Source organism: Zonotrichia leucophrys, chromosome 8 (genome assembly GCF_028769735.1).
Source record: "Zonotrichia leucophrys gambelii isolate GWCS_2022_RI chromosome 8, RI_Zleu_2.0, whole genome shotgun sequence".
Taxonomy (NCBI): Eukaryota; Metazoa; Chordata; class Aves; order Passeriformes; family Passerellidae; genus Zonotrichia; species Zonotrichia leucophrys.
This window is the reverse complement of record NC_088178.1, coordinates 22341796-22402743: the sequence shown is the minus strand read 5'-3', so window position 1 is coordinate 22402743 and position 60948 is coordinate 22341796. Positions and strand designations below refer to the sequence as shown.

The window sequence follows — 60948 nt, the reverse complement described above, 5'->3', positions numbered from 1 at the left end:
CTTGCCTCAATTACTGTCACAGCTGCCTGGAATAACAATCCATTTTTGCATCAAAAATGTCAGCAGTTTCTCCTCTCTCTCCCAAGCAGATTGCCAAGAGCAGTTTCCCTGGAGAAAGTCTCTGCTGGAAATGGTTGGTGTTTGGCCATTCATAATCTAGCAATCAGAAGGACACTTGGAAACCAAATGGGCAGCTTTGGTCATGGCAGTGAATAGGGTGATGGCTCCAAAACACAGGGCACTGTACAGTTAATGGGGTGGGCAGCAGCTGGGGGTCCTAATCCCAATTCCCAAACCAGGAGATGCTGTAGTGACACCTCTAAGTGTGTCACCTCTAGTGACACTTCTTTTGGAGCCCACCACCAGGAGAATGGGATGGGTCTTTGTGTCCAAGGGCACCCAAAACTCATTTCTTGGACCACCGGCTGGAGAGTAGGTGAGCAGAGCTTCAGGGTGGTTTGCCTCTTCCCGGATGGGTGGCTGAAATGTTTGACAAATAGGATTTTTCAGTAAACAAAAATGTGTTTTTAAATCACTGGCCTCCGAAGGCCTGGTTGTGCTGGAGCTGGGGAGGAGGACAGCAGGAGTCTGACCTTTCAGACATGAATCCACCAGGGTTTCCAGGATGGTGGCACTGCCATCTGCACAACCTGCACCCTGCCTCCTTCTGAGGGTGAGAAGGAGAGGGCTGGCAAAAGAGGAACTTGGTCCTCAGCTGCCTTGCAAAATAAACACAAGCTGCACCTTGCTGGTTAACCTCAGCATCCCTGTCCCTTTTGGTACCCACACAGCCAAAACAAAGGTGTGGATCCAGCTCGAGGAGAGTTTTGTTTCTCCAACTGAGGATGCAGCAGCAGCAGAGATGGGGAGCAGGAGGGCTGCAGGAGTTCAGTAGATGGGGAGATGCTCAGGTTTGTCTGTCCTGATCTATCCATCAGCAGAGAGCTGCTCAGGCAGACAGGCAGACAGACATGTTTTGGATGTGTTGGTGATGCCAGTGCTGGGGGTGAAAGCTGCACAGCCTTGTCTGTCACATTGTCATGGCACCCATGCAGGCCTTGGTGCCTCAGTGTCCCCTGGTGCCTCAGTGTTCCCTGCTGCCCGCTGAGTGCCCGAGCCCTCGCAGTGACAAACTTCCCCTGGGCTCTGGGTAATGCCCAGACCCACAGGGGACTCTGACAGAGTGTCTGCTCTGCCGAGGGTGGGGACAGGGACAGGACACATCCCCTGCCTTGCTGGGCCTGGCCCTGCTGCCTGCCAGGCCCGGGGGTTTTGCCAGGGACCAGGGAGGATTTTTCTGTGTCTCCCACTGCCACCTACTGATCCATTGCACACCCTGGGCCTGCAGCTCACCCACAGTCCCACACCTGGGCTGGTGCTGGGGAAAGGCTCCCTGTATCCCCACAACAAACCCAATTCCAGTGCTCACCTGCACGCCTTAGGCCACCCTGGAACTGAGCAGTCAGTTCTCAGCCTCTGCAGGACAGGGTTTGAGGTAGGCTCACATCTCCTCTTGCTTTATTTTGCAAGCTGACTTTGTTCTTACCACCAGCAGTTTTGTGGTATTTCCGTTTTGCTTTGTTTGAGCACAGATCATTTCAGTTGTTTCCTTACTGGAAACGCCTGGAGACACAGGTGAGGTGATGGATGGTGTGGGATCTGTGGAAACAGGCTCAACAGGGTGCATAGAAACACTGCTTATGGCTTGAGAAAGCACTGACAGCACTGCACAGCCTTGCCTGCTGGGCCTCCTCTTGTGCCCTGCTGGGCCCCCAAATGCAAAGGAAGCCAAAGTCAGGCTTGGAGCTCATCCCCACAAGGCTTTATTTTCATTTCAGAGAGTAGAACAATGCTGAACACACTCTATTTCTAGTGTGCCAAGTGCTTCCTCAGGTTAGCTGCTGGCATTTTCTGGGCTGGCTCCTGAGCGCCCTCAGCTCAAGGAAGTTCAGAGCTGGGGCAGAAAAGAACCACAAGCATTCACCTCCATAATGGTGGGCACAGTGCCAGCCCCAGAGCAGGAATTGTTGGGAGGGAGGTGTGGGGATGCAGGGAGGGCCCTCCTGGCCTGGCACACCCAGGCTGGAGGCAGGGCAGGGGCTGTGCCCAGGCTTTAGGCATCCCTGCAAACCAGGTTGGGTCACTGCCAAGCCCAGTGGGGAGCTGACAATGGGACAAATCTACAGGCAGGGGACAGCAGTCCTGTCAGGGAGAGTGTGAGGGCAGGTTGGAGATGAGGAGATGAGCAGGACATGGAGGATGCTCCTGGAGGTGAAAGATGAGCCACAGCAATGCTGTGGAACCCCCCTTCCAATGCTGTGGAACCCCTGGCAAGGAGGGGAACTGAACCTGCTGGGTTTGGTGTTTGTGGGCTCAGCGAGCCCCTCTGGATGAGAGTAGGACAGGGGTTAATGTGGGAGAGCTCCACTGTGGGTCTGTTTTGTGATCTCCTCTTAAACCTCTGGGTGGAGGGTGTCCCTTGGGAGAGCTCTTGCCTCCCTGCCATGGTACCCTGTGGGATCAGATGACCTTCTTCAAATGCAGGTGTATCCCATTGCTGGACCTGAGGACGATCTGTGGTATCATTATGGGAAGCTTGGATGGGTCTGGGTAGAGCTCGAAGCGCTGCAGGGTCAAGGCCAGGGCCACCTTCAGCTCATTCATGGCAAACTGCTGCCCAATGCAGTTCCTGCAGGGAGGGGACACATGCTCTGATTGCTGCCTTTGTCCCCAGCCACACCCAAGCTGGACTCACCCCATGTGAGAGCTGAGGCACCTCCAGCTCCTGTGAGGATAACACTACAGCTTATCTAGTAAGCCCCTAATGCATTTATTTTATTTTATTATTAATTAATTTTATTTCATTATTAAAATAAATATTTAGTTCTTTTTATTATCTATTTATTTAATTGCTTTATTTATTTTATTTAATTTTTGTTATTAAATATTTATTTTATTTTAAAAATAAATTAATTTTATTATTAAATAAATTTAATAATTTATTTATTTTTATTATTATTTTTTACTATTAAACATTGAAGAAGGTTATGAGACTGAGAGAACAGGGGTTTGCTTCACTAGGAAGTGCAGCCAGGAGCCAACTAAAAGCCCAGACACTTCCAAAAGATCATTTCTGGCTCTGTGAGGTGATCCTCTTGCAAGCTACTGTCACCTCAGTATCCTACATCTGTCTATTGATACAGCATGGACCCATGGAGACTTGGCCCCCTTGGCTTTGAGGCACTCTGGGACTCACCCCTAAACAAGGGACTGGTGTTCCCAATGCAGGCAACAGAAAATCTAAACATCTCCACAAAGCTACAGGAAAAAATGTGTGAAATCCTACAGTGACCACAGAGCTGATGGAGCATGGAAATCCTATTAGAGGAGATGCTGTTAGGGAAAGCCTGCTTGAGCTGGCCAAGCCAGCCAGACTTGTGGAGACTGAGGGGGGATTGGCCTTAGGAGCTCACATCTGAGCTAGGTCTCACATGCAAGGCAGTCTGAGAGGAAGGAGAGGGATGAAGGATCTCACCTGGATCCAGCAGAGAAAGGCAGGAAAGCATGGGAGTGCCTCTGTGCTGACTTCTCTGGAGAAAACCTCAGAGGATCAAAGACCTGTGGGAGCAACAAAGACCATCTGGTCAGTGTTTGGTGTGATCTGAGCAGCACCAGGCTCTTCTCTGGTGCCCAGGTTAGGGCAGGATGTGGCCTCTGCTCCTTCTGGGGGAGCTGCAGATGATCTGCAGTCTATCTCTGCAGTCACCTCTCTGCAAAGCCCCTGAGTGGATCTTCCCCTCAGACATGCCCAGGTCACCACTACAATGCCCAAGGTGCCTGCAGGGGTTTTCTCATCCATGGCAGCAAGGATCAAGCCAGGATCCCTCCATTCCAGAGATGCCTGATCCTGGTTCTCCAGATGCCTGGAGACAGGCAGCTATGCAGTCTTCTTTAAACTTTCCAGTTATTTCCTGAAGCCTCTAAAATATCATCTTCAAATCACACACTCTCTTGTGGGGCTTGGGACTTGTCATATCATTCTAAGTGTGTGCAGGGCAGCTGGAAAGCTGCCAGAGCATCTCTGTGTCCCCATGCACAAAGAGACACTGTTGAACACCCTTTCCCAGCCCTTTGTCACATTCAAAGCCTTTGGGGTGTTTGGTAACTCGATTGAAATTTGCATTTAGATGTGGACTGTTGGAATTATAAGGGAAAATAAAACAACATAGTAGAGAGGCTTGGGCTGCCTTCTTCAAGGGGAGTGGGTGTCTGGGCTCAGAGACCATCCTCCCTTTCTTGTTATCAAGGTGAAATACCTCAGGGTCCTCCCACACATCCCGGTTCCTGTGAATAGCAAATATGCTCAATCCAACCTGGCAGCCTGTAAAAGAAAAGTGAGGAAAAGCTCATGACAGCTCAGAGTGAAAATGCAGGAGAGGTGATTTTGGAATGCTCTTCCTCCCTGGGCTCTGCAGGGGCTGTTGCAGGACATCTGGCAGGGATCTCCTGAACATCTCACACATCAAAAACAAAGACCTCAGAGCTGGGTCCCCTTTTATCTATCAGTGTGTCACTTTCACCTGGCTAGGAGCAACACTCCACAATCCCCTCTGAGCTCTGGAGCACGTCCTTGGACTTTGCCTGGCCACCCTTTCCAGGCTCACTGTGTCAACAAGCTGTGGTAGCTCTGAACAGCTCCAGAAGGGAGAAAGGAGTCTGGAAGACCCTCCAGCCCCTCCACACAGAGCAAGGAACGTCCCCTTGTCACAGACAGCAACATGAAGGATGGACAAACTCAACAGACCTGCTGGCAAGCTGCGTCCATCAGGAAATGTCACGGGTTTGGAGAGCTCCCGGGACACACCAGGAACGGGTGGGAACAGGCGCAAGCTCTCTTTGATGCACATAGTGGTGTAGGTCATCTTCCCAAGATCCTCCCTGAAAGCAAACTTGCTGAGCATGCACTCAATCCCTTTGTCTATGTCATTGACAAAGGTGTTACTGTCTGTCCCAGAACAGACCCCTGAGGGAAACCACTTGTCACTGATCTGGACAATCGGCCACCACCCACTGGGTGCCCCCTTCCAAACAATTCCTCAACTACTGAACAGTCCACCCATCAAATCCTTCTCCCTCCAATTTAGAGAGAAGAATGTAGGGGGGAACCGTGTCCAAGGCCTTCAAGAGTAAATTAAAAGAGTTCAAGATGAAGGAGTTGGAAGTCCTAGCTCACCACTCAATGGTGTCTCTGTCCCCCAGGATGCTCTGGATCTCTTCCCTGCAGCGCTGCTGGTGCTCAGGGTGCAGTGACATGCAGTAGAAGAGCCAGGAGATGCCACTGGCTGTTGTGTCATGGCCCTCAAACATGAAGGTGTCCACCTCAGCACGCAGGTCCTCATCAGACAGTCCAACTCCATTCTCATCCTAAGAAAGAGGAGAGCATGTCATTCCCAAGCACGCAGGTCTTTTGTTTTCATACCCAAAGGACTTGTATGATTTGGTGTCTCTTGTGCTCCCCTTCTTGTGCTGATGCCCCCCTCAGTGCCACACAGTTCTGTTCTTTGGCATTTGGTGCAATCATCTCAAACATTTACCTTGCTACAAAGCAGAATGTCCAGAAAATCCAGGTGCTTCTTCTTCTGGATCTTTTCAAGCTCTTTCTCATTGGAGAGCAACATCTTTCTTTCTTTTATTACCTGATCTGCACAGAGGAGAGATCAGATCTGTGCATCCTGTCCCTCCAGAGCACCCTCATGTTCTTGGCTGCTCGGCCATCAGCTTGGACTCTGTTTAAGGTGTAACCCTCTGGCCAGTCCATGCTGTAACCCCACTCTGAGCCACTCCAGGGGCAAGTGGCAGAGAGGTTCAGCTGGGAGACAGGGCTGGGAGAAAGGGGCAGGAATACCTGTGTGGGTGTGGGCCAGCTTGCAGGCATCCTGAAACGCGCGGCCGTTGTGAGTGAAGTTGTAGAAGGCAATCTTGAAGGGAATATTCCGGATCCTATCACTCAGGAGGTAGCTGAGGTCAAAAACAGCTCTAATATAATAGTGGGAGTCGCTGTAAGGAGACCAAGGGCAAGGCTGGTGTTAGCAAAATGAGTGGTGAAACAGGAGCGCTCGCTTTCCCAGGGTTTGGAAACTCAGGCACCGACCTCTGAGTCTGACAGTTGGAATTAAAGCTGAAGGCACATTTCATGAGGCTGTCTAGTGTCATCAAGCTGACATCCTGAAAGAGCTCCACTGACCTTCTCTCTGTGATCCTCTTGTCCCATTTATCCTGGAGGAAGAGCCAGGGTAAGGAGAGACCGGCCACCATCGGTGGTCAGGTCTTTTTTCCTGTCACTCTTCCCAGATCCACACTGCTAATTGCTTTCTTTTCTGGAAGCAGAGGGCCTAGCTCATGACATATTCTGTGAACCTAATCTAACTCTCTGTGCACTTCTTTTCCCAGGTATGAAAGGATGCACATCAGGGTATGAAAGGATATCCTTACAGTGGTTGATTTTATTGGCAAACAAAGAGAAAGAATAAGTGGAAGGTCCAAAGGAAGGTGAGGAGAGCAATTTTAGAACTCTAAAACTACTCCAAAAATTCAGTGAAAGTACAAACTCTCTAAGCGCTGTCTCTTTCTCTTACTCATTTTTTATTTTCACTGTTTCGCTGCTGAAAGGTAAAAGTGGCAGGAGTGGGGATTTTTACCAGCATCACTTTGACTGAGTCTGACATCAGGGTCACGTAAGATTTCAGCACATCGTAGTGAAAGGCTGGGGTGATCATCTTCCTGTGCTGGAACCATTTGCTTCCTTCCAAGATCAGCAGCCCCTTCCCTGAAGCACGAAGAGCAAAGGCACAATCAGCTCCTGCAGGCTCTGATCACAGCTCTGACAGCCTCACTACTGCTTTTGCCTTACCAATCCAGGGAACTAGGAGTTTGTAGAATGCACTAGCCTTGGGATCTGTAAAATGGAGCAAATATCAGAAATCTATGAATAATTGATGAATTCAACACAACCAAAGAGAAAATTCAGGATAAATTTGCATTAGATTTTGCCCTCTAAATCACATGATAGAATTAATCTCATCTAAATACTGTACCACCAGAGGTAAGAGTTTAAAAGTGATTGCTACAATTATGACTGCAGTGGACTTGGAAAAACAGGGAAAGTTAGAACAAGAAAATGTGTGTGGAAAAGAAACAGCCATGGCGAATTCCAAAACTGAAAACAATGGATAGGAGTTACTGGGGAAGACCGTGTATGTACCACTGATGTGATGCACAGAAGGGAGCAGATGGGAAGACTTAAGAGACTTCTGAGAGACATTGCCATGGCAGTTTACACTTTTTACTGGGTTTACTGGGAAGTACAACTATTGTGGTGGTAGAAGCTATAAGAGACAGTAAGACAGATGACCCTCAAATTGGGAACTGACAGGAAACTGGAAGGAGCAGGCACCTGGTCTCTGTTTTGCACAGGAATACACACTGCTCCATGAAACCTGGGGCAGCCTGGGAGCATGTGAAGAGGAGCAAAAGAAGAATTGCAATAGCTGTGAAGGAAGCTGGCAGAGGGGATAACTCCAGGCAAGTTTCCCAATATTTTCTTGGTAAGAAAATGTCAAAGACTTCTCAGAACTGGAGGCAGAGACTCACCTGCTCGGCCAAGTATGGTTTTGGCATATTCAGGATGGTGAATGATTATAGACGGCAGGATTGGTCCAAACCATCTGGGAAAGGCATGGGGATATTCTTCTCCCCATGACACTACTTGGTGTAAAAAATTTTCAGATTTTAACTGCAATGAGAGTTAATCAGGGATTAATAAAGGCAGAAAAAGAGGGGCATGCCAGGGAGAGCAGAATTCTCTATTAGGAAATGAAGGAAGAGTGGGTGGACTTGCCACACTGGGGCTTTTATGCTGCAGGTAGAGGAGAGGATGAGCATTGAAAGGTGCACAGGAGGCAAAGCTGCCTGAGCCACCAAATCCCTGCAGCACAAGAAAGCTCCATGGAGAGTCCCTTGCTGGGCTAGTGGTGTCTGAGACACCTTGGGATGGCCTGGGCTTGGAGCAGCTCTGTGTTGCACTTGGGGGCTGCAGCTGGCACAGGCAATGACAGGATGTCTGGGGGACAGGCCAGGAGGACCAAGGCTGTCACCCCTGTTCCCCAGTTTCAGCAGTGCAAAGTGGGCATGCAGTGTGAAAAAGCAAAGCATCTGCACTATAGCCTGGTGAAAATGGCTGCATTAAAACACCCTGCCTTTGTGGCCATGTCTTCCTCAGCAGCTATAGGGTAAGACACTCCTTTTGGTAGAAGGTTTAATGTAGCAAAGAGACAATAATTATGATTGCTCATATTTAAATAACTTTATGGAAGTCCCATGACTCTTTGTTTAACGACATGATTGAAAAACCATGATTTTTTTTCTTTGCTAAATGATGCACACCACATATCCAGCACCTTTTCCTCCTGCCTTGCAGAAGCTTTGGCATTCCCTGCACAGAAGTTCTCTCCTGTAGGAAGAGACAGGAGCAGGGCACACGCACACTCCATCCAGCCCTGACACCTTGCACAGCTGGAACAAACCCACCCTGGCTGGGCCCAGCTATCCTTACCAGGCGATTGTGACCATAGAGCCAGTGTTTCGGGGGGCCAGGGAATGCCTCCAGAGCTTTGATGAGCTTCTTCCTCTCCCAGTAGAACTGGAGCACCTTCAGCAGCACAAAGGTTACACCAAGCAGCACAGACAGCTGCAGGATGGCAGCAGAGGGTCTGGTTATGTTGTCCAGCAGAGATGCCATGCTGTTCCCGGACATTGCCTTCTCCTGCCTGTCTCTCACCTGCTCCTCTCACACCCGAGCCAGGTGCAGGTAAAAATCCTCTCCGTCCTCCTCTGCAGGAGCTGAGTCTGGTGAAGTGGAGCTGGCAGCAATTTATAGCTGCTGGAACATCAGGGCAAACATTGCGTCAGCTCGGCTGGCAGCCTGTGCACCCAGTCCCCCTTTGACCTGCTTCCTGCAGCCTGTCCCTGCAGCCTGGAGAACAGCCAGCCTCTGAACATTCCCACATGTGGGAACCCAGTGCATCCCTCTGGCTGTCCAGGATGGCCAGGACCCCTGCCAGGGGGCTCAGAGACCCTGGCACAGAGCCCAGAACACCTGTGGGTTTGACTATGATCTATGGAGCAAATTACCAACCTTAGATGAAGATCAGCAAGCCACAACAGTTTAGGTAGAATAATAGTGAGGTTATCACGGGGTGAAAGGGTAGATTTTGAGGTTTCTAGAATGGAGATCCAAGGGGCAAGATGGAGCAAACTGGGCATGTCCAGCCTTTCTCCTTCTTCTTCTTGGCCTCCATCTTCTGCTGTGATGTTGGCACTTTTAGATTGGTTTACGGTAGAAGCTCACTGTCTAACATAGGTGATAGGTATTGGAAAGTAATTGTAAACATTGTACATGTAGTTTTTAGTATAAAGACATAACACTGCCCTGGGGGCAGGCAGAGTGCCTGGAACTGTCCTGCTGGACAGACCTCGGCAGGGCAGGAGAAAAGTTTTATAGATAAGATACAATAAACAACCCTGAGACCGAGAACTGAAGAGCTCTGACTCCTTCTTCGAGTGCTCAGGCTGGGAAAAGAGACTTTTAACATTTCTCGGAATCACTCTGACCAGCTAAAGATCCTGAGAGACCCACAGCCCTCCATGCCCAGGTGGATGAAGCCAGAGGAGGGAGGAGGTGAGATGCAGGCAGGCTGGGGCTCTCGCTGGGCTCTGTGCTGTTCTCAGAGGGTTCAAGTATAGAAGGTGTTCACCTGCCTACTGGAAATGAGAACACACAGGCCAGCTCTTCTCAATGAGTGGCTGCATGGGGTTAGCCCCCTGCACCTGTGCAGTAGTCAGTGCCCTGCTTGAGTAGGGGTACTGTCTTGAGCAGAACATATCCTGATCTGCAGTGTCCCTGAGATTCAAGAAACTTGCTGAAAATCTACCACTAAGACAACCTACACTAAAAAAAATCTGTTGGAACTTACTAAAGTACTAGTGGCTGAAGCTCGTTGATGTCAAGAAACTTGAAAGGCATTTAAAACATCAACTTGCATGAGATGGTCGTGAGCCAGAGAGTGGGCATCCCTCCAGCAGCACACAAGGGATGTGGCCCTGCTCCCCAAGGGCTCCTTCCACAGACAAGCCAGCAGACAAAACTGCTGTCCAGAGGAATCACCATGGCCAGTAGATGAGGCAAGGAGAGGAAAAGCTGCAGAGCAGGGAAGTGAGGTAAATGCAGCAAAGTTGAGAGCACATGATGGGGAGGTGTGATGGCAGGGCCATGCTCCCTCTACAGGACAGGTGAGCCCTCCTTCCTCTGCCCACATGGTATCTCACCCTCTCCAAAAGGGCTCTGCATCTTTGCATTTACCTCTCCAATGTAGTGCTTGGTTGGGGCCCAAGTAAAACCCTCCTTGCAATCCCTGTGCAGATGCTGTTTCTTCCCTGGGTTCCCATCCCATAAGCCCAGAAACCTGGAATGGCAATGTGGGGTTGGTGGAGAGCTGGAATTCTGACATGTGTGGGTGACTTCCATGCATATTGTAAAAGTCAGGATCCCCAGATGGGCTGAAATAATAATATCCCATTGTGCCTTGGGATATTATGAGGATCAAATGGTTTATCAGTTGTGGAGACTGACAGTCTGATAGGCTACAACACAGGGACTGCTGAACTCTGAGTGCTTCCTTTCAATGTAACACATCTCTGAGACAGAGCATTTCTGATATTTGGGCACTTCCCTTTAGTTTTTAGTCTAAAATAGCCATGTCCCACATTTTCTGCTTGTAGGGTCATTTTGCTGACAAAACCACTGTTTATCTGAGGTTCATTGTCATTGCATTGGAGAACATCCCTGGCAGGCACCACACTGAGCAGAGCTACCTTTTCACACACTTGGCCATCTTCATGAAAATTGGTGTGTCTTTTTGTACTGAGCCAGCTGTGTCTGTGTGAAAGTTCAGGGCAGAGTTAAAGGTTGATCTTTAGGAGGCAGAAAGCTGTAATCAAGTTAGGCATCTCTTAGGGAGGGCTTTGGGTATAAGGGACCCAGTTTGACATGACAAATTCTCATGGGAAGGCCTGCAGAACATTAATAAATATTATGATGTTGTGTAGTTGGGTCCCTCACAAGTTCTGCACAAGGAAAAGAGGGATATGTGATGGTTGAGCCTTTGTTCAGTGCCAGTGGAGTTGTTTGAACTGTCCTGTGTACCTACATCATTACTAGACTGACCCATCTGGATTTCGCTGGCACCTTTCAGCAATCCCCTACAAAACAACACATAAATACCCCCAAACCCAGAGGTGGAGGGGGCAGGCAGGTGGATGGAGCTTCTGGTGCAGCTTCAGATGAAACTTTTATAGCACAGAAATTTTCAGTCATGACAAAGTCCCTGGAGAGTGAGTTTGACCATGAACAGGGTTAATTTTTACCAAACTGGCTTCCTTATAGTTATAAATTAACCAGTAAACTTTGGTTTACTGGTTTAGATTTTTTTTTTAGTTTTACTCGGGAAGACAAGGGATATGGTTTGTCTTGAAGTTCATATGAGATGTCAAGTGATGAGCTAATATGGAGGGAACATAGGGGATGAACTGGCTAAACCCATTTATGGGGATTTGGAGCAAGAATCTGATCTTTGGTGACAGCAAAACTGGGTTTAATCCAGCCTCCAGTCTCTGCATTCTATGTTTCACTGGTAGAGGGGAGAGAAAAACCTTTCTCATGTATTTCAGAGGTTTCACAGCAAGAGAAACCATGAACACTCACAGCCTGGGAAAGAAAACTCAGGGGATTTTGCTGGGGAAGAAATGATGAAAGTTCAAAAGGCAAAGTTGCTGCAGAGCTGCAAGTGAAGAAAAGTGAAAAGGGGCAGTATTGGTCTGATCATTGTAAAGGCCTGGGACAAGGCCAGAACCATCTGTTAGCACCAGGAAAATCTACAGTCCTGGTGATGGAGGACTCCAGAAGAAGATCTCAGCATGAAAAAGCAGGTACAAGGGTTTTCTGATAGGGCGAATAGAAGCTTGGCTTGACCTTCTGAACATTTGAGACTGGTGAAACTGCAGCTGGGTGTTAAAGGACACTTGTAGAGCTGTTAAACATTTGCAGAGAGCCTCTGGAGAGTTGTCTTAGTGCTGTGGATGTCCATGTGATGGCAGTGGGGTCACAACAGTTCAGACCATCATGAATCAACCCACTCACACTGGAGAACTTCCATCCCCTACCACAGCCATGGACTCAGCAGGCTGTGGGATTTGCTTTCTGGGTCTTGGGGATTTCTCCACTCACTTGCGACACCCAAGCAGAAGAGGGAGAGGATCTTCCTCACTGATTTAACTCACATGGTCAGAATTCATTGCAGAAAAAGTGGTTTACTGAGCAGGTGAAATTTAGGTGGCAAATGGGTGCTTTGGCCCAGAGGCTGACCTTGCAGCAGCTGCTTTCCCTGGTTGTGCCTGTGTTTATTCAGATAGGAAGAAGAGTCCAGGCCCATCTGTCCCTGTGTGTTCCTGCAGCACATCGTGATGACAGATGAAATGTAGCAGTAATGCCAAAAAAAATAATAACATTTCAAGCTTCCAAACACATGATAGATGAGAAAATCATGGCAAGGGCCCAGCAAGTGTTGCAGAGTAAAGTAAGCTGCCTGGATCCCATCTGACCACACATGTCTCGAGGATGAATGTATATCTGGAAGCATTTAATACAGCTGTCTGACAAATATGTTGCAATAGTTATTTAATTTACAGGCTGCTTCCAGTGTAAAATCCCAGCAGAGTTTAGATGAAATTGCTGGTGCCATCTGACAGTAAATTTGCCTGGAGAGCAGCGTGGGTCCTGTGCAGGCACTGCATTCCCGGTGCTGCCAGCCAGCTGCTCTCCCTGCTGGTCCTGCCACTTCCAACATGCCTGGCACCATCCAAAAAAGTGCCACCATGGATCTGAGACAGACAGACACATTCCTGTGACTGGGATGTGGCTGCACAGCGCCGGTGACAGCCTGTGGGGACAGGAATAACTGCAGGAGTAGGTGGCACATTTGCCCTGCTGCTGTTGGAAAACCAAGCAATGAGAAAAATCCAAGATGTTTTTAAGTGAAATCAAGACTGACCCTTGTTGCACAGCCACCACCAGGAGCTCTTGTTACAACAGTTATCTGAAGGTCTGAATCACTCAGTCCAAGGTGAGCACATCATCTTTGCAATTACCCTTTCTGCAAAAAGTAGGGAAGGATGAGAGAAGGAGGTAAGCCCTCTGCAGCTTGGCTGCACTTATAGCAACACATCCCATGTAACCAGGCGTTTTTATTATCTCTAATACCTGGGAGGGAAAAGGTGGATTTGGGGAATTGCTGTCAGGAATCAGGTTCTGGCTTGCTCTGGCACTGGGGCACAGCAGCTCCAGAAGCTCTGTTGCACCCTCAGCCCTGCTCTCCCGTTCAAAGCAGGGCAGCCATGGGAGATCTGTGATGCAGGACGTGAGATGATGCAGGACATGAGATGATGCAGGATGTGGGATGATGCAGGATGCAGGATATGGGATGTGGGATGCAGGATGTGGGATGCAGGCTGGCTGGCCTGGCATGCTGTGGATCAGGGAAATTGTGAGCTGGGCTGCCATGTGGGGTGTTATTTAACAGTGTCTCTGGTTCCTGGCCTCAGGGGTTGACAGCACCATCACAGGAGAGACTTGTGAGCAGATTTTTTGCTGGGCTTGGGTGGCTGCAGGGGAAACCAGGCTCTGATCCCTTCTCATGTGAAGAAGCCACAAGCACAACTCTGAGAGGACAATGAGAATGCTGCAGGGCATCTTCCCTTTTCCTCCTCAGATATGAAGAGGCAGCTTTTTAGTGAATCCTAGAAGTCAGGAGGGAGACAATGATGAACAGGATGAAGACAGGAGCAGTCAGGCTTTTCCATCCCAGAGCCAGGAACATACAAGTGTTGGATGGTCCAGCTGGGACAGCATCAGTGCAGCTTTTCCTGTATGCCCAATTCAACCCAATCACAAAAACCAAACCAAACTTGCCCCAGCCTTCTACCACATCTATTACCTCCTCTGGTCTTCTGGAGTATTCATAAAAACAGTCACCAACTTTTAAAACCTCTGCAGATTCTCCAAATAACCTATGCCAGGGCTTTAGAAATCTTAGGGAGTGCTTCATGTTGCGCAGTGTGTATCTACCCAAATGCAATTTAGCAGCTGCCATGTATCTACACGAGGTATGTCAAGTTCCCCTGGTGTGATCCCCTCTAACCCACTCTCCTTCAGTGGGTACATCATGATTTCAGCCTTTGCTCTTGCTCATTAGATGCTCGTGCTTTAATCTTCCCCATTGGAATGCCAAGATTCATCCACTCTTCTTTAGATGGTATTTTCTTCAAATCTTGTCTTTGTAAGAAAATTGCATCCAATAGAGAGATGTATGCAATTTACTTCGGGTAACTTCAGTTATTTTGATTAAAAATTTTCTCATTTTGCACTTTAGAGTATGTAAGCTTGGAGCAGATGCTGTTGCTTTTATACTTAAATCTCCAAGCAGAGTTGAAGGACACTGCCTCATTTCATCTGCTGAAAGAGACACAAGTGAAAAATTTTTGAGAAATATTTGTGCTTATGCATCCAAGCATGATGTTTGCTGTGATTGCAAGAGCAGGATATTATTGATTCATATTACCTTTTCTGTGTCTCTGTGTACAGAACATCCACTGGAGAAATTGCTGCCTGTCAGTCATTTTTTCTCTTGGTTTTGTGCCATGCCTGTGCCTGCTCTTGTGCTTATGGACTCACATTCCATTCACAGCAGCAGTTTTTCAATTTATCAAAATAATTTTGTATCCTGACATGGCCCTCCAAAGAGCTTGTGGAGTCTCATAGTTTCATAACTTTTGACATTTTGATGAGCATACTCTGCCTCTCTCCATTGCATAATTCTGATTTCAGCTCGAGAGCTGCACCTCATGTCTGAAGAGGGGACAGGCAGCTGGAGCAAGTGGATTTTCTCCTGGGCTGCCCCAGCACACCCCTGCAAACCAGACCCTGCAGGGTGAAGGCTGTATGAAGTCATCTGCACAGCAGCCTTCTCCCAGCTTTTGGGGTTTCACAGTTTGGTGTGTGATATTCTATCCCAATAATGATTCCTGCAGAGGCAGAGGACAGCTCACTACTGTCCTCCAGTGTACCAACTCTCATAATTTTATCAGCTTAAGAAAATAAAAGAATACTAAAAATTAAGAAGAAATCCACCCCCAGACACACTTTCTACCTATGAGAACTTTGATTGATGATTGATTACTGGGCCCCTATTAAAGAGTTGTCCATGGAAGGAGATGCTGTGCTGGCTGGAGACCCACAGGCAGTTTCCTGGCCTGTCCAGGGTGGTCTCTCACTGCTCATGGGCTTCCTCTCCACATTTTCCATTTCTAAAGGAGTTTCACACTGCATGTGTGATGAAGCAGGCAAGCACCAGCAATAGAAACAACAGAGCTGCTGTTTGCAGGAAAAATTATTGGTTTATTAAGACAAAAATTACAGAATATTTTGCAGTTTGGGCACGATTTCAGAGCCCCAACTGGAATCAGTGCTTTCAACAAATCAGAGGCCCACTGAGTGTGAGAAGTGAGACAGAGATCTGTCACAGCTGTCCCCACTGCAGGAGAGGAGGGCTGACCTCCAGGCACTGAGGAAGGTGCTGATGATGGAGCAGGGCTGGAAATGGCCACAGATTTGGCCAGGGCACGAGTGTGAAGGCAGGATTTGGTAAGAAGGAGGCTGGTGGGACCTGCAGATGTTCCCAGCCCAGGCCAGGCCCGCTCTTATGGCAGTGCAAGGGGACAGAGAGCGTGGCCGTGCCTGGCTGCTCTCAGATCAGTGCCCTGGAGCAGATGGCTCTGTGCCATGGCATCCCAGCCACCGGAGCCTCGCCTGAAAAGGGCTTTCAGCTGGTGGATGTAGCACAGAAATCAGGAATGCTTATTCCCAAATCCTGCCCTGCACTTCCACCCCAGAGAAACGCGGCCCCATCATCTGCTCGGTCCCTCCCTCTGGTGAAGGCAGGATGTGTGCCAGCTTCAGCGGAGCTTCCTTAAATACAGGTGGATCCCGTTCTTGGAGCGAAGGATGATCCGAGTTATCTTGAGGGGAGGCGTGGCAGGGTCGGGCAGGAGCTCGAAGCGCAGCAGGGTCAGAGCCAGCGCCACCTTCATCTCGTTCATGGCAAACTGCTGCCCGATGCAGTTCCTGCAGGGAAAGGGAGCAGCTCCATCCAGTGTGGGGCACAGAACCCAAGCCATCCAGTGGCATGCAAACCCACACCTCATACACCTCTGTGCTAGCACAGAACCACAGCCTCCCACAACTAATCCAGTGGGCATGCAAACACACAGCATCCTATACAGCCAATCAGTGCTGGGCATGGCAAACCCCACAGCCCACCCCAGCCCATCCCACACCAGCACACATCCTCTCCCTCTGAGCTCAGGGGGTCCTAGGGGCATGGGCTGAGCAGGAGAAATGGAGAGGAACATCAGGAGCTCGATGTGTGGTCACGGAGAAGGAGGGAGATGGGGAAGCCAAAGGAAGCCAGTAGGGATGAGGTGGTGGGTCTCCAAGCAGGGAAGGTCTGTGAGGTGTTGGCCTTGAAGGAGTCAGCACAGGGCAAAGGGAAGGATTGGGAGGAAGGGAAGAGGGGAGAATCAAAGGCCAGGAGGGTGGGGTGGGGTCTCTGCATCAAGGAGAGGAGAGCAGGTGAGCTCAGAATACTGCAGGCTCCTTGCAGGATGTCAACAGGATGTCCCACAGCTTTGGGACCCAGTTCCTTGTCCCCAGAAGGGGCTTGGCAATGCTGCCTTCCCATTTTGCCTGCTGGTATCAGAACCCCTCTGCTGCACAAACACTTATATCCTCATTTAACTATTTAACTATGTAATTCTGCAGGTCGTGGTCTCTGCCCACTACTCCTTCAGTGTTCAGTTCCCTTTACCTCATTCCAGCAGAAAAAGGCAGAAAGGCGTGAGAGTGCCTGCCAGAGACATTCTCTGGGGAAAAACGCAGAGGGTCAAACACCTGGAAATGAAGAATATGCAGCAAGAAAAAGTGATTACTTAAAGAACACACTACTGACTGGTTTCTTGAAAAATGGGACACCCCTTCATTTATGAACAATCCCATAGCAGAGCGAGAATTCTAACGGGTGAAGGGTACATGGGAAGAGGCACATCACTGTCACATCACAGATATATTTTATGAAAAATCCTTTCCTTAGGATTTTTTCTCCTGAGAAGCTGAGAGGCCTCAGGAACAAAATGTAAACAGTGATTATCTGCTGCTGTGGAATGCAACAGGTGGATCTGTGATTGGTCTCATATGGTTGTTTCTAATTAATGGTCAATCACAATCAGCTTGCTCAGACTCTCTGTCCGAGACACAAGCCTTTGTTATTCATTCCTTTTTTTTCTATTCTTAGCTAGCCTCCTGATGAAATCCTTTATTCTATTATTTTAGTATAGTTTTAATATAATATATATCATAAAATAATAAATCAAGCCTTCTGAAACATGGAGTCAGATCCTTGTCTCTTCCCTCATCCTGACCCCTGCAAACACTGTCACATACCACAAAGGGAAAGAACTATTAGGAGATCAAAAAAAAAACTCACCAAAGGATCTTTCCATACTTCAGGGTTTCTGTGAATGAGGTAAATGCTTATTGCAGTGACGCTGCCTGGAAAACAATTGAGTAGGAGGAGAAAAGGGCTCACTGACAAAGGAACAAGCCAACATCTGCACTGCCCTGGCTGAACATGTGTGCCAGCAGGATGCAGCTGGTGCCTGAGAGCAGAGGCAGCAGGAGGGGGATGTACAGACCTTCGGGCAGGGTGCGTCCATCGGGGAAGGTGATGGGCTTGCTGAGCTGCCGGGACACGCCGGGCACGGGCGGGTAGAGGCGCAGGCTCTCCTTGATGCACATGGTGCTGTAAGGCATCTTGCCCAGGTCCTCCCTGTTGGGACAGCCAGGCTGAGCCCCACATCCCCCCACTGCCTGTGCTGGGAGATCCCTTCACCCACAGCCACCCAGCCTCTGAGCAGACTGCAACAGAACAGAGGGACCCACAGTGCCCAGCCACATTGAACAACCTGAACAGCCACTGAACAAGCTCAAGTGCAAAGCAACAGGGGAAAATGAAAAGCACATCTATGATGTCTTGTGGTAAGAAAATAGGAGAGAGCAAATAGCAGTGCTGGTGGCCCAGGACTTGGGATGGCATCCATAATGTCCCTTCCAGACTTAACTGAAGGATCTGTGAAGGATCTGTGCATGCAGCAACCTTTAGCACCCCCAGCTTTGGAGCCTTGAAGGCACCGCTCTCTTAGAAATGGCAGCGGTAGGAAAGGAGTGACCAGCAGAGGAATTGGTGCAGCCTTACCACTGGATTGTCTCTCTGTCCCCCAGGATGCCCTGGATCTCCTCCCTGCAGCGCTGCTGGTGCTCAGGGTGGGTTGCCAGGCAGTAGAAGAGCCAGGAGATGCCACTGGCTGTCGTGTCGTGGCCCTCAAACATGAACGTGTCTACCTCAGCACGCAGGTCCTCATCGGACAGTGCAGCTCCATTCTCATCCTACAGTCCAGAGACACTCTCAGTTGCCCATACATATAAAATTTATATATATATATTTTTTACAGTAACACACGCACACACACATATATATATAAATATGTAAATATCCCAGTAGGGACCATTATATTATTTCAGCTCTTGCAAAAGGGGTGTGATGATGCCTGTGTGATAATGTAAACAAAATCAAAATCTGTTTACACTGAATTCAGAGCTCCTTTCCCTTCACTTTTAAATCTCTTTACCCCCCATATTAAACCACCAGGACTACAGACTCCCTGTGCATGCAGTATAAGATACTGCCAACAATTCAGCAATGAAAAATTGGATCACTTTGGCCTCTCTTCAATTGGATGGGACTGGGCTAATTTTCTTAATGGCTTGTGCAGTCCTGAGGCTCTCTGGTGGCTTGTGGCACCCCTGCAAAGACTGACTTGCTTTTGCACTCTGTGCTCCTTTCCACTCACTTTGGCACACAGCAAAATGTCCAAGAAGTCCAAATGTCTCTTCTTCTGGATCTTTTCAAATTCCCGTTCATCTTTAAGGGATTCCTTTCGCTCCTGGATCACCTTGTCTGGGGCAGAAAGAGTTAAAGGTTCAGCAGGGCCAGGAGATGCCAAGCTGCAAAACTTTGAACGCAAAACCCAAAGTTTTGCATCTCAAAAACTCATCTCAAACTTTGTGGTTTGAATGCAAACCTCACCCAAGGAGATGAGCACTGCTCAGCCCATGATGCATTTGACCTGTGCTTCTGCATCCCAGGCACTTTGGCTTTTCCAGCAGCATGGCCACAAATGCCATGGATATTGTCATCCTTTTCTTTGATCTGGACTTCTCAGCCTACTTTACACATCCTTCATGCATTTAAATCATACCGGGCTTGGAATGGAAAATCATTCCTTGCACTGGTGTTGCCTGCAATGCCCATTCCTTGTCTCACCTGTCTCTGGACATTTTACAGGAGCATTTCCAGAGGGCAATTCCTCCAACAGTCCAGTTTAATGACCCAGGAGCTGAGAGACCCCTTGGTTTCTTGCCTAGATCAGATCACTACTGCAAGCTGATGCCCTGCTTGCATCTCAGCTCTGAGCCTCTGCGCAGGATTCACTGCACAGGCAAGGAGAAAACCTGACTGCCTCTGCCCAAAGTTTTGGGAGAGGATGCCAGCAGGGAATACCTGTGTGGTCATGAGCAATCCTGCAGGCCTTCCTGAACTGAAACCCGTGGGGGCTGAGCCAGTAAATGATGTCATTGTGGTAGGGGAAGATGCGGAGGCGCTGGTGCACCATGTGGCAGAGGTCGTAGACAGCCTGGATGTAGGTGTTTTTCCTGGAGAGAGGGGAATAGGAAGCTTGTAAACTTGTGGGAGCACAGTGACAAGCAATTTGCCCATTTCCCTTCTGAGCTGCAAACTTCCTGCCAGGGTTTGGGGCAGCCAGCACTGACCTGTTGGTCTGGCAGTCGCTGTGACAACTGAAGGCACATTTCATGATGCTATCGAGAGTCATCAAGCTGATGTGCTCAAAGAGCTCCACTGGCTTCCCATCTGCTATCAGCTTTTCCCACTTATCCTAGGGCACAAAGGAGACAGAAATGAGAAGAAAAGGGTCAGCGCTGCATGATCTGCAGTCACCCCCTGATTAAATGAGTGCTCAGATAGAGACACATCCCAGAGAAATGGAAAAAAAAGAAGGGGATCTCTAGTTGCCAGCAAAATCCCAGAGTGGGATGGTTAATATGAGATTTGCCTCAGGCAGCTGCTGTTCTTGGATCCCGGTGGTGGTGAGCCCTGCTGCACCCTATCCTGAGGCAAGAGCACCTGGAGAAGCCCAGGACAGGTGCATTTCTGGGTGATGGGGAGTTACCCAAATCTTTCCTAGGATACAGTGTGTTTTTCTGTACAGGAGCAGCATATACTGGCATTGTACTTCACTGGGTGCCTTCTTGAGCAGATTTCAGCTTTGTGCCCAGGACACAAATTTGGAGCAAGGTTTTTTTCTGCCACATGATCTCTGTGCCAGTGTGTTTTGCCAGCAAGTAATACAGGAGCTCTTACTTAACCCTTTGCACAGGGCACCCCTAAAGAAACAATAAATCCTGCCTCTCTTCCCCAGCAGACACGCAGTGATGATGAATCCTCTGTGCCCTCGAGGCTGTAAGGAATGAGTGGACTTCAACGCTGAGAAAGGGAGGGGAGAGAGGAGCGCGGTGACATCTGAGCTCCACAGCACCAAACCAGGCTTATGGGGACAGATGCACGTCCTAGCACAGGCTACGATTGCCACCTGGTGGCACGGGCTCAGACAACTGGCGCTGTGCACAAGGAATTTCAAACTCCCAGGCACTTCTTCCCAGCCTTGCAAAAGCTCTCCTGGCTCTCCAGCCCTCGGTTCCTGGCTGCTCCCTGGGCCAGTAGGAGGAATCCAGGAGGAATCTATTTGAAGCTGCCAGGGAGGTTCAGTGAGGGAGGTGAAGGAGAAGGAATAGATCCAGCATCCAGACTCCTCCAGTTTGTATGCACAAAGCCTGGTGCCCTTCTCCTGTGATTCCTACTGGTTTCCATCCTGCCCAGCACCAGTGGATTGAAGAACAACACATTTTCACTGTTTATGACCATGGCAGGGATTGCAGTCTAGTCATGGGTATGTTTACAGCAAATAATACCCTTTAACCTTAGGTCACAGTATAGCTGTGCCCCAGCCTTTATCTTTGGCAGATTTATTATGAACATTTATTTACCTCAAATCTTTAATTACACAAACACCTTATAAGAAGTTGCTGCTGGAAGTGAGATCATGCATGGGATGGCAATAACTCAATCTTGTAATCTCAGCCACAGATCCCAAGGCAGTAGTACCAGAGACACTGTCATTGCAGGGAGGCTCAACCTGCTCATCCCTTCCAAGGGCTGCTCATCCCTTCCAGCTCAAGGGCAGGGATTTGGGGTGACTCAGAAAGATTGACCACTAGAACACAGCGTGTCCTTGCAACTACCAGACAAAGAAAACCCTGCTCCAGCATTCACCTCCTAACCAGACAGGATGGGGAGAAGCAAACAGGGCAGAGAGGGGAGCATCATGAGTCCTACCAGCATCACGTTTGTAGATTCTGCCATCAGGGCCACGTACGGCTTCAAGACGTCGTAGTGAAACCCTGGTGTCAGGAGTTTTCTGTGTTGGTGCCACTTGGGCCCATGCAAGATCAGCAACCCATTCCCTGGGGAAACACAGGCAAGGCATGTTTAGCTGGGCATGCTCTCAGCTGCCTGCAGACACAGCCTCAGCCTGCACAGAGTGTGATTAAATCTGCTATCTGAGCTGCTGTGAGAGGCTATTTCCAAATGCTGCCATCAGCCCCAGGTTCCCAGAGCTGAGCAAAGCCCTGCTCATCAAAATGGCACAGTGGTGTCTCTGAGAAGAAACACCAACACTACTGGAATTGAGAAATTCAGAACAGCAGATGTATTTTTCACCAGTCCTCCAATGAATTTAAGCTTCCCCCATCACCAGTCTTTGCTATGTATGGACATGTCAGTATTTGTACATATGTTATGTTTGAACTTTCCTTCCTTGAAAATAAACAGAACTACTTAGCACCTTTTTCAGTAAATGCAATAATTTCAGGAAGCTTTTACCTATAACTACATCAAGGAACAGGTACAATGCTGTTTATTTATAGCATGCTTTTGACTAACTTCAGAATCATTCCTTGCAGGCAAAGCCCTGGGAATACATACCAATCCATGGGACAAGGTGTTTGTAGCTGATGTTATCCTTGGGATCTGTAAAAAAAATAAAGAAAGAGAAAATAAAATGGTAAAAATAAAATGGTAAATGTTTCAATGGCATAAGCCCAGGTTTGCAGCTGAAAGCTCCCTCTAGGCTCTCACTTTTGGGTATGAAGCAAAATCAGTGGCATCCCTGCAGAACTCCCAGTATTTCAACACAAAACAACATTGTCTCTGCCAGCAGCAATAAATAAATATAAAAGCATATGCTCACACTGGAAAAAACAAGAATATTGGTAGTCCAAAGTCTGTGCAGTGTGATAAATGATTAACTCTCTCAGACATCACTGTTCAGCACCTTTTCTTCTTGATGCACTAAAGATACTTCTCTACAGTAGAAGCCAAAACTCTGAACCTAGAAAAAAGCCCCTAAGTGTTTTTTCCTTGCTGGGATCAGGCACTGAGTAGTTAAATTTTCAAGGAGCACTTGAGGAAGTCTGATTTTCCAGCAATGGATTCAGAGTCAGGTCAGCCCTGCAGCCCTGTGCCTGAAGCACCCAGGGCACAGCATGAAGGAGTGGTGTCTCTCCATGCCTTGAGATGATTTCTGCAGAAAACCTCTCTCTGAAACCCTGCCTTGCTGTAAATTTTGAGGCTGGCAAGGGAAATCTGCAGGCTGGGGTTGCTGCTCCCCAGCTGAAGCCATCTCTCACCTCCTCTGGCCAACAGAACCTTGGCATAGTCGGGATCAGTGATAACCAGGAATGCTGAGAAACTCCCAAACCACATAGGGTGAACAAGTGGGTACTTCTGGGCCCAGAGCTCTGCCTTGTCCAGCACCTCTTCCTCCTTGAGAAACTATTTCAGGAGAAGAAAAAAAAGAAAGAATATACAGATTTGGAGGAAAAAAAATTATATCTATAATCTCCCAATACACTGTCTTAAAAGTTGCATGTCTTTCTGAGCACAAAACCAGGTAAGGATAAACAAGGTGTTTTTCCTCCATGCTTGCAAAGCATGGGAAGTAGAGATGTTTGCTGCTTTTAAAGCTTCTATAAAATAATTCTTCCTTATCCCTTAAGCTAGAGAACATCCTTGGGCACCGTGGTGGTGCCTATCAGCTCATATGTGTTATCTGCTCTTTTTCCATGGCCAGCCCATAGAAGACAGATTTGCCCCAGCCAGCATCTGCATTTTGCGGCATGCAACTACATTCTGACTTGCACATGGCTGAGCAATTAGCATCCTGCATCTGGGAGAAAACAGAGCAGCCAACAGCATCATTGCTGGCCCCAGTGCAGCTCTGGGAAACCACAGCCCCCTCCAGATACTTCAGAGGAGAAGGCCAGTGTCCAGGAAAAATTGCACAGAATTAGTCCAAAGTCACCAATGGATCACACAGAGAAGGGAACACTGGTGAATAACGTTACATTAAGAATTCATTGGTTTCTGGGAATTGAATTTTACAGGCAATGAAGAGCTGGCAGTCCTGGGAAGATTTATCTCCTGTCCTTGGAAGTTGCAATCTGAGGAGCAGCATTGTCACCAGCTTTCATATCACCAGCAGTGGCAGGTTCATTCTGCAGTAATCTCTCTGTTGCTTTTACAGCCAGTGTTGTTGTGTACAGGAAAGAGACAAAAAACAAGTGGAAAGATCACAGTCACAGGCAGAGGAAGAAAACCGCAGAGACAAAACCATGTAAGATCTTTTTTTCTTTGAAGAGAAACTACTCTGGACCAATACGCAGGGGGAAGGATTTTGGTAAGCTGGGTCTGACATAGCTGCTGCTGCTTTGACTTGAAGATTAATTAAATAAGCATACTGGTGCAGAAATTAGCCTCAAAGTTACCCTCCTGGCTGTATCAAGTGAATGTTTGCTCTGTTGCTTTAGTGCTGAGTTATCCCAGCTCAGCTTTTAGTCTGGCTGCTGTTTCTCAACCCAGGACATGGCTCATATTCAAATAATCACCCACATCAAATATTCAGCCACGTGTGGCTTGTCTTGGAGAGGATACTCCTGAGTCCTGGGTGTCTGCCAGGAGCAGATCCACGTTCAGCTCCAAGACTGAGCCCCCTCTTCCTCACAAGCTGGGGTGTCCCTGCAGCACATCCCATGTGCTGTCTCCCACATTCAGCAGAATTATGAACTACAACCAGTTATTACAACTTCCCTCGCTCACGTTGAAGATTTTGAACTTAATATAGAATAAATATAAATAGAACCACTTAATATAAATAAATATAAATAGAACCATCAATTTTTCTGACTTCAGGGATCAAGTTTTGGGGCAAAAGGAGGCAGCTCTCCTCAGCACCCACCTCTTCAACAAATGCCAGCAGAAGCAGTGCTCGGCACAGTGCCTTTAGCTAAGTGACACCTGAACATATGAAAGCCCCTTTGATACAGCTGCCTGTGCTTGTCCTGCTGTGAATCACAAAAAATATAATGAAAAGTAACTGGGCTGAGCAAGTCTCGCTGGCAGAAGTCCTAATCCTAGAAGCTTTTGCATGCAACCTTGTTTTGGAGCAGCACTTTAGCTTGTGCTATCAAGAACCACCCCTGTGCTGGCAGAGGATTGAATGGGTTTATCTGAGAGGAGAGGTTACCCTCAAGGTGAGTAACCTGCTGCACCAAGCACTCCTGGAGCAGAGGGTGTAAAATTCTGTGAGCTGCAGAGGAACAGAAAGCTCTCACACCTTAATCACGGCTCCACGTACCCAGCTCTGCATGAAAGACCATTACTTCTACTTCTTCTTCCCCTGGGGGCTTGAAAAGAAAAGTATTAACCCCACTTGGGTCTAAGAAAGAAAGGTAATTGCCTGATCTCATGCTGAAATGCAAGGTTTGAAATGGATCCAACACTAAAAGCATCCGGAAAGAAGCTAAAGGGCACATTTAATGACTACACACTGATAGCAAATGAAAGATAGAACGCAGGAGTTGAAATCTGAGCATGAGGGTGTGCTGCAGGCAGCCAGAGGGGCTGGCTCGTCCCCACACAGGGCACAAGTGGACAAAGGGCTGCCGAGGGACTGACTGACACCTTCCCTGGGCCAGCAGGGCAGTGACCTGCCCTCCTCTGCCTCCCACCAACCCCGGGCATGGCGAGTCAGTTTGGCCAGCTCAGGGCTGGCAGCCTGGGTTTAACTAAGTCGTGCTGCTGCAGTGAGACTGAACAGCTCTACACAAGCTCTTCCTGATATCTTAATGCCATTTCTACTGAGTGATTTGGATAAGCAGAGACTAATACCCAGAGAATGCTTTAAAACAAAGTGATGTATTCCCAGGAGATCCACCCAGAGCATGACAAATACATTTGAGATTTTAAACTGGCCTGGATCAAAACAAGGAAACAATCAGTTAAATCAGCAGAACAGGAAATGTCAGTGTTCTCCCTGAATACAGCTCACAGGTCCTCCTTGAGGTGTGTGCAAACTTTGTATTCAGTGTGTGCCCAGTGCATTGCCAGTTTCCAGTTTCTTTGCTGGCTTTGTGAACTGTTAGGCTTCGGGGAACTCAGCAGCATTAATCAGCAAATTGTTAAATCTTCAAAAAAGGAATTCTCATAAAAACATTGAGGTAAAAGTTGAGGCACGAGCAACCTAGGTATGATGACAGCAAGTGATTGGCACAAATGGTTAAATTTCCTTCCAGGGCAAATAGTCACAACTAACAAACAGAAGAACATACTTTATTTAATTGCAGTTTTAAAGTCTAACTGGCAGTGTAACAAAGGTCTGAACTGGCCCATCATCAGGCTTACATTGCCAAAAGACTGCTTGTCCTGTCCAGCACAGCAAAACTGGCACTGCCACAGCACAGAGACAAGTCCTGTGAGGTCTGCTCCTGATTTCTCATACACTTTTCAGGGTGCCAGCTATTTAATGTGCCACAGAGGTGCCACGGCAGGACACCAGCAGAGCCCAGTAGAGGGCAAGGTGATTTTAGGCAGCCTTTAGCACATATGGAAAAGCCTTTTGCATCAGGCAAGCTCGTGAGGCTGCTGCTGAGTTGTGAAAATCTGTTTGCCAAGACAGCCATGGTGATCTGTGTGGGCAAGTGCATAGCTCAGGGAACAATCATCCCTGACACCAGTGACCAGAACCAGGCTCGCCTATGTACGTGGGTTTAGTTACTCATGACCTTAATGCAATTGTAAGAAGATCCACAGCCCCTGCGCTGGATGCAATGCCTGTGATGCGTTCTATGGCTGAAAAGTGGCTCAGAACGACCAATTGTCAGGTTCACCTGGCCGTGAGGCCGATGCAAGCTGGGAGGGGAGATGAAGTGCCTGTGGATAACGGGAGCAGCGAGCATCTATCTGCCCAGGGAGCCGCAGGGAGAGCTGCAGCGGCCCTGCCCTGGCCGTCAGAGGAGCAGGGACACACTGCTCCTGACACTGGAGCCTGCCCCGGCACAGAGCAGCGCGGCTCGGCTGCCTCCAGCACCTCAGCCCGGCATGACCTTGCCTATGCCACACCGTGCTCTCTTTACTTGCGAGCCAGCCACCACCCTGTTCCACCGCGCAGTCTGCAGCAGCCTGCGGAGCTCTGCGTGAGCCGTGCTCTCGCTAAGCATCACAGGTGTGGAAAGCACATTGGTCTGGCTGGGAAAAGGGATGCCCACCTCTCACCCGCCCAGCAATTCTCCCGGACGAGTCCCACCAGCATCACTCCCACACGCCCCTCGGGAAAGCCGCTCCCCGCACTGCCCCCGCTGCCGGCAGCGCAGCCCCGGCTCTCCCTTCCCCACCTCGTGGACGTGGCCGAAGAGCCAGTGGGTCGGGTGCCCGGGGAAGTCGGCCAGCGCCCGCAGCAGCTCCCGCCGCCGGTGGAACAGCTGGATGGCTTTCAGCAGCACGCAGGTCAGGCAGAACACGGCGGCCAGGTGCAGGACCCTGGAGACATCCACGCCCAGCCACAGGAGCTTCATGGTCCCCGTGAGAGCCGCCAGCCGCTGCCTCCGGTGTCCCCCAGCGCCCCGGCGGCACCGGCCGCGGCAGCCAATGCGGGGCGGAGAGGCAGGTCCAGAGTCCGAGCGGCTGCCAAATCACGGCAGCGCTTGTTGGGAGGGAAGGGAAAGGAAGGGAAAGGGAGCATCCCGCGGGAACGCTTCGCTCGCCGCCGCACCGGCTGGGAGCTGCTGCCCGCCCCGAGCCCCCGCCGCCGGCACGGGCTGGCTCCGCGCCGGGACCTCAGGCTGAAGAGAGAGGGAAAGACCGTGCCCTGGGATTGCTCCTGCCGAGGTCTTCATCACCTATTCCAGCCTCACGAGCTTTCACCCTCATCTCCACCCACTCCCATCGCGCATCCCGGCTGACAGCTCCCGCTCTCCTTCCCTGTTTCCCTCCCCGCCGCCGGCACTGTGAGCCGCATCCCAGCGCCGGCCGGGACAGCGAGCGCGGGGAATGCCGCACCGCAAGATGCCGCGCCCCAGCCGAGGGCCGGGCACCGTGGCAGCTTTGGCAGGGCTCGTAGAGGGCAGGCAGCGGCCGGGCAACACCGCTTCCGTGCCACCGCTATCTCTGCGAACAGCAGCTCCCGCCGAACCCGGTGGGCCCCAACCGGGCCGTGCCCCGCCGCCCCTCACCGCCCCCTTCCCCGCCCGTCCCACCCGCCGGGGGTGGGACTCGAACCCGCGGTCCTGCCCGCGCCCGGCGGCCCGCGCGGGGCGGTCCCGCGGCGGCCAGTGGGAGCGCGGCTTGCTGGCAGGCGGGCGCGGCGCGGCCCGAGCGGCCATGGCGCGGGCGGGGCGGGCGGCGGCCGCGGGGCCGGGCGAGCCGCCGCGGGGCCGGCGGGGGAGCAACAGCCGCGGCCCCGCGGAGCGCCTGTAGCCGCCGCCGGGCCGCAGGCTGGCGAGCCGGGGCGCGCTGGCGGCGGCGGCGGCCGAGGAGAAGGAGGAGGAGGCGGGCGGGAGCCAGCCGCCGGCCGCGCCGCCGCCCCACAAGAGGATGAAGAAGCGGAAGGAGCTGAACGCCCTCATCGGCCTGGCCGCCGACGGCCGCAGGAAGAAGCCCGCCAAGAAGGGCTCGGGCCACCGGCTGCTGCGCACCGAGCCGCCCGCCTCCGACTCCGAGTCCAGCTCCGAGGACGACGAGTTCGCCGGGGCGCGGGGCCGCTGCGGAAAGTGAGTCCCGGGCCGGCGGGGCCCTGCTCGGACGGGTCCTGCCCCGGCTCCGCGGCGGGGCTGCGCTGCCTGCGGCCGCTCGGCTTCGCGGCTGGGGCTGTGAGGGGGCGCGTGGGGCTGGGGACTGCCAGGGACACCCGGAGCGTGTCCGACCCCGCAGGTCGCCTGTCTGGGGACAGATGTATTATCGGGTCGCAGAGTGGCTTGGCTTGGAAGGGCCCTTAAAGATCATCTAGTTTCAAGCCACGGCTAGGGACAGCTCCCACTGGACCATCCTCTGGCTTTTTATTATTTTTTTTCTGTTTTGTGCTCCACGCAGCACAAGCCCTTGTGGACTGAACTTGGGGAGATGTTGGGCGCAGTTTCCCGTGTGTGTGTGTGCTCAGCCTGCGGGCTGGCACAGTGCTGCTTTTCTCGGGGACGTGCTGTGCTTTTGCCAGTAAATAAGCTTTTCAGTTAAGTAACAGCATTAATAATGGGCCTCTGTGCATACCTGAAGGTAGGCATGTCTCAGGGAAACCTGGGCTTTCACAATTTAGAACGCTCTAGAAGTAACATTATGGTAATTCCTTGTCTCTGAGCGTGTTTTTCAAGCTATCAAGCAGATGTACCTGGCATAAGTTTATGTCGGCAGAGCAGGATATTTTAGTAAAGGAAACCTGACAGCTGCTTTTAAATATGCTAGATGTGCCTATTGAGGATAAACTGAATAGACACTAACAGCCCTGACCTGACTTTATAGCTTTATTTACTCCTGAAAATGCTCTTTGTTAGTCCTTGCCAGCCAAAATGTGTGCGGTTAAAATGCTGTCCCTTACTTTGTAGCATTTAAAATAACACTTTTCTAGGCACTGCTGTATATTGACAAACTGTTACTTTGTTTTCTGCAGGGGAGACTACCTGCGGTGCTGCAGGTTCTGTTACCCTTTATGTGCGTTTGTCATTCTTGCTGCTTGTGTGGTCGCATGTGTTGGCTTAGTCTGGATGCAGGTGGCTCTCAAGGAGGACTTGGATGCAATAAAGGAGAAGTTTCGAACTAGTAAGTATGAATGTAGCTACTATTTCACATTTTCTTTGGTTGCTTGCTCAGTCAAAGTCTGAAAATACTGAGTAGACAAATAACATCTGAATTGAGGAGTGCTCTGAGCCAAGAACAGAGAACCTTAGTGAATCTAAGGTGAATGCTAGATATTCTTGCCTGCTCTGTTTCTTTTGAGGAGCAGGGACACTGGACTGTGTGGGCCTGTAGTTGCTTGTGGATACATTTCTAAAATTCCTGACTTTGATCTTCAGAGTGCTCTCTTCCAAAGGACAAGTTCTGATCAGACCTGTCAAAGCAGTCTAGGGAATTCTGAAAAAAAAAAAAAAATTTGGTCTTGTCTTGAGCTCTTTTAAAACCTCTGATACTTGCTATGGAATTCCTGCCATTTGAATGTTGCTTCAGTACTATATTTTCTCTCTGTATCCTCTGAATGTTTGTTTTGCTTGCACTGACCTGTTCTTGTTCAACTTTTACGTCAGATTACGTGTGGTGTGGAGCTAATATGTTTAATGCTTTGAAGGGTGGAGTTAAGATAAAGTGTTTTGCTTGTAAAGCTCAGGTTTTCTCTGTCCGTGTCAAGATTCCCATGCCAAGATTTTCAAGATAATAACTTCTGTAGGCTGAGGTATAACAAATGGTGATATGTGCATGTAAGGTGTGCTCTTGGCTCTCTGTACTTCACTTCTGGGCACAAGATGTGTTTTGGTGCCTTATGTTAGTAGTGTTTGAAATCCTGTGTAGATTAAAAAGGAGTTGTCTTGGTTGTGATAAAGGAGGCATTGAGGAAGTGTGTGTAGAAATTCTTTGGTGTTGGTTTTTGGGTGTTCCTGTTCAGAGTGTGAGGTGGGAGTTGTCTGCCAAGGTGGAACAGGCTGGCTGGGTGTGAGAGGCTTGCTGTCCACCCATTCTGCAGGATTCCTTCAGTTCCAGGTGCTGCTTTGTGGCTGTTTCTGTGTTCTGGGTCAGGACCTGCTGCTCTTCATGAACTGCTCCCCTTAAAGGGTGTGCTGCTGGTAAAAGTTTAGCACCAGGACAGCATTTGTTGGCTTTGGTGTAGCTAAGTTTCATCATTCCTGTTGGACACAGAGCTCTTTGTTACAGCAGCTGTTCTCCCTGTCTGGCAATTACAGATGGCCTTGTTTTCCTCTTAATAGCTCTGATAGAAAAGCTGTGCATTTAATGCTTTGCCTGGTGATAAACGTGTCAGATTTCCTTGCCATCATAATGCCATGCCTAGGAGCTGGATGGGAGTCTCATAATGAGGCACAGAATTTAAATACAACAACAAAAAAAGCAGGCAGCAAGAACAACCTGGTTCTCAAAGGTAACATTTTGCCTTGGTGAAGTGTGTGGGTGAACAGAGAAACAAAGGCAGGTGACCTCCATCTGTCATACAGCAAGTTTGGGAAAGGAACCTTTCTCTGAATCTTCATCCAGACTTTTTTCCCCATAAGAGCAGGTGTTTGTGACAGTATTTGGTATGTTCTGCCATCCTTTGCACAAAGTAAGCATGGGATGAGTGCTTTTTATAAACAAGATGTCTTTGCATCAAGTGTGTTTGGAACAGGAGGAAGTCATGTAGTGTTTTCCCTTCAGTTGTCAGCAGTGATGCTAAGAACACGGGGCATTTAACCTTCCTAGTGCTCCAAAAAACTCTTCAAGTGGAGTCCCACTGTTCACAGTGACAGTGACAAAATGGAAAATAATTTGTCTACAAGAACCTAGAAATACATGAGACTTAGTGTGAGCTGCTTGTGTCAAATGCACAAATTAGTTCTCAGTCTGTTTTGGCTAAAATACACCTTTCAAGGTCTTACCTACCCAGAAGCATTTGGACCTTGGGTGATCCAAGATTTCTTTGCACCTAGAAAGTATTTCTAGAACTTGCTTAAAGAGAAGTGAGGTGGGTTTCTGAATATGCACAGCTTTCCAGTTTTGTGTGTTTGGGCTTCTCCTTTTGACTGGATGGGTCACACTTGGAAGTTTATTCTGGGATCTGCCAGCTACACATCACACAGGTGCCACTGCTCTTGGCAGTCTGCTCTGAACAAGGGCTGATTGTTGTGGAGCTTTCCAGTGCTGCCTTACAGGGTGGACGTGCAGCTTTTGGAGAGCTCTGTCATCTTCATCTGAAAGCCTTTGCTTGTTTGTTTCTCAGACCTAGGGATTTAGGATTGCCTCACAGCACAGCTAAACAGCTTAGTCACTGCAGGTCTGGAAGAGCTGCATTTCTGAGGCTCACTGGAGTTGCTTTGAGCTGCTTGTTTCCCCCTTCCTGTAATATTAATTGCAGTAATAACTGACTTAATTTCCAAGGACCTTGTTTACTGATTTGTTTACCAACAGGCATTAGTGCCTAAGCTTGTACATTATTTTTTCAGTTGTCTTTATGTCACACAGAGCAACTAATTACATTAATCTCCTTGGAATTCACTTCATTGTCAGCAGCCCCTCTGCAGGCTTGAAAAGGACCCTGAGGTTCATTTCACCTGCCTCCTTTGCCCTGGGACTGTTGGCAACTCTTTATTCACAGCCCCATTACTATTTCATGTTCCCCTGTGGAGGTAATGCAAAATAACTGCACTAAATAAAGACCTACTGAGGTTTGCCAGAATGACAGGACTATGCAAAGTGTTAAATTTAGTACAGTCTCTCTGGGTTCTCTCTGCAGATATTGGTACTCTTAAAACAAAAAATAGCTGTCATTCTAAGCAAACACTGAATCCAGACTGGCAATAAACCTCTATATAGAAACTGTTATTGCCTTCTTTCACTGTTGTGGATGTTGCTGTTTGTAACTTATTTTATGCCTTTTAGTGTTGTTTGCCTGGATCTTTGTTTTGGTTTGCTTTTAATTATATTTTCATTCTTTTAGTGGAATCTAATCAAAAGACATCATTCCAAGAAATTCCTAAACTGAATGAAGATTTGGTGCAGAACCAAAAGCAGCTAGAACAAATTGAGACTGGAGAACTGGGGCTGAGTAAGATTTGGATCAATATCACAGAGATCAATAAACAGGTGAGAGGGAATCAGTCCTTGGTTTTGAAAAATAATAAAATATTCCATTCAGTTCTTTTTAATGGAAATTAATTTTATCTAAGGACTTCTGTAGCCATATAAATAGCTTTTATTTTTAAAGTTCAAATAGAGTATAAACCTCATTATAAACAAGCAAAAAACAGCTTGAGCATCCAGCTGGGCTGGAGACTGATCACAAGAGGAGAAATTGCATAACTGGTGGGGGGAGTTCAGGCAGAATTTAAAAGAACCCAAGAACTGTGCAATTCTTAATTTTCTTGCCAAATAATTGTGATGTTTACAATGAGAGATTTGACATTTCAAATTTCTGAGAGTGTTTTGGAAGTGTGGGGAAGAGTTACCTGCCTCAGAGCAAGCTCCTGTTGCTACAAACTAAGGCCTGGTGTTCTGTGATTATAAAAACTGCTAACACACACTCAGCCTCTGAGCTGGTGTAAATCTTGGCTCTGTTGGTGGGGTTAGAGCTAAGCCACTTAGCAGAGAGCTCTTTGCTCAGCTGCTCTATTAACTCACACTTCAAATGAGGCATCCAGCAAGGCTTTTACTGCAATTTCTGCCCTGCAGGGTAAAAGTTGAGCTGCTGACAGTGAATGGTATCAAGAGGTGTATGGTGGGGAGCTCTTCTTGACCCAGCTGCTCTGGTTTAATTTGTTAGAGTACTGAAGTTCCTGCTTAAATTGATTTTTCTTCAGTCCCTTGTGGTGGTTAAGTGCTTACTGGAGCACATCTGAAAATTTGATTTGCTTTCTTTAGCATCTCACTGTTTTAGCCACAGTTATTCAGGCTCTTCATGAGACTTAAAATGCTCTTATCTGCACCTGGCTGTTAAAGATACTTGCATGTGGTTCTTGCAGGTCCTCAGGTTACTTCAGGGTCTGGTTACACTCTGAGCCAGATCTTCAGGGGATCAACATTTTCTTGCTGTTTTTTTTTTATCTGTGAATTGTTGGGATGTGCTGCTGGGAATAATCTCAGCTGGTGTTCACAGCTGTGAGCTAGAAAATCTGCATGCCAGCTGGTTTGCATTGACCTAATGTAAAATTAGGATCTTTTCCTCAGCTTTTAAAAAACAACTTTGTTTTTTAACCAGAAGAAAGTGAATTTTAGTCTGTTCCACTTGTGTAGCAGAGGGTTTGGATGATGGGTGCAGCTTTGCCATCACTCAGCTGGAGAGGTTGCATGCCTTTGCTGGGTTTTGCCAGACAAGTTTCATTGCTAAATACAGAAGTGGGTGATGGTTTCCTGTACATGAAGACTTCTTGCACAATTCTTTGAGTCTTTCTTGGGCATCAGCCTCTCTCTAGGAGGATGAATGTAAAATTGGCAGAGGTTACCTTACTGAAAGGAAGGGTTTTCTGTAGCTTTCATTTGGTTTTAAAAAATAGTTAAATAAAAACTTGCTCTTTTGTAAGAGGCAGAATATTTTTAATGTAGCCTAGGCAAGATTTCTAACCTAGAGGGAGGGGTGGGTTTTGTGTGCACATGTATAATTTTGTATTGCCTTATGTTTTAATGTTTCACATTAAGCCATCATTATTGGGGGAGGTCAGGATCAGGATTGTGTTGCCTAATTCTAAGTACTCCTTTTTGGTTTTAGATATCACTATTAACCTCAACAGTAAATCATCTCAAAAACAATATAAAATCTGCTGCTGACCTGATTTCTCTTCCCCTCACAGTAGAGAAACTTCAGAAGGTAAGTTCTGTAAATGTGCCTATCACTAAATGTGTTCTGTGTGTTAAGCTGCCCTGAGCTCTTGGGGACAGCACTGACAGCAGGAGCTACTTGAGTTGCAAGGAATATTTGTCTTTAAAATTTGACTTCATAAATTGTATGGTCCTAGCTAAAAAATGTAAAGGCTTTGTTTATCCCTTTTGGAGATGCATTTGTTTGTATTGTGCTGTCCCATTGGAGCTGATCTTTCTGATTACTTTCTTTCAAGTTGCTAATCTTAATATCATGTGAGACACTTGGAAAAAGTTTTATAAAAAACTTTAAATTGGAAAATGAAATGTTTTCTGTTAATACAATGTCTGACTGTGTGCCTTACTGAGCATTCTTTACCAAAGAACTGTCCTGTTTATTTAGGTTAAAAGAATGGCTTCTTGAAATGTACCTGGTTATTCCATGGCAGTTCTGTTTATGTAGCAATAAACATTTATGTTGGGCTAACACCTAATGTTAGTCCAGTCTTTGTGGCTTGATGGGTTGCCACATCTCATTTCCTATCCCTACAAAATTAATGTATAATTAACAAGATAGTGAGTGACATGCAAAGCAATGAGTGTGGTGTGGCTGATGCTGATGGGGCTGCCAGGATTTCTTTTTCTGGGAGGAGTACAAAGCTGTTTCCTAAGCTCCTTATTTGCTGCTACAAGCAGGCTGGATTTTCACTGTGTCCTGGTCAGAAGCAAGTCTGAAGGCATGTTGCTGTCAGGAGGAGTGTGGCCAGCAGGACCAGGGCAGTGATTGTCCTGTACTGGGCATTGCTGAGGCCACACCTCAAATCCTGTGCCCAGGTCTGGGCCCCTCAGTTCAGGAAGGGCATTGAGGGGCTGGAGAGTGTCCAGAGAGGGCAGTGGAGCTGGGCAAGGGTCTGAGGAGGAGCAGCTGGGGGTGTTTAGCTTGGAGAAAAGGAGGCTCAGGGGGGACCTTATCACTCTCCACAGCTCCCTGAAAGGAGGTTGCAGCCAGGTGGGGGGGTCAGGCTGTTCTCTCAAGTGACAAGAGGAAATAACCTAAAGCTGTGCTGGCAGAGGTGTAGATTGGATTACAGGAAAAATTTTTTCACTGAATAGTTTGTCAAACACTGGCTGCCCAGGGAGCTACTGCAGTTGCCATCCCTGAGGATATTTAAAGGGCATGGATAGGAGCTTAGGGACATGGATTAGTAGTAGGCTTGGCATTGCTGAGTTAACAGCTGGACTCAGTCTTAGAGGTCATTGCCAGCCTAAGTGATCCTATGACAAGATTGCCTTTCTTATGTGGTATTTGGTTATCTTGAGCCTTTTTCCTTGTAGGTACCATTCCTGGAAATAAGAATGCCTGCTGGTGTTAAAATCCTGAGGGATTACTGAGGGAATTCCTCTTGGGCAGTGGCTTTTGTTCCTGGTGCTCAAGGTGTCCTGAGGTCCTCCAGGGCACAGGTTGCATTGGGTGTAGTTTGCAGTTTTGAGTGCATAAAAACTTCCAAATTCTTCAAAGTTATGTGCCTGATTTTGTTTCACTAACAAAATGTTGTGTTTAACTGATTGGTACTTTGGGACAGTGCAGTTTGGGGAAGGCTGAGCTATCATCTTTTTTATTGCAGACTGTAGCCAACATAGGTAGCACCCTTACCAGTGTGGCTCATGATGTTGAAAATATACAGACAGCTATTGAGGAATACAAGAAATCCATAGAAATACTCCAGAATGACGTGGTAAGAAAAATACACTGCTTTCACACTAATATGAAGCAAGTTAAAAGAAATGCTTGAATTTTGGGGATGTCAGAATATTGATATAGTTTGTTGGTTGGATTAAGTATCTCTATTAGGATGAAATGACTGACTGTCTTCAGCAGAAACTACTCACTGTGTTTATCCTGACCTCTCACTTGGCATTATTGAACCAATAATTACAGTTTTTCAGCTAAACTGCAGTACAAGAATTCTCTCAGATAAAATCTGAATTAGACACATAATTAAGCTTGATTCAGTCAGTGGGTGCTCTGAAAACATTGCAGATATGGCAGCATGTATGGTAGCAGTGAAATGTGTATCATAATACTTCATTAAATGGGGAAGAGTTAATTAGGGGGGTTTAATGAAAATAAATTTGGACCTTAAGTGTTTAACTATTAGCCTAGTTAAGATACTGCATGCACAGCAGACTGAGTGACTGTACTTGTAACAAAACATCCTTAGCTACAGTCTGCCAGTTATTAAACACTTATTCACAGGGATTTTGTAACACAATTTTCTGCTTCTTTCCTTAGAAGGAATTAAAACAGCTGCCTTCACTTCCCTCCACTGTTGTGCCAAGGACTGAGGGAAATCAGACAGAATACTGTAAAAAGGTATTTTTCTCCCTTGCATAAGGAATTTTGCTACAAGTGTCATGGATATGTGACTTACCCATGTGTTTTGCAGTACTGTAGTGTGCAAAAAGTGTGGTTTTTATCAAGATAATGCAGATAGCATGCTTTAAAGCTAATAATAAGATAATTTTGCTCTAATTTGTTCCTGTGTATGTGCAAACAGGAAAGTGCCCTGGTCTGAGAGAGGGGTATTTTGTGTTCTGACTGGGTTAGTAGTAAAAAGAGTGAAACCAATATCTGACTAATTATAGGTGTGCTTTGCTAAAGTAAATGAAAATAAGTTAAAGGCTTTTAGTGGAGTGGATTTTATGGCAGGTATTTGCTAATCTGAGCAAACTTGGGAGTGGCATGTACTGAGTCACACTGTAATGAGGTGTGGAAAACAGTAATTCAGCAACCAAAAAAAAATTAAAAGGTTAATGTGTAGGTGTTTAGCTGAATAGGTTGGAAGAGAATGACTGCATTTACTTACATTTAATACAGTCAATATCTTCCTCAAAAATAAATCCTGTATATAAATATGCCCAGTACATGCTTTTTTGGGAAAAATCATTGTTGTGCTTACAAAGCTTGACCTGGAAAATGAGATGAATAGGCTTTCTGTGTTCACTGCACAGCTGAAGTGATTATATTAGCAACAAAGAGGTTAGCCCTGGGGAAGAATCTCAGTTTCAAACTTTTAGAAAGTTAGAATAACTTTCTGGAAGCTTCCAGTTGGATGTTTTCAGTGGTGTCAGAGGAGAGCCAGCCTGAAGCCTGCCCAGTTAAACTGGGTCAGTCGTGTTGTTAATAGCAGGAGTTGCTGCAGAGGTTGGGTAAACTGACTCAGGCTCTGTTTATATTTCAGGAAAGCCAGGCACTGCATGCAGCTTTGGAACAGCTAAATAATACTGTAGTGGTGTACCAAAAGTTGAATGACATCAAGCTTCTAAATGTGGATTCAGCCATTGGCAACCTCAGCCGGAAAGTTACGCTGTTGGAAAACTCTCCCCTGGTTGTGAAAAACCCGGACAAAAGAGAGAACTCATCCACCATCGTGGTAAGGGTTTGGTGGCTCAGGGTGTCCCCTCAGGCTGCTACTTCCCTTACACTGCAGATACAGCTCTTCAGAGCTAACTCAAGAAAATGTCAGAGTGAAACTTGAGATACTTAGGAGTTCATTTAAAAAAGGCTGGAGTTTGTTCCTGAACAGATAGCCAGCTTTAAGAGTGTCTCAGAAGCAGTATTTAATTTCTTTCCTGCAGTATCTACAGGAAAGTGTCCAAAATACTGTGACATTTAAGAATTGGATGGTTGTTTTATGAGGCAGGATTCACAAACTGAGCTATGTTTCAGGAATCACTCTGGCATAGATATGTTAAGACCCACTGAGGGGCTAAGTGAGACTCTACATTTGTTCAACAGTGGTTAAATTCTAAAAAAAAACAGTAATAAAAAAAAACCTTATAAATAAGTTCATAAATTCTCCTTCATAAATTCTTCCAGTGTTTTCTGTTGGCCACACTGGGGTCAGTCTGTGAGAACATGTTCTGTATGTTTAACAATAAAGGCACATGCTGACGTTGCTGTGGTAAATTATATAACCCATTTTTATGACTTCATGTTTATTCTATAATCTATCTGCCCTGGCTTATCTCTGCTTAATGTTTGCCAAATTTGAAAGAAACTCTGTTGTAGAAAATAAAAAGCACATGAGTAAACTCTCCTCTGTTTTTTCTCTAGGGGAATAATGCAACTACCTCTCTAAATGTGGAAAATGAAGATCAACTAGATAGTGAAACTCAGTCAAAAAAAGAACTGAAGGTAAAGTAAAGAAATACAAATTACACTGGATTAGTAGAGCATGTAATTGTCTTTCTAAAGATGTTTTAAATGGACCTTAATTGAGCAAAGGTCTGCAAAGAGGCACTAATGGAGTCAAGGACTTGCTGAGAGCCCCTCTCAGTTATGTTCCATCACTGGCTGGGAGTGAGTACAACTGAATGGCCAAACTGTGGGCTTGGCATAGGAGGTGATGCTGCTGAGTTTAGTTTCTTCTGCTGGAAAGAAGATGGGTGAGTGAGCAGGCTGCACTGTCATTTCTGGGCTTGTACTGATGTGAACTCAACCTGTCCTTGGGAATATTCCAATTAATAGAGTAAGGGAGCTGCAGATTAAAAAATATGGTTGTTTTATTTTAGCAGAGATGCAGTGGCTCCTGCACAAAGGCATTCACTAGTGCAGACAAACCTTTGAAACAATGATGCAGTTTAGTTAATGTGTAAGTGCTCACTCCCAAGTATGCTTGACTGTTTTGTGTTACACCTTTCCAGTGTCTTGCTCTTTCCTGTAGGAAATACAGAAAGTAAACATCAGATGCTTTTGAAATGAGTGTATGCAAAATAATTGACTGTTTTTCAGGTTGAGGTACTGATTCTGCTGTTTTCCTACAGACCATGTGAATTTATTAATTGTATCTTCCTATAGATTATTTATTTATTTATTGTTTTAAAATCTTGTTTATAATTTTAAACTCGATCAGCCTGGATGCCTCAAAGTCAGTCAGAAGTGCTGACATATTTTAAATTACTACCTTTTCTGGTCTTCTGCATTTACTGTAGAGGTGCATTTAAAGATTTTTTTTTTTTTGGCACATATGCAGGAAGCAGGAACTACTAGAGATCCTCAGGTATCAAAACTAAAAGAGACTCTTCAGCTGATCAGTGCTCTCACAAGCAAGTCAGAAAATGACAGACCCATTGAGGCATCAAAGAATGGTAAGAATATCTTGTAACAGTAATCCATAAACCTGGAGCTTCCCTGTGTAATTCAAAGAATTACTAATTAAGGTGGATAATTAGACTGTTCCTTAATATTTTGATGAAGGCTTTTTAGTTAAAGTGGTAGGAAACTGATGTTGCTAAAACAGAAAACTGTGTATGACTCCAAAAGTTTGAAGGTGATTTAAAAGGTGTATGGCAGGATTCACGTGGATCAATAGCTGGTATTTGAGGGCAGGCAGTGATTAACTAAAACTTTATACCCAGTAACATCTGGTTTTGCTTTTTCAAAATGTAAGTGTGACAGAGAGGAAAGGTGTCTGCCTCTGCTGACTTCAGTTCTGCACTTGGCTGAACATCAGATTTTTTAATACTTCATTACAATAGAACTGTGCTGCTTGTTCTTTCCAAGCAGGTGCTTGGAAACCTACACCTTGTTGTTGGGGAATGTTGGTATTGATAAGGTGAAAGCAACCCAGATGCAATTTGCTTAATGAAGCTTCTTCAGCACCCTCAGAGTGGGGAGCAGAAAACACTCCCAAGTAATTCTTTTTATGGGAGTTTATAAATAGTAAGTAAATAAACACCTCCTAGTACAGAATGAAAGATTAAAGCTGTGTGACTGTTCTTTCAATTAAAGTAAAAAGGGACAACACTGCTACATTCTGAAATATTGCAGCTACAATATTGCTACATTCTAAAATATTCTTATCCCATGGAGCTGCTGTGATTTAAAAAAATCACTTTTGTTGGATTTTTGTTTGGTTTAGGTAGCTGTAATTCTGTGGAATTAGTAAGACTAATAGAAATTTTTTTGTAACAGTTGAAGGTAGTCAGACTACTACAGCAAAGCCCACAGACCTTTCAAGGGTGGCTTCAAGGTCAGCTGGTGACAACACAGAGAGAAATGGGCAGCTGAGCCATCTGTCCTTGCCAGGAATTTCCAGCATCGAAGGTATGTCCATTTTGGGCTGACCTTTTCTTCTGAGTATTTCGTGTAGATGTTTAGGAGAGGATAAGTATAAACATTCTGGGAGGTGTGAGGTCAGTTTTAAAAGCTTGAGGATAATGTTGTTTTTTTTTTTAAAGCAATTAAGAAAAAAACTGAAAGAAAAGCATGTAAAAGAAAAGAAAGTGATTTTTAAGCAGGAGTGTGCATTATTAGTGAATTATAATTGTTTTGAGTACCAAAGTATTACACTGAGTGCTCCAGAGACTGGGAGGAAAGTCAAGGGCAGAATTAACATGCTGAAGGAAACAGAAGTAGCTATGAGTATGTATGTTCTGGGGCTTTTTTCTGGTCTGTATTTTTTTTTCCAAGAGAACACTGCCTGGTCAGATGAATGGTTTCTGGATCTTGCTGTTCAGTCTCTTCAGCTCCTGAAAGGGTAACTCTTTGCATCAGGAAGTGAATAGACACTTTTCCCTTTATATCATCCATCCTGTTGGTATAGCAACAGTCATTCAGAGCTTGCTTTTGTGGGGGATAACTGCATCTGTATGCAGTTAGTGGTTGTAAAATGGGCTGTTAGTTGTAGCCCAAAATGGGGATTACTTTCTTCAGATTTAGTGTAATTTAATCAAGAAATGTTCGTGCTTTTTTCTCCTAAACTGTTACCAGCAGCTTGTGACAACACAGGAGGCTCCTCACTCAGAGATGCTGTTTGTAATCACTGGGTGCTAAGAGACAATGCTGTAAAACTGGGAAAGCAGCTTATAGGATATTCCTGTGGGTTTAGAGGAGCTGTTTCTCAGTCCTTGTTCTCTTTGCAGATCTTCAGAAACTGTTTGAAAAAGCACCTGCAGATGCTGATGGAAAACTCTCTTACAAAGACCTTCAAAAGCTGTTTGGCTCCACAGCCCAAGAATCAGAGAGCTTTAAGGAGTTTGACACAGATGGAGATGAGAAATACACACTGAAAGAACTGAGATCAGCATTAGGTCTATAGGGTGTATGTTTAGGAATGTGATATTGGTGGATGTTACTGTAGCTAAAGGAAGCTACAGACATGAAAATCTATGGCTGCACTTTCCCAGTGTTTGACTGATCTTTGGAGCTAAATTACTGTACACATTGCCACCTCTTTTTCAGTTGCATTTATTGAAAAGAAATTTACAAATTTATATGTCAATAGGACATAATATTGGGACTTTGTTAAAATCAAGAAAATTCCCAAACTTGGAAACATTTTCCTCTCGTTATTTCCTTTTCAAGGGAGTTATTGCTTATAATTTAAAATGTGTACATACTAAAATAAAACTATGGTTTTATATTTCACTGAAATTTGCCTTAAATTAGAGAGCTGCACTTTATGTAGAGCAGAAGGGAAATCTGTCTTGTGAAGATGGGCTGCTTCTGCTTGTAAATATTTGAGATAGAGTAAATTATGCATATTTAAGGACAAGTTGTGTCAGGGGCTGTGTTGGTAGTAATCTGTTTATAATGAGAGACTGAGCCTGGAATGGAGGTTTAAGAGATTCAGCTAAATTTCTGATTTTTACTAACTATATCCATGAATAAATTTGGCCTCAGAGGAAAGCAGGAGGGGTAAGTCCTGCCCATCTATAGCAGGATGTATTTTTAAAGGGAAGAGTTGAAAGTGTTTTTATATCATGAGCCTACAGGAGCAATTAACTTGCTGAGTGCTTGAGTTTTCACTTCAGCGTTGTTTAGGCTTTGCTGTGTTGCATTCAGATTATATTTTGTGAGATGAGCCTGTCTATTTATTTTTTTTAAATGAACATATTTAATAGCTTTAATAGATGCTTAAGAGGTAAAAGCCTCCAGTGCAGCCTGCTGAGCAGCACCTGAGCAGTTCATATCTCAGTGGTGCTCTGGTACACTCCAGGAGTGTGAGCAGGTGGGAAGGCCCAGAGAACACTTGGGAGCTCTTTCCTGGCTATTGTGACCGTGATCCCTTCTTGGTACCTTTATTTTTTGTCTCCTTGCCAGCAGAAGGATGTAAAAAGCTGTGTAGGCATGTGCAATCCCATCATCATTCTGTACTGACACATGGTTTGTAAGTGAGGTTTCCTTACTAAAGGAACTTAGATCATAGTAGTGGATCTAAACACAGAGTGTATTTATCACCTTCTGGAACATTGAAAAATTACTTTTGCAGAGGGGATTCTCTTGCAGGGTAGATGAGGGCCAAGTTGGGTAATTGTGCTCACAAATATCGCTGATCTTGTTAAGAGTTTTTGCATGATTAGTGAGTTGAAATTTCCCACCTCGCTGAAACATCAGCTTATGAGGAAGTCAGTTCATAAATGTTGACTTTTATATTACTTTAGACTGGATGTTTTATCAATAATTGTATTTTGGAAGTATGAATCAGCAAAGGAATGTACAAATTGGAGCCCTGTTACCCATTTCCTAGGCTTCTTTCACTGTTGCTCTTCTATCCTGTTTGGGTAATGCAGATGCCACCCAGTACCAAAATGCTTTTGATGTGACATTTGAAAACACCGTATTTAAAAACAAAACCAAACCAACCAACCTTGGCTTCAGAGAGGACAAGAAGCCAACACTTGCTTCTTGCCACTTCCCATACCCTTTTATACATTACTGTATAAATCCTTAACCAAATAAAGAAAAAAAAAGCAATAAAATGTAACCATTCTGATATTTTATTTGTACATAATGTATCATAGCCATATGCCAGAGTTTGCAAAATATTTTTGGAAGTTTATTTGTATGAAATTTAACTTTATCTTAAAATTTAAAAGATTATAGTACTGCCTTGTGAAAATCTTTTAGTGTTTTGTTTTGTTGCAGTCTGCTTTATTTTTAGAAGGCTTTTCAGCAAGCAGTAGTGAAAATGCCAGCTAAACCTGCTGTGTGCTGTTGCACTGCCTGTGCCCAGGGAGCTCAGCTGGTCACACTGCTGGGACACAGCTGCCCAGGGCTGCTTCTTAACTTGCATGTGGAGGGCACAGTCAATGGCTGATTGCTGGGGTCACTTGTAGGATGGGCTTGTGCTGTCACTTAGACAAAATCCGAGCATTCCTAAGTACAGTGGTCTGTTCTGTGCTGCAGCCTGGGGACACCGGTCCCATCCCAGTGAGGTTTCTGCTATGCCGCTGTTCTCCATCCCGCACGCTTCCCAAAGCCCGGGTGCCAGGTGTGGGCAGGGCTCTCTCCCGTGTTTATTCACAGTGCAGATGAAAAGTCGTGAGTGTAGTAAATACACTGGTCGGATCCCCTCCCTGCCCTAACTCGTGCAGCTGCTGATGTGGTACCGAGGGGCGGCTGGATGCTCTGGGCAGCGAGTCCTTGAGAAAAATGCGATATCTGAGTGAAATCAAAACCAATGAAGTTGTGAGAGCAAACTGTAACAGAAAAAGAGCTCTGCCCTGCCGAGACTTGCTGCTGTGCCGTGATTCCTGGGTTCGCTTTCGGGCTGTACCTGTGGATTTGGGTGACCACTGTGTCCCTTCACCTGCGCCGGGAGCGGGGCCGTGCCCACCGCGCTTGTTGGCTCCGCGGCGCTCCAGCATGTAACGCGGCTTTGCTCTCAATAAAAGCTCCTTCCCAGCGTGCGGCTGCGGCCCGTTCCTGGCGGGGGAGGTGGGGCGGAGCGCGGGCCGAGCTGAGCGGAGCGGAGCGGAGCGCGGGCCGCGCAGAAGGGAGAGCGGAGCAGAGGGCAGGCCGGGCTGAGGGGAAAGCGGAGCGCGGGCCGGGCTGAGGGGAGAGCGGAGCGGAGGGCAGGCCCGGCTGAGGGGAGAGCGGAGCGCCGGCCGGGCTGGGGGAGAGTGGAGCGGAGGGCAGGCCGGGCTGAGGGGAAAGCGGAGCGCGGGCCGGGCTGGGGGAGTGCGGAACGGAGGGCGGGCCCGGCTGAGGGGAGAGCGGAGCGCGGGCCGGGCTGGGGGAGAGCGGAGCGGAGGGCAGGCCCGGCTGAGGGGAGAGCGGAGCGCGAGCCGGGCTGGGGGAGAGCGGAGCGGAGGGCAGGCCGGGCTGAGGGGAGAGCGGAGCGCGGGCCGGGCTGAGGGAAAGCGGAGGGCGGAGCGGGCTGCAGGAAGGCGGAGCGGGCTGAGGATGGGGTAGCGGAGGGCGGATGAGCGGAGCGGAGCGCGGGGCGGGCTGAGAGGAGGTGGGCGGAGCGCTGGGCGGGTGAGGGGAGCGGAGCCATGGCGGTCCCGCTGTGCCAGGGCTGGGGCCTGGGGGTGGCCCTGCGGAGCCGCGCCGCGCTCCGGCCGCTCGGGCTGCTGGCACCGCCGGCACGGGGCGTGCTGGGGCCGGCTGCGGGATCAGGAACGGCGGCAGGATCGGGAACAGCAGCGGGATCGGGACAGGAGGCGCTGGAGGAGAACCCCTTCTACGGGAAGTACCGGCACAAGATCCAGGAGCTGCGGAGGTGGGCCCTGAGGGAGGGAGGAGGAGGAGAGGCGGGGCCGGGGGGGTGGGCGGGGTTTTGCGGAACGGGCGGGCCTGGGGAGCGCTTTCCTGAAGGAGAGATGTCCTGCTATAGCTTTTCGCCCTCTTGAGAAACTCGATTAGTTTAGGCCAATTGCCTTGAAATTGACATGTAGTTGACAGCAGGTCAGTGAGGATCGTCTCCCAGTGTGGTCATATTGATAAGAGATAGTTCTGTGAAGATTAATCACTCAGCAATGCTCTCCACCTTTGTAAACCTTTGGGACAGGAAAAGGATACTCCAATTTTGGAAACCTTTGGAGCAGTCAAAGAGTATTCCAACTTACAGGCTTCCATCTTATTATAAAGGAGGATTTGAACAGAAAATGAGTAGGCAGAAGTTGAGTCTTATTTTAGGTGTAACTTGATCTGCTGGCCGGGTAACAATGAGAACAGCCCATAGAAGAATCATGGGTTTGAATTATCCTGATAAAGATGGATTACCTTCCTTAGCAATATAAATCAGTGAACCAAAAGAATTCACAGACTCACTCACAGAACCATGGAATGGCTTGGGTTGGAGAGCACCTTAGAGATCAGCCACTTCCAACCCTCCTGCCATGGGCAGGGACAACTTCCACTGGGACAGGTTGCTCAGAGCCCCATCCATCTGGGTCTTGTTGGAATGCAGTGCCAAAAACAAATCCAAAGCCTTGGGTCATAGGAGATGTTGTGCAACAGCTTTCACAGTTTCTTAACTCTGCATTGATTTTTCCTGTTTATCATCATAATTAAAAACTTAAGGTTATTTAAAAGCAAACTGGAATGTTTTAGTTATATGAATTTATGTCCAGTTGGACAAGGAGGAGGGAGGAGGACTAGGATGATCCTTGTGGGTCCCTTCCAACTTGAGCTGTGCCATTGCTCTGTTGTACTGTTAACAGTCCCTGTTCCAATTCAGGTCCAATCCAGATGTGTTTGAATCCCGCATGGAAAAAAGAAGTGAAGTGAAAAAGCAGCCCGTGGGACATTCCAAACAAGGAGAGTTTATCAGATGCATGGAGGAAAAGGCAAGGACAATTTTCTTTGTAAATCACATACACTGAAGCTCTAATGCTATTTTTATGGGATCAGAGTAATGCTACAAACTGGAAGTATCCCTATCAGAAGGAGCTCTGAAATTTCACTGTGTGATGGCTAAAAGCATTGTTCTGTACTCCTCTGTATTTTTTTTAGACTGTAAATTCCCTGCTTGAAACCTTGTTTAATTAGTTCCAGATTAGTTTGGCCTGAAGAATGACACAATCCTGCATTTATCATTTCTTAGTGAAAGCAAGAAAACAGTTCAATAATATTGGATCCAAAATGCACAATAGTTTCCTTTTGACGAATCCCTTGTGGCCTTGAAATTCATAATTCACATTAGGTTACTAATCTTATTTACTCCACCTAATCAATCACTTGTTTTATTAAACTGCAGTGATCTTCAAGTATCTTTAGCTCCCACTGAGGAGTTTTTGTCAGCAGGCAGGTTGTGTGTGGCAGGGAAGGCAAATCAATGGTATTAGCTGTAAAACTAAAGAGGAATGTTTTCTTGCAGGCAGAAGGCTTGGCCAGCAAGACATCAAAGGGAGGATTCACAAAGGATAAGGTAAGAGAAATGACCCAAGTGTTAGGAGGGTGGCAAGGCAAGGGTGTGGATTAACTTGTATTGCCATAGCCAGTTTCAGTCAAGAACACTTTGATATAAACCTGGTGTTCCTTATGCTGCATTTGGGTGTAAGATCTTGGTTTACTGTTGGGATCCCATTCAACCTTAAAACTCCTGGCACTCTGGGTTTTTATTACTCTGTCCTTTTTCTGTGCTCCTTTTTCTGGAAATTCTTTACAATTGGGGAATCTGTTCTGAACATGAAATGGAAAGGGTTAAGCTCCTTTTACAACATGGAAATACATTTGCAGTGATCAGCCAGCCCAGGGACAAGAGAATTCTATTTCACATTCCTGTATTTCGGTGACTCTTGAGTGTAAATCTGCCGAAGAGCACATCTTTGAGATGGCTGAAGGCAAAAGCTGCTCCTCTTGCAGCTTGCACAACTGGAGCAAAGCATGTGCTGTCTCCTGAAAGAATCTATTCTGCCTCAGTGTGTGAATCCACTTCTCAGTGTGTTGCTGCTGTATTTTATTTGGCAATTAGAGGGACTAAGTAACACTGTAAATTGAATTAAGTTCCCCTAGGTTGATTTTGTTCTCTGTAATTGCATCCATTCATTCTTGATTCTTACAAGGTCAGAGAACTGCCATCATGCCAGATTCTTTATGCTTTCTCTTGCAGACACTTGATTCCATTCTTAATGTTGAGATGGTGAAAGAAAAATCAGCAGAGGAGATAACACAGGTGATGGATTTAAATGGAATAAACTTTGCTTCATGTCTGTGCTTAATAGTAACCTATGTCTAAGGATGGAAATTTTACTTAGACTGAAAAGTAAAACACAGCTGTGAATGTATATTTACAAAAAGCATATTCACCTGGGTATCCATAGGAGAAGATAAAGTTTTCTCCATCTAGCTAAGTCCTCCTAAGGGGTACAGGTACACTGGGTATTGCCATCCTGCTGTGGTGAAGAAAAAGACTGTTAACACAGAGGAGCATCATGCAAAGACTTGTCTTCTGTTGAAAATGTTTTGTATATTCTTTCTTTAGAAAAACACCACCAAAAAAGTCCACCAACCAAAAATCACTAGTGTGATTTCTGGGAAAGATGTGAGAAGCACTAATGATGGTTAATGAATACTGAGCCACCTCTGAGCCCACTCTTTACTCTGTTACCTGGTTGGCATCTGTCCCTTGGTGCATCTGGAACCTTTGCAGAAGTACCTTGCATTAGCAGGAAAGTCAGGCTTGATTGAAAAATTACTTCCCAAAATGCTTACAAAGGTCAGCTGATGTTTTAAAGCATTTAACATTACTGCTAAATGCTGGACTTTAACTGTATCTCATCTTCTTTGTTTCCTACAGATTTGGAATCAGTATTTTTCTGCAAAAGACACGGTTTATGCTGTTATCCCTGTAAGTAGTTCTGCTGTAGTTCTGCACTTGAAAAGCCAGCATGCAAAGCTTTCCTTTCCAACTGACATTCTGCTGCTTTTAAAAGCAGTCAGTAAAAGAAAGTGAGGTTTCAAGAACAAACTTGCTTGCTGAGTGATTTTATTGCCCCAAACAAAGGCTTTTGTTTTCAGAAATGCATACCCCTTTTTTTCTCACTCAGAGTCTCAATAAATCAAGGACCTTTTTCTGCACACCTGGCTGGAATTTCCAGGCTTATTTTAATACAAGCCTCCAACACTTTTTGCAAGGCCCTAGTGTTTATTAAGTAGCATTTGTATTTTTAGAGTTCTTTTTCTCAGAGTTGCCTTTTCCTTTGCCCTCTTCCCCAGCACAGGCAGCTGCCTCAAGGTTAATGTGGCAGTCCAAGAACACTTGGCTGGTAACTTACATGTGGCTGATCACTTAGGACTTATTTCATACATTTACAATTATTGGCAGCACTGTCTTTCCTGAGATTGCAGGGTGTTTCCTGAGATAAGATCATACTTCTTACTCCTGGTAACTTTTCCAGATGCTAATTGTTCTTAGTTTGCATTAGGCAGAAGGAGACTTTTTTCACTTCGAGGATTTCTCTTTATTTTTTCTTCAGGGTCGTTCTGTGATTGTGATCTCTTAAATCTGTCTTTTCACAACTGTGTGTTCCTTGAGTTCTTGAAACCTCATTTAGATCTGGGGTCTGATTTGTGATTGTGTTGGCCCTTTGAGTTGCAGCTGAACTCAGTGGCAGGGAGTGTTCTAGATGTGTGATGTGCTGAATGCTCCGAAAGTGGAAGTGTGGGGTTTGAAGTCAAGCAGCCTCATGTTTTGGTTTTCCCAACATGTGGATATTGTGAAAATAGTTTGATTTGCACTTTTACTGTAGCAGAGGGCCAAAGCCAGGGACTCCAGTTAAAATGTAGGTCTTTCATTAGTGGGGCTGGCACTGTGCTTTGGTGCACTGTTTTAGGAGGAGTGTTGGAAGCTTTTTAAGACTTCAGTGCAAACCAGATCCCAGGCACGTTAGGAAGCAGTTCATGGTGTCATCGAGGAGAAAAAAAAGCCCTTTGTCTTTTGCCAGAAGCTTTTTGTTGGCTGAAAGAAAGGCCTTACATAATTCTCCCATGCTCTAAAGTACACATGAAGGAATTTCTTCTTGATGAATGGCATATGTTTTCTTTCCTGAACACCTAAGAGTAGATATTAATACAGTGCTGGGAAGCAAAAAAAAAATTAGGCAAAAGATTTGGGGAAACACAGAGAACACAATGAAATTGCCAGATTTCATCAGGGCTGAAATAGAGTTGAGGTTTTAATTTAAACCTAAGCAATAAGTATGTTATTGAGTGTATAGATGGGCTGCATTTTTATACTAAGAACAGATGACAATGATGTAAATCCACAATTTGGAGCCAGGCATGTGTTGTCTCCCTCAACTGTTGACACTACATGATGCAGTGAAGCAATTACTGAAAGAGGATGTAAGCCTCAGGCTTGGGGCCCCCACATCCAAGGCATGAAGCTCTGGATCCAAAGATTTTGCTTCTGCATCTTAGAGACAGCCTTGTTAAAGCAGGATGCTGATGACTTTTAGGTAAATAAGAACTAAATGCAGCTTTCCAGGCACTCATTGCCATCTGTCCCCACAGTGGGACCTTCTCCAGATGGAAGCTGTGCCCTCTAAAGGTTAATGAGGTGATTGTGAACAGCTCTGCATCCATGTTTGTGTTACTGAAATTGAACTTCTCTTTCTCCTTCCCCAAAGGCAGACAAGTTTGATTTGATGTGGAAGAGAGCCCAGAAGTGTCCATCGGTACGTACAGCAGCGTGTGGTTGTAGAGCTGTAATGCTTCTCTTCAGAGCCTGATCCATTAACTTTTGACCCTCCTGTGTTCATACCCATTGTATCAGCCTGGTTAGTAAAATCCAGGTTCAAACACTTGTCCTGGTGCTCAGATAAAGCAGTGCCTATTCATATGTATGAAATATTGTGATTTAGATAGAAGAGATGGAGGGTCGAGAGAGCAGCAGCACAGAATCTCCCAGGGAATGGAGACTTTACTTGGCTGATGCATTAGTCCTGCCTACTTCACTTGCCAAGAGTAAGACCAAATGTATCTGGCTTCCCAAGCTACTTGGAGATTGGGAAGTTATTTATAGCCTGAAGTGCGTTTCTGTGCATTCAGTCAGGTGTCCTGCAAGATTTTCTGCTCCCATGTTGTCCTTCCCTTGGTGGGGTAAAACGAGCAGATCTGTACCTGTGGAGCTGGATAGGCTGTGAATGTCTAGAGAGGAGATGCTTGCTGCCTGTTCTGAAGCAGCTGATAAAATGACAGGATTAAATGCTCTGCTCCTTACCTTATATTTGACCATTTCTGCTGTTAGTTTTCTAGGTGAGAACAAGAAAGTCAGAGGCTGAATGTTCTCCACTCTCCTTTTCTTTTTATGTCTCAAAATACTGACAAAAGTATTTGTCAAGATACTTGTTACTTATTCACTTACAATGAATTAATACTGGTAGGGTAATTCTGTTTTATTGTGTGCTTTGAAGTCTGATTCTTGCTGTCTTGTCACTTGTGGTGGGACAAAGAAACTCTTTTTTCTGTTGTGCTTCTCTCACTAAAGCATTAATGCTTGAGGCCGGTGTGACACAGGCATCATTTTATTCTGTGTAAGGGAAAATTGGTTTGTTTTTTTTTTTTTTAATAATTTCTCTGCAGTTTCTATATGCTTTGCCAAGAAAAGAAGGCTATGAGTTCTTTGTGGGGCAGTGGTCTGGAACAGAATTACACTTCACTTCCCTGATAAATGTTCAGGTGAGTGTTTGAGACAAAAAGTTGAAAACTGACTTAGGATCCAGAGATAGATAGTATTAGCATGTAACAATATATGTTATTTACTGAGTAGTTTAGCCAACAGGTTGTCTAGCTTAACTTGAAAAGAATTCTCACAATAATAGGTGTTATTAATTATGTTTTAATTGTACATTAGTTACAGGTAAATTAGGAAGGTTATGGGTATTAAGTGTCTCTGTAGTGTAGAGGATAATGAGGTAGAAATTTAGTAGACCCTAAACAAGCAAGAGGCAAGCTTTTTAGAATTGTTTGTGCAAGCTACTTAAAATAGTAGATGCTGTAAGATTAAATACTTTCCTAAAAATTATGGGTTCTTTTAAATGCAAAATGGTCTTTAGTCAAGTTAAAAAACAACCTAACTCTGCAAATCCCTTTTTTTCTGTAAATACCAAGAGTAATGAATTTCTAATTGGAACTGACCCTTAAGCCCTGGGAGGGAACTGCCTCTGTGGCAGTTAATGCCCAGAGTTTTGTAGTCAAGCACCCAGATCTGCAGTGGAGTGAAGGTTTTTATGGGATACTGACAGGTTTCTTTCTCTCCTTCAGACCCAGGGTGAAACTGCTCCAAGCCAGTTGGTCTTGTACCATTATCCTGATCTGCAGAAGGAGAAAGGGATAGTACTAATGACAGCAGAAATGGACTCCAAGTTCTTGGTAAGAGAAGTCTGCTCATTGGCTTCCTTCATTTTACGCTGCAACTCCTACAGTTTTGAATTAAAATTAAATTACAGTGAAGCTTTTCAAAGACCCTTTGCCAAAGAATGGTCTCACTCTCTTTCTTTAACCTAATGTACTCAAGGCTAGGGAAAGCCAGAAGAGAATCATCAGTCTTTGGTAATTTCAGTTCATGCATTCTTTTTTTTAAATTTGAGTATTACAGTTGATAGCTGTAAAAGAACAAAGCTGCTGTTTTTTTAAATGAAAGCTGTTGCTACCTGCAAACAAATTAAAACAGCGTTTGAAGCTTAATCCTGCTTGTCAAAGCAGGAGACTCCAGAGTTGTGTGTTCAGTGTGTGCACACCTGTGCTCTTTGCCTGTGTGTGGGCACAGCATTATTGGCATAACTATACCAGTGCCTGGACTGGTGGCACTGGGCACTGTAGTGGTGGAACAGAATGATTAAAATATCCCTCCTCTAACTGACCTCCTGCCCCCCCTTCTGAAACAGTGAGTGGAGTAACTGGTGATGCTTCTCTTTTTCCCTGTTGGATCTCAGAGCAAACAATCTTTGCAAGTAGGTCAGCTGTAAGAAGGGAAAAATGAGGATGTGGTGCATCTTGGAGTGGGCAGGGATCACAAAAGCCACACTTGACCTCTGAGGCAGATGCACAACAGGACAGTTGCTGAAACACACGGTGCTGGAGTGTTTAAGTAGGTCAGGAGCCACAGGGAGGTGCTTTGTTAAGAGATTTGCTGAACTAAGGTGGCTTGGAGTTGAGCCACGTGGCGAGCAGGAGTGTGGCATTTCTCTTCCAGTGGGACAGTGGCACAGCCTCACCCTGATGGTGATAGCTCTGTTCTCCCTGCCAGGATGCCCAGTGCTTGTGACTCAGCTCTGTTCTCCCTGCCAGGTGGTCCCTGATGCCCAGTGCTTGTGACTCAGCTCTGTTCTCCCTGCCAGGTGGTCCAGGATGCCCAGTGCTTGGCCAACCAGGTGCAGCTGTTCTACGCCACGGATCGCTCCGAGACCTACGGATTGGTGGAGACCTTCAACCACAGATCCAGTGAATTCAAATACATGGCAGTTATAGCAGAGCTTGAGCAAAGTGGCCTTGGAAGAGAACTGAGACCTGGGCAGGCTTCTGACAAGTCATAGAGCCTGGCCTGGGGCGAAAGGAGCCAGCACAAGCCGGTGGTCCCAGGGGGAGTGGCCCAGTGTGTTCTGTTTTACAGCTTGGATTTGGCCACAGAAGGAGTCTCAGACATCCTGGGAGAGTGACAGTCACACCTGTCTGACACTGATGCAAGATGAGGACTTGGGCCATTTGAACAACAGTAACTAATTGCTAAAAAATGGAGCCCAGCACTTCAGTATAACTTCATCAGAATGAGCCATTTTCCAAGTCTTGTAACTTCCTGCTGCCTGCTGGATTGTGGAAATCTGAAATAAAGTGACAAAAGGGGAGCTATGTAACGGCTGTACTGACATCAGGAAAGAGATGACAAGCAATGTTTCTTCTCAGTAAATGCATTTTAAAAGCCCTCCACCATTATAATTGCATGGTTCAGTGCTTTTTAATCTGTGTGGAATTCATACAGGCTTGCCCATCAAGAAGAAAGAATAGGAGCAATGGTCTAAGACAGACACATCTTTGTTTCTTTGTGAAGTTTGTTACACAGATTCTATTGTGGTCTAAGCTTTTCTCAGGATTAAAAAACCAGAGTCACTAGATTTGTTCTGGGAATTTTCTGCTTCTTAATTGATTTATTAATTGTATCCTGATGTGATGTTTCTGTATTTAAGGTGTTGTTTTTGCACAGTATGAACATGGGTTTATTTTTTTAGTATATTTTTAATAGTATAGAGGAACCATTGCCTGTTTTACAGGATTATTTTTTCTCAGGCTGGCATCTAGTCAGCCAACTCATAAATGACATTTGAAGGAACAAAAAATAACTCTTGTTCCCACTTCAGGAAAGGCACTATCTATAATAAAAGAAAGATGGACTGGCATAGTGACAGAGAGAGTCACCAGCCAGCTTCTTGTTTGTCAAGTGAAAATAATGTCTTGGTATGAAGATGCAGAGCTGCTTTAACACAGCAGTGTTGGTAAGAGCCTGGCTTTACAGAGTGCAAGCAGGTTGGGGGTTTTAAACTTGCCCCCAGCAGAAGAATGCCCAAACTGATGCTTTGAGCTTCTCTAGTGTCATTCCCAGCAGAGGCAGGCAGCACATCCATGGACAAGGATGCTGCAGCAGTGTGATGTGCAGCCTGTGGGGGTTACCAGCACTGCCACCACTGCACAGGGGGCACAGGACAGCCAGGAGCTGCCAGGAGCCACTCTGAAATACTCCCCATGTCTGCATCAGACCCCCAGCACTAGCTCATCCTTGACACTAATTAGCTCTGGGCCGCACTGCACCTTGTCAGCCTGCTGGAGCTGGCAAGCATCCATCCCCTCCTTTGCCAGAGAAAGGGGAAAAGAAGGATCTGCAGTTTGTCTCTGTTGGAAGGCATGCCTGGTGTCAATTTTCTTCATTAACCACAACCTGATATGAAGCTTGATGAGTAGTGAAGGTTTCTTGCAGCATCTTTTTGTTGTGTAGTTGTAGGATCCCGTTGCTGTAATGCCCACTGTCACTCTGTACTTTCTCAGCCCATTCTTTGCCCTACATGGCCTTTGAAAGTCCCTTCCAACCCAGGCCATTCTCTGATTTTATGACATGAACACTTCAGCTGAGCACTAAAGGTACACACTGCAGTTTTATGTTGAGGTCTGTTTTACCACCAGCTCTTAGATGTTGGATGTGAACTCCTGTCCACTCAGGAAATTGCAAGATTTCCAAGAGGCAAGTCTCTTGGGGCCTTGCTGAAAGGAGATGGTCTTGCTCCCTGGTGATGTCTTATGGTTTCTGTTCACTGAGTGTGTGCAGAGCAGTCTGTAGAGAAGGGGAATAATTAATCAGAGGAGGTGTGGATAGGGCTGTGATAATCTGAACAGCAAATCACCTTTATTAAAAGGCATTTCTGCTTCAGGATTGTGGTGTTCATGCTCCATTTATCATTTTTCCTTAGCTGATAGAAGGGCTGTTTTGATTAATAATTCACTTTCAGCTTTGAAAAAGTCGAAGTTGCTGAGTTCATTTTTAATGTAGCTATAAAGTAATATCCCTGAGAGTGAAATCTAAGGCTTCCAAATTACACCTCAGCCTCTTTCTGAGCATAAAAGATCAAATTCTCAGGTATAAGGCTGTAGTGATTTACCTGTAATTCTGAGTGGTGTTTTTTAAAACCCATAGTGGGATTTTTTTCTTAAAATAAGAATTTCTCCAGGGCTTAAAAAAAGACAGAAATGGCCAGTGGTGAGCCTAAAATTGGGATGAAGACCCATAATAAAAAGGTCCAGCAAAATCTAATCCTCTGCCCCACTGAATGACTGCTGCAAGGGGGAGTAACCCAGCTGAAGCACCGGCCCTACAATCCACCCTTGCTGCAGAAACCACCGGTGATTTGTGGCTGCGTGGCTTCTCCAGTGCCTGGGACACATTTGTGCATGAGCTGTGCTGCTGACCACGGGCATGGATGGGCACTACCAGCTGCACAGTGGGCACAGACCCCCGGGGCTGTCTGGCTTTGTGCAAATCAGCAGCTGTGCCAGTCTCAAGCCGCTAAAAACTCACACTGAGTTTGTAAGATTTGATGTCCTTAGGATCTGTGCTAAGCCTTAGAGCCGGTGAAAAACAATTCTGTTAGGCTTGGCATGGGAGGAGAGGTAAGAGAGGGAGAAGGTGGCTGTGGGATTCATGTGCCATCCAGCCACTAGAGGGAAGGTTTGTCTCCCGATTCTGAGCTCCGGGCACTTACACAGCTTCCTGAGCCTGTCTGCTCGGCTCTGTGAACTTTGTGAGTTGTGTGCTGAGAGTTGAGTGTGATCCATAACGAGCAGGGCTGTGCTGAGTTCAGCTCATGGTTCCACCAGCCCCATGTCCCAGATCCCACCTGAGCTGCCTCGGGGAGGGCAAACATCCTGTAGTAGTTTCCCAGCATGTTTTGCTGATTTCCAGTCTTTTTTTGGGCCAGCACCTTCCCAAGATGGATGTGTCTGGTTTTAGTAGCCATCAAATGGGCACGTTCAGGGAGAAGAAGCCCAAGACTCGCAGTGGCCCCATGTAAAGTTCAGCCCCTGCAGCAAGGTGCTGTAGGAGCGCCCTCAGTGCTGGCTGTGGTCTGCCTAGAGCTCGGGATGTGTCAGGAATTCCCACTGGGAGTGGTGGAGCAAGTTTTGCTGTCAGAGGCTCTTTGTTACCAGCATCCCAAACCTCTGTCTTGCCCACCCAGCCCTGTCACCCTGGGGAGATAAACCCAGAGCCCTCCTGCTCCCAAGGGAGGAGGTGGCAGCCGAAGCAATCAAGGAAGTGCAGATTGATGGATGACGTTCTTACCCTCCCTTAAAATGATGACTCCATCTGTGCCTGGCTTTTTTCCCTGTGCCTTAGAAAATTACATTCTCCAGTGCCCTCTGCCCCACGGCTGAAGAAGCTCTCACTCCCTGTCTCTGAGTTTGTGCAGGACACGGTGGAGCAGAACAGAGCAGAGCAGGGGAACTGACTGTTCCCAACGCTGCAGAGCTGGTTTCTGGACACGTCCGGTTCCCTTCTGGGGATAACCAGAGCAAACCCACTGCTCCCTCTGCTTTGTCTTTGGTCTGCACAGGCGTGCACAGCCGGCCAGCCCTGTCTGGAACAAGCACCTCCCCGCTGCTGCAGTGGCAGTGCCCAGGAGGTGCCGTGCAGGGCACTGTGTGAGAGCCCAGCGCAGTGTGGGGCTGACAGGGGGCTGCCCCCTCCTTTCCCCCGGCGCAGCCGTGTCCTGACAAGCCTTGCGAAGCTGCTTCGCTGCCCGGGGCCTCTTCCCGTGCCTGCCCCTGAGCTCCGATGGAGCCGCCCAGTGCTCCGGGCTCTCTTCCGTCCCTGCTTCCTTCCCCCGATAAATCCAGCCATGCACCTGCCTCCAGGAGCGAGGCCAGCATTCCCCTCTTCCTTCCTGCAGGGCACACAAATGCCCTCTTCACAATAACGTATCTCTCCTTCCCCAAAGCTGTCCCTCGGACCTTTTCCTCTATCCCAAGTGACTCCTGCTTCCCCTCCCCACAGCTGGCTGGCTCTGGCACCGTGGGCTCTCTGCTTTTTGAGGTTTCCAGCACCTCACGTGAGGGGCAAGTCCCTGAGCAGGATGTGCTGCTCACCTCTGTGGGCTTGTGGGGCTGCAGCTGATGTAACTCCAGCCCCGCTGCTGTTCTCCTGGCCCCTCTCTTTTGGCTCCAGACTGCTGAGGGTGGGAGGACCCCATCTCATCTCCAAGTATTTTGGCTCCATCTTGCCTGGATGTAAATCCTGGCTATGAGTTGCCTTTGGGATCTTTGCTGTTCGGCCAAGCCCCCTGACTTTTGGATTTCTGCCCATTTTCTGCAGGGATTTCAGTTGAAAGTTTCCTCCTGGCTTGGCATTTGCTGTTGGGAGTTACATCTGCTTCACAGACCTACACTTCCCACTCACAAGGTCTGAGGACATTTTGTTGTTTCCTGCATCCCAGGTCTCCAGGATGGAGGACAGCAACATTGCTCAGCCCTTGCTGGGACTTGGGGTGGCTGTAATGAGCATCCAGCACTGGGGATGGGAAAAGACTTTGCCTGAACCTGCTGGAGTCAGGAGTGTGGCTGGCTTGCTGGTGACTAGGGAGAGTCTGCTGGATTACTTGAGCTTGATCCTGATTTTAGGGGTGTTACTTGGACCTACCTGCAATGACTGTGAGAGGTTTACTCATGAGCAGGGCAAGGACGATGTGGAAAAGGCTCAGCCTGCAGATCCAGGGAGGATGCACACACAGAGCTGAGCTCTGAGGTTATGGCTCTTGTAATGGGTTAGCTGGTGATGGCAGTGGTGGGAAGCAGCTGCACAGATGTATTTAACAGCTTGTGCTTCCCTCCTGCCTCAAGAGCTGTGCAGGGCAGTTCACCTCAAGGTTTTACTTTTTCTGCAGATGTGAGACACCTCAGCCATCTCATGCTATAGTGCAGGCAGAGCACAGATGAATCCTGCATGTCCTTGGTGTGTCCTTCTCCTGTCACCCAGTTCAGGATCTGCCCCTAAGCCATGTCCCAAATGGAGACAGGCAGAAAAGCAAGAGGCTTCTGGGGTGTGCAAGCTCCAGTTCCCTTTAGCTCCAGTCAAAATTGATCCACCACTGGCTGCTGCCCAGTTAAATGGGCCCGGCAGTGTCTTCTTCACTTCTAATAATATGCTGCTGCAGGTGCCAAAGAGTTCCTATCGCACCACCACCAAGCTCACAGAAAGAGGGAGGAAAGCAGAGCAAATGCCTTGCAGGGCTGGGCTGAGCTGAGCTCCCTCGTGGCTGGCTGGTCTGGGGGGCTGCTGGATGAATTTACTTTTAAAGACTCCCTCTGAACATTGTGCCTCAAGAGGAAATCCTGGCATCACCTGCAGCTGAGAAGCTGTGCTCTGGGAAAGGATATGGATCCTGCAGAGATGCATCCTTCTGCCAGGGAATCAAACCTTCGTCTTAAACCCTCCAGCTTTATGCAAATGTGCCCATCAACCACATCCTCCTTGCCCTGTGCCCCACTCCCCAGCTCGCCTAGACCCGAGTTTAACGCACGTGTGAGAAAGGCCAGAAGCGTTTCCCTCACTAGAGCTGTCCCGCTGCCAAACAATCGCAGACGTTTCAGCGAGGCCAGAGCATCACACATCTCATCCCCGGGGAGCGACACGTCACCGTGCCCGGAAGGGAACCGCGGTGTCAGGGCCACGCTCTGCCTGTCCCTGCCGCGACACCCGCGGGGTGCCCAGCGCTGCTCCTGCCCCACCCGGGACTCTGACCCCACGGCAGATCCCGGCTCCTGCCAAGCCATCCCACGCTGCCTGGCCGCTCCTGCCGGCGCCGAGCGTGCTGGCTCGGGCTTGCCTTTGCCGAGCAGGATTTAAATACCGCAGCGCGCTTCACAACTCACCCCACCTCCGACAGAAACGGAAAGTAAGTGCTCTGTGCAGAGAAAGTTTTTCTCTTTCTTTCTTTTCCCCTCTCCGGCATTTCTGTTTTGGATGGCGTCCAGCTTGGCCTGGCATGGAAACCCCCGGCTGTTTTTGTGTGTGTGTGCAGAGCGGGGAAGGGTGAAGGGAGAGGGATTGTGAAAAGATGGGGGGAGGAGGGGAAAACACTCCGGGATTTCATCTCCTTTCCCCAGCTCCGCGCTGTCCTGTGAAAGCCGGAGCCAGCCAGGGGCACGGCGCTGCCCGCCAAGAAGGATCTCAGCGCCCAGGAATGGAGCGTGGGCGCGGCTGGGAGTGAGCGCCCACCCGGGAGCCTGCGAGCCCACGGCGGCGGATGCTGGGGCTGGCAGGCCCGCTTCCAAGAGGGTTTTCCAGGGACAGCTGGAGCTGCCGGCAGGGTCAGGATGTGACATCACTGACCGGAGAAAAACCCTCTGCCCCGGCTTCTCTAACGAAACCCCCGTGAGCGCTGGGGCGAGGCGGTTCTCCCTGCCGCTGTTGCTGCTGCGATCCCCAAACTGCCAGCAGTCCCCACAGAGAGCCTGCCTTGGACTTTGCATCTTTTTAATTTTTTTTTTCCTTTTCCTGAATAGGAGCACAAAGTGCAGGGGAGGAATTTGAGAGTGGAAGCCGCCGTGCCGGGGGATGAGGTGAGTCCTGGGAGGTAAAAACCAACACCGCACTCCTGAGGATGCTCCTGGGGGGCTTTGGCGAGACCTGGGCTGGCATTAGCCTAGGAAAGAGCAATTCTTCACCCAGCCGGGCCATGGACGCCTGCAGAAGGCTCTTCCCCTTCCTCCGGGGTGTCCCAGCTCAGCAGCCAGTGTGTAAATACCCCCTGTGTGTAAATACAAACGGGGATCCCCTGCTTGGGGGATGCTGGGCAGGGATCCGTGCGAATGACCGGCGGTGCGCAGGGAAAGGGGTCCCTGGGGACAGGGGACAGGCAGGGGAAGGCGGCACACGCCTTCCCCGACCGGGACAGCCCCCGCAGCGGCTTTGCCGGTGTCGGTGTCGGAGCGAGGGTGGAAAGTTGTGGGCGGGGGAATTGGTGAGAGCAAGCGGCGGAGATGGGTTTTCCGCAGCTGGCTTATCTCCTCTCGTCTTCTTCCTTGAGCTCGCAGGCCTGGAGCTCCCGGTTCTTGGAATTACGGCTCTGACAACGGAGTAATCACCCTTGGGACTGAACCAGAGCTGTTGGACACCACTGAGGCCATTGGACACTTCTTTTCAGGGCTCACAGCAAGTTACTGCTAGTAGCAGTGAGATCTCGGGTCCCAGGAATGAGGTATTCCCCAAAAGCCCCCAGCCCCACTGGGTATCATGCCTAAAATGAACGGGACATGCTGCCTCTAACCTGGAGAAATGCTGCTTTACTTTTCTGCTTGGAGGTGTCTTGTGTGAGCTGGGAAAAGCTTTTTTTGGTGCCTTTGTGCCAGAGAGCTGCTGCTCTGTTGGTGGTGTGGCAGGGAGGCAGGCAAGGAGCAGCACAGAGCAGGGGGACAGCAGGGTGTAAGCAGCCCCGTTCCTGGAAGCCATCCAGGTCTGTTTCTCACGAGCTGGGGATTTCCAAGCACCATGTGAGTTGGGGGAAGCACCAGCACAGCTTCCCGCTGGCAGCTGTCCCCAGCTGTGGGGCCTGAGTCCTGCTCTGCTCCAGGGATTTGGGCTCATGGATGCTCTCATGGGTCTCTGCAGCACCAGGGGAGTTTGCACAAGGAAGGTTTGGCAGCAGGGGGATGCTGCTGAGAGCCCGGGGCCTCTCTGAAGTTCCCCCAGCCCATGTGCTGGGCCTTGATCCCCCTCCCGGCGTTCTGCCTTGGCTCATTTCCTGGAATGTTCTATCGTTTAGGTTATATTTGGGAGCAGCAGCCAATAACCCCGTTCTCACGGACAGCCCAGCTGGGGCTTGGCTCCAGCAGGAAGCACAGAGGGAGTGGGGCCAGTGCCCCAGGACTCTGCTCCCCAGCACCCTCCTCCTGCAGCCCCCCTGCCTTAGATGATGACAAGGCTGGAAAGGCTTATAAAAAGAGGGAATGTGCTCCCTTCCCTGGAAGCACCATTTGCCCACAGTCCCCCCCTGGGTCAGGGCTGCAGTGTCTGCAGTTCAGGGTTGCCTGGGAGAAGTCTTTGGGGCATGAGTCCCAAGGAGCAGCCCTGGTTGCAGAGATGCTCCAGGACAGGCTGAAGGCCAAACTGCATCTGAACTTCTTTGGGGCTTGAGGGGAAGCTCAGAGACAGGGCTGCTGGCTCCTCAGCCAGGCAGTGAGGCTTCCTAGAGCAGTGAAAAGCCAGCTGGGGCCTGCAGGTTTCTGGGCAGACTGTCTGTCTGGAGGCTGTTTGTCTGTCTCAGGGCTCTGGCACATGGTGGCTGAGCTGATGCTCTCCTTCTCCTCCATCTGGGATGGGGCTGGGTGGGACTTTGACACTGCCTGTGGTGGGGAGAAGGGAATCCCCTAAAGCAGAGGAACAGTAGA

General features: G+C 47.5%; 5 protein-coding genes across 7 annotated transcripts in view; 3 read left to right on the top strand and 2 right to left on the bottom strand.

Annotated features, from left to right (window-relative positions):
* Positions 1–1800: 1800 nt before the first annotated feature.
* On the bottom strand, positions 1801–8906 carry LOC135450895 (cytochrome P450 4A4-like). Its single transcript, XM_064719526.1, has 12 exons — positions 8612–8906; positions 7651–7792; positions 6911–6955; positions 6699–6826; positions 6152–6276; positions 5906–6057; positions 5595–5701; positions 5234–5424; positions 4805–4938; positions 4317–4381; positions 3536–3618; positions 1801–2689 (listed from the first exon to the last, which is right to left on the bottom strand). The coding sequence occupies exons 1-12, from the start codon at positions 8810–8812 to the stop codon at positions 2521–2523; spliced, it is 1542 nt and encodes a 513-aa protein (XP_064575596.1). The 5' UTR covers positions 8813–8906; the 3' UTR covers positions 1801–2520.
* Positions 8907–15544: 6638 nt separating this feature from the next.
* LOC135451011 (cytochrome P450 4B1-like) lies at positions 15545–27473 on the bottom strand. The gene is made up of 12 exons (XM_064719781.1): positions 27146–27473; positions 23105–23249; positions 22401–22445; positions 21753–21880; positions 20111–20235; positions 19842–19993; positions 19132–19238; positions 18477–18667; positions 17917–18050; positions 17709–17773; positions 17034–17116; positions 15545–16291 (listed from the first exon to the last, which is right to left on the bottom strand). The coding sequence occupies exons 1-12, from the start codon at positions 27323–27325 to the stop codon at positions 16123–16125; spliced, it is 1524 nt and encodes a 507-aa protein (XP_064575851.1). The 5' UTR covers positions 27326–27473; the 3' UTR covers positions 15545–16122.
* Positions 27474–28194: 721 nt separating this feature from the next.
* Positions 28195–43985, top strand: EFCAB14 (EF-hand calcium binding domain 14). The gene is made up of 11 exons (XM_064719438.1): positions 28195–28519; positions 29410–29558; positions 32437–32582; positions 34201–34299; positions 35915–36025; positions 36583–36663; positions 37532–37723; positions 38407–38487; positions 39326–39440; positions 40267–40398; positions 41217–43985. The coding sequence occupies exons 1-11, from the start codon at positions 28344–28346 to the stop codon at positions 41390–41392; spliced, it is 1458 nt and encodes a 485-aa protein (XP_064575508.1). The 5' UTR covers positions 28195–28343; the 3' UTR covers positions 41393–43985.
* Positions 43986–44547: 562 nt separating this feature from the next.
* ATPAF1 (ATP synthase mitochondrial F1 complex assembly factor 1) lies at positions 44548–54442 on the top strand. Its single transcript, XM_064719439.1, has 9 exons — positions 44548–44800; positions 45761–45869; positions 46400–46450; positions 47135–47197; positions 47822–47872; positions 49653–49700; positions 50608–50703; positions 51289–51396; positions 52365–54442. Exons 1-9 carry the CDS (start codon positions 44574–44576, stop codon positions 52557–52559), a joined length of 948 nt encoding a protein of 315 aa, XP_064575509.1. The 5' UTR covers positions 44548–44573; the 3' UTR covers positions 52560–54442.
* Positions 54443–58261: 3819 nt separating this feature from the next.
* The window catches only part of MOB3C (MOB kinase activator 3C), a 22363-nt gene continuing 19676 nt past the window's right edge, over positions 58262–60948 (top strand). The window contains exons 1-3 of one of the 3 annotated variants that reach the window (XM_064719616.1): positions 58262–58454; positions 59065–59121; positions 59589–59759. The gene's annotated coding sequence lies outside the window, so the exon portion shown is untranslated. Of the gene's footprint in view, positions 58455–58687; positions 59122–59588; positions 59760–60948 lie in introns of those variants that run through there. The other 2 variants (XM_064719617.1, XM_064719615.1) reach the window with 2 other exon arrangements.

Coding starts and splice junctions, on each gene's coding strand:
- LOC135450895 (XM_064719526.1), bottom strand. CDS start 8,812: ATGTCCGGGAACAGCATGGCATCTCTGCTGGACAACATAACCAGACCC. Junction 6,827..6,910: donor ACTCCTAGTTCCCTGGATTG/GTAAGGCAAAAG, acceptor TTCGTGCTTCAG/GGAAGGGGCTGCTGATCTTG. Junction 6,058..6,151: donor TCCAACTGTCAGACTCAGAG/GTCGGTGCCTGA, acceptor GTCTCCTTACAG/CGACTCCCACTATTATATTA.
- LOC135451011 (XM_064719781.1), bottom strand. CDS start 27,325: ATGAAGCTCCTGTGGCTGGGCGTGGATGTCTCCAGGGTCCTGCACCTG. Junction 19,239..19,841: donor GATTGCTCATGACCACACAG/GTATTCCCTGCT, acceptor TTTCTGCCCCAG/ACAAGGTGATCCAGGAGCGA. Junction 17,774..17,916: donor TGGACGCACCCTGCCCGAAG/GTCTGTACATCC, acceptor ATTGTTTTCCAG/GCAGCGTCACTGCAATAAGC.
- EFCAB14 (XM_064719438.1), top strand. CDS start 28,344: ATGAAGAAGCGGAAGGAGCTGAACGCCCTCATCGGCCTGGCCGCCGAC. Junction 34,300..35,914: donor CAGTAGAGAAACTTCAGAAG/GTAAGTTCTGTA, acceptor TTTTTATTGCAG/ACTGTAGCCAACATAGGTAG. Junction 39,441..40,266: donor CATTGAGGCATCAAAGAATG/GTAAGAATATCT, acceptor TTTTTGTAACAG/TTGAAGGTAGTCAGACTACT.
- ATPAF1 (XM_064719439.1), top strand. CDS start 44,574: ATGGCGGTCCCGCTGTGCCAGGGCTGGGGCCTGGGGGTGGCCCTGCGG. Junction 45,870..46,399: donor TCAGATGCATGGAGGAAAAG/GCAAGGACAATT, acceptor GTTTTCTTGCAG/GCAGAAGGCTTGGCCAGCAA. Junction 47,873..49,652: donor CGGTTTATGCTGTTATCCCT/GTAAGTAGTTCT, acceptor CCTTCCCCAAAG/GCAGACAAGTTTGATTTGAT.